The sequence below is a fragment of the Dromaius novaehollandiae genome, chromosome 14 (genome assembly GCF_036370855.1).
Source record: "Dromaius novaehollandiae isolate bDroNov1 chromosome 14, bDroNov1.hap1, whole genome shotgun sequence".
Taxonomy (NCBI): domain Eukaryota; kingdom Metazoa; phylum Chordata; class Aves; order Casuariiformes; family Dromaiidae; genus Dromaius; species Dromaius novaehollandiae.
Window position 1 is genome coordinate 5,278,864 of NC_088111.1, and position 71,745 is coordinate 5,350,608.

The following is a 71,745-nucleotide window of genomic DNA, read 5'->3' on the forward strand; positions in this document are numbered from 1 at the left end:
CCTTGCTTCTACTAAATTCCAATAGATTATATCTTTCAGATTGCAGATATGTTAAAGTCATCCTTCACAGTATAACCATCAGAATATATATTGACAATGCAGTTATTATGTAAGTGGGGAAAGATGACCTTTTATTTTAAGCAAAAGATGAGATATGGAGCCGATTAATTTATTTAGAAACATGTTTTTAACAAAATACGTTGTTGAACTAAAGTTAATTTTTCAGCATATTTTCCAGTGTAAATGATCTGAACTGTGTTGTTGTGTTTTACAGTAATATTGATTAGATACTCTCCTTTCCCCTTTTATTTTGCAATGAAATTTTTTTATAAATGTTTGCCTTCAATTTTTAAATTTTTTCCAGGTTTTGCAAAGCAGTCCGTAAGAAATTTTTAAAAATTAAACTTATGTGAAAAAACTGTATCTTTATCACTTTTAATAGGGCATCAAATATTCTTTTGTTATCTCCTAAAAACTTAGTTTCATCTTCTCCTGAGTATGGATATGAATAGCTAACTCACTGCTTGCTGTGACACTAAATTATTTGTCTGTAAAACTTAAAGATACTTGGATTTTAAGATCTATCAACATATAATTAAGAGCATAAGGGTCAGCATAAGGACCTGAGCTATGGCTCATAGCCAGTTTTGATGAATAATGTATGTTTAATGAAAAGGGAACGGTTGGAGTAGTCACAAAATTGACTGTGGAAAGAACATCACAGAGTCTGCAGCTTTTTTCTCTTTGGCCCCAAGAGGAGGCAGAATAGATCTGAGTTACTTATTTTGGTGGAGAGGGGCGGTTCTTTTGGCAAGGCACTATCCACCATGCTGTGGGATGTGAACCCGGCACCTGGAATGGATTTGAACCTAGCTTTCTCATAAAAAGGAGAATGAATATGCTAACAGCTGGCACAGACAGGTAAGTCTCATAATGCTGTGGAAGTCGATGGAGACTGTACATTTTGTGCAAAAATACACCAGCCCCAACACTGCCAAATGAAAGAGAGAATTTTACACTCTGCATTCTTCCTCTGATATATGCTTGGCTGTCATCTTATTTCATAGTTCAGGCAAGTGAAACACTGTTTTAATGTGTGTCACAAACCTGTGGATAGGAACATATCCCTACCGGATTTAAACCATTACACCCAAAGGTGTTAAAGAAACCCTCTTGTGTGTTGCTTGTTAAGATCAAGGGACAGTTTTGATGATAATGTCTAGAAAAGGCAGATGAACATTAACAGCTGCTTATCCACAGGTTGGTGAACTGAATAGGGAAAAACTGTTCTGGAAGTCAGATCTCCGAGAGAAATGATAAATTACTAGCATCTATAAGTAAGAGTGATAGTCTCTAAGGACAGTTGAGCAAGGTTGATAACATAAAATATGTAAAATGTGGAAAATATTTAATACTTCCGTTTCTTTGCTCTGAGAAGTTGGAAGGGTTGTGTTAACAATATATATGGTGCTGCTGAGCTCACACATCCAGAAGAAATGCAATATATTAATTCTCAGATCACTAGTTTGTAAAATGCATTTCTGGTATCCAGAGATTTGCAGGACTGTTATGCTGATAAGGAGTCAAGAGCAGTCTCTTCATGGGCTGGGATTGCTCTCTTGGGAGAAGGATGGAATAGAAGCAGAGGAACAGCAGATTAAGAGCTGGACAGTTTAGTGTTTCTCTGCTTCCAACTGCTGATTTTTTTCAGCTCTCCAGCCTGCAACTATTTAAAGATATCTAGCAGCTTCATTTCTGAGTTACGGCCTACCGTTCTGAGTGCTGATGAACCACCTCTGTAAAAAGATGTTCTACAGGCAGACATGGTGTACATGGAGAATCTTCTAGTGGATAAACACATTTCACATAACTCCTGTAGTACAGACAGAAAGAAAATCTTTTGCTACAGCTACCATAACAACGTTATGATTTGGAAGTAGCTGTGAGCAAAATACTTAGGAGGCCAGCAACATTGTGAAGGAACTTCTAAGATACAAAGTCTTCTCCACTGTTTCATCGCCCTCATAGAATGCATACTGTAACTTTGAAATTGAGCTGGCTGTTTGTGCAAGGATCCCAAAGTAAAAGCCTGGAGGAAGGAAAGGTACAGCAGCGTAAAAGGGCTTACAGTATACTTGTTATTAGGGTTTTACCATCAAGGCTCAGATCATGCAGAATTAGAACAATTACAGCAACTGAAAGAAACTAAAAATGCTCTCCTTTCCTGAAGTCTCTTTGAAAGACAGTGACAGCAAATACACCGCATGTGTCCCAGCAGATGAATTTCCATGTGAGGGGTAGTTCCCTTGCAGGCAGAGCTTCAATTTATTGTTTCCTGCACCAGGTGTATTGAAAGTCGACTGGGAAGCTGTAAGAAAAAAGTGTTTTAACCTGGGCAGCTAGCTGAATTAAAAGTTCTGGTGGATTGTTTTGGTTACACAAAGAAATAGATGGCAGAGCCAGGTATCTCTTTGAGGCAATTCTGTTTACTTACAAAAAAAGGAAAATTTCCTGCTTCCCAGAATGGAATGGGAATAAAATAACAAAAGACAGTTTAATCATACTTTCAGCCAGACAGTTTAGGAAAGCTCTTTCTGTTATTTTTCTCCATATCATATTTCCAGTGCTTGTTTTAGATGTCTTCCCAGTTTTCAACTCTCAATATATCTGTTTCTGGGTTGTTTCTTGTTGCTGCTCTCTAAAAGACATGTAGCTCTACCAGACAAGGTCCTAGCCCCTGCATTTGGATCCAGAAACCCACTGATTCAAATTCTGCAGCAATTTGCCATATACCTGTATTTTAGGTAGATCATCTGGGTTTTCTTGAATTTTCTGGTTGCCTGACAGAACATAATTGTTTTCTTCACTTTCTACATATCACCTCAGTCTACCAGCTTCAAGGAACTATAACCTAATCATAACATTTTTATATCTTCAGAGAGTTTTTAAAAACTGAAACCTGGCATTAAGATTATAAATTCTTATAAAACAGGTGGATACTGAGTTTTTGACTGATAACTGGATCACACTTGGCTAATCAGTTTACCAGGAAAGTCTGTACGGGTAGGACAATTTTAGGTCTTTTGAGTTTCAGCGATAGGTTCCTTAAAGCTATTCAGGCTTCACTGGATGATTGCTTTGTCTCTAAGGCTTCACTCTGGGCCCGGGGAAATCTGTGATCTTCTTTAAAATGGTTGTTGTACCTTTTGAAAGCTGTTTACAATCTACAGCATTAAGCAGAACAGAAGCAGAAAGAGGAACAACTACTATCTAACTCCTTGCTTGACTCTGGAGGGCAGTTTTGTAGTCTACTGGCCGATACTATCCCATTTGCTGAAGAACTCAAGGACAGAAGGGAAAACCTAGAACAAGATTTGGTGAGTTTTGACTTGAATTTCTAGCACATTCTTCCTTTCAGATTAGGAACTGTGGCTTGGTCTGTGTGTGGAAGATCTGTGGTTTTTAAATGGAAGTGAAGCTACAAAGCCTCCTGTCAGCAGAGCTAATTACTCCGGTTGTGCTGCAAATGGTTCCTCAGTTGCATGCACAAATCAGCTTCCTCTATGAAAGCGGTAGAAAGCTTGGATAAGAAATAACATATCACTTTTGATGGAATAATCATAGGCCGCAATTCTTACATCAGTATTTCACTGTTTTTCTGCGAAGTATGGCTTTTCTCCATTTGTGCTGGTCGTGTGTCAAAAACTGCAGACCCTCATCCATGCAGTTATCACATGGGTAATTTCTGGCTGCTCAAAGCAGGAGGCTTTCCTTGCCCTTGTCACATGCAGTGCACAGGTTTGATCACAGGTGAATTTTGATAGAGTTGCACAGGAATATAAGTAGCACATGACAGTGTAGCCCTCATTATTTAAAAAAAAAGGGGGGGGGGATTACAGGTTCTCCTATTGTGCAGTAGGGACTGGGAGAGAGAAATTCCTGCCTGCCTTGGTTTTTGAGCTCTTCATTTAGAGAACCAGTATGCCCTTCAGAATCTCTTTCAGTGTCATCCTTATGGCTAAACATAGGTCCCTTATCATTCCAAGAACAGGTGCAAACACATGAAATTATACAGACCATGAGGGAGAATTAGAGCAGGGATGCCCCATACATTTTGTTCCCCTAGCATATATATTCTGCCCTCTCCCAGTCTTCATGGGATTCAAGCTTTCAGTTCAGTACAAACAATTCTGAGTGTTTTTGTAATGACACTTTGAGCCATGTACTTTCTCCCTTACATTTCTTCTTTTCACTATCATCTCATTTCCTCCATTCTGTTTTCTTTGATGCTGCCTGTCTTTTGATAGTCTTTCCACTGTTCTTTTATACTTTCCGTTCGTTCTGTTTTCCTTTGTTCTCTAACAACTATTTTTAACTTTCTTTTTCTCTCACTCCATTACCATCATCATGCCTCTTTCCTTCTCACATTCCTAAATTCTCTGTCATTTCTCACTTATGCTTATCGTTCCCAGTCTTTATGCATTTCCTTCTCTAATAGTTTCCCATATGAGATAAACACACATACATGTGTATGTATACATGTGTATATACATGTATATACACGGCTGCTTTCTTCCAACCACAGAGAGTCAGCCTTGCATGCACACATCCCTTCTGATGCACATGTGACTCCTCAAGGGTTCTTTCTTCTGACTTCTCACATATTCAGGACCTTGAAGCCTCACTTCAGACAACCCAGTATGAAGGGCAAAGCCTAGGCGGTAACTGGGAGTAGAGCAATATCTGTGCCTTGTTTTCCTCTGGAGGTTGAATAGGCAATAGCAGAAGAAGAACCAGCAAGTGTGGTAGGCACATCGTGAGTGATTTGGGCTGAGGATCCCTGAGCAAGATGGCAGCAGAATTAAAGCTTGCTAGTGGTGGCGGTGAATACTGGTCCAGCAAGACTGGGAGAACAGTGAGGGAAAGGACTGGTTTACTTTGATCTCACTAGCTTGCCTGTGGTGGGAAGCTCTTATCTGTGACCTCGCAGGTAACTGTCCTCAGTGAGACCCACCAATTTATGGGTTTGCCCGTGTGTGGCCTTGAGCCCAGAGTCCAGCATTAAAGCTACACAAGATCTTAGAGTGCAAGATACTGCAGCTTATTTATGTCAGTGGAGAGTCTTCCCCCTTTGTAAAATACAGTTTGAAGTATCATTCACTGTAAAATAATCTAACATTTATATGAAGTAAATCTTGTTGACTTCCCTTTTAACAACAACGGCAAGCTGTTAATCAAATAGATGTTTCCTCAAAAAGCCTTTGAAACCTTGGGAAACCCCAAAACTCCTTCTGCCTGAAACTGCTGTTCTTGAAACTCTCTCCTGTTCAGAGCACAGTCCTTTCTTTCTTTCTTCTTGCCCTCTCTCCAGCCAGCATGTGCAATGAGAAGGAAGGGCTGCTGCTTTGTGAGTGGCACAGCACCTGAAAGGCTGGCATTCAACATGTCCCCTTTTGCCTGAGGGAAGCATGTTCTAAAAGCCTGAGGAACTAGAAGTGAGGCAGTGGCTATAATCTCCTTTTTTTGTCTGAGCTAGTCGTTTGTGCCTGTGCTGCTGCCGGCTTCGCCCTCCGCTCTTCCTGAGGAAGGGGCAGAAGTGCCTCTTTATTTGCTTGCAGTGGTACTTCAGGGCTCTGCTGTCACCTGCAAGCAGAGTCATTTGCAAACAGGCTGTATCGCTGGGGAGCAGAAGTGTGTTTTTTTAAACCTTAAGCAGATTTATAGTCTGGTTTCCTGTCAGATCTTTGCATTTTCCTTCTCCGCCCCTCCCAGCCTCTGACACACTTTTTCTTACTTTCTGTGTCGCTCTTTGCTCATTCTGACACCAGTGCTCTTGCATCCTGTATTCCTGATTCTTCCTAAACTTTTAGCAGTTTGAGGGCAAAGGAGTGTCTTGCTTCTTGTATTTCTTTTACTTTTCAACAGCTTCAGAGCACAAATAACCTCTCCAGGACTCCTGGAGAGAGACAGTGACAATTGCATGGAGGCGACATAGGGAGTTTCAGCCTGCAGCAGCTGCAGCAAGACAGCCCGGTCACTCATGAGCACCCAAGGTAAGGAAAGCAGCTATCGGATCAGCTCCACCTCACGGCTGGCTAGGACAGCACCTGACTCTGATCATACAGGTTCCACTTTCACCTTTCACTTTTTTTGTGTTCATTTTCAAGAGGATGTTTCTTTGAGAATGGTTATGTTAGCTCCTTCCTTGCACTCAACAGGTCTCATTGTACCTTGCATGCACAGATCCTTGGAGCTCAGGGTTCAGTGAAGTAAGCAGGCTGTAGCTGGAGGTGCACATATGTTCTCAAAGTGCACACTGGGAACGAGAATTGAAATGGAGGTCTAGCGAGGGGAGATGAAAGGACTGATTGTGAGCAGTGGCCTCTAGGGAATTTCTGTTTCTACCCATGGCATGTTGTGGCCTAACCTTTACTTTAAATCTCTTCACTGGGGATTTATGCTTTCTATTAAGTAATAAAATCACTCTCCTTTGTTTTTTTTCCTCTTTGAATTTGTTCTTCTCACTTCCTTTAGTCTTTTCTCAACCCTGATGTGTCTCTTATTATCTTTTTCACCATCTTTTTATGTCTGTTTTCCATCAAGCATATTTTCTGTGTAACAAATGTTCCTCTTGTTCCTTTCTTTGCCTTCCCTCCCCCTCTTCTTTCTTGCCTGTGCAGTAGACTGTACATCCTCCCCCATATTCTTAATCTTTTTCTCCTTCCCCTCTGTCATTTCCTTCTTCTGTCTTGTGTTCCCCTTTCCCACTGCTCCTCTAGCTTCTCACATGCACTCCTACTTCCTGCCCCATCCCCTTTCTCATGCACACAGCATACATTGCTGCCCTGCAAAGTTAATTTTGCACACACAGTGGTGTTGGCTCTCTACTGAATTGTCCTTGCACACACATACTGCTTTCCTATCTGCCCTTTGTCTCTTGTACGCATGCAGAATTTGCTAAGTAAGTTCCCATCCCAAAATACTAGCCTCTTATACTTGCACAGCTTCCTTCCAGTTCTCACACTCATATCTGGTCATTCACAGCAAATAACCCCTGTCATCCTGTCTCTCTGTTTCTGTCTCATAAACAGGATTTTCTAACGCTTATAGCACACCATAGCTTCCTTTCCATTTATAAATACAACTACTGACATAGTTCTTTCTATCCCTCCTCTTTCTATCATCCCACTCCTTCCTAAGTCCTTACCCCAAGCTTCTACCAGGTTTCTCTATCTCTTTTTATCTTGATGTTGACTTCATATTGGAAGGAGCCACTGGTCTTACTCTCTGCTGTCTTAGCATCCCCCCTGAGTACCTGTAGGGGAACTGGAGGAAGTGTTGCAGTCTTTCAGCTTCTCTTTCCTTTGCAGAATATGCAGGCTGCAGCAGAGTAAGAGCATAGTGGTGAGAGTGAGTGTGGATGGAGAAATGGGAGAGCACAATCCAAAATGTTTTTGGAACACTGTAAAAATAGTTCTGGATGAGATACTTTCTTCTAATTGATCATAAACCATTTTACTAGACTAAATAAAGCTGCAGTTTTCCTGCCTCAGTGCAGGACTTCTCTGACATGGAGGTAGTTTTTATCCTGTTTATCCCCTTGGAGTTGCAAATCTCAGAGGTAGAGGTTCCCTACAGTAATGCTGTGGTGGGAGTGATTTTGCTTCTAGGATCTGGAAACAGCTCATTTCTTGTATACTAGATATACTAGTGAGTCTCAAAGATCAGACATGGCTAAAAATTGCATCCAAGAACAATATCTGGTATTACTGCTTTTTTAAGTTTGTAAGCTTTGAGCCAGATACAGCAAAGAAATAAGTTGCTTTGATGAAGCATTTTGCCTCACATTCTTAAGCAGGACTATTGAAACTGAAGATTTATTTCTAGGAATGTTCTGATGTGGGCTTTTGAGGACTGAATAAGGATCACTTATTAAACTCAGTTGAATTAATAAGAGAATTATTGTGTAGGAGAATTCTGTTAACAATCTACCCTGTCCATCTCCTTAAAAATTGTCCATCTCCTTATGGGTGAAAGGAGCTTAAATTTTATGTTTGCAATTATAATATAATCTTTCTGATTCAGAGCTAGCAAACTGTGGCCTTTGAGCTATAAGCATTCTCTTCTGAATGCAGAAGCAGCAACATTATAATATCTTTGTCTTCTGGATCTTGTGAAAAGTCTGCAAACCTAGAGTGATAAAATAAGAGATGTTCATTTTATTCATACAGGTCTAATATGACTCTTTCTTACTCTGTTACAACTCATACTGTGATATGAAAAGTTCTTGTGTTCCTTTTAGTCATTCTGCAAAACTTGTATGATGATCTTGTGCTTTGTTTTTACAGTATTCTGTGCCCCTAGTACTGTCTCTTTTGTGATGCCTTTGTATCTCCCAAAAACAAATTGGCTGAGACAACTTCCCTCTATTTTTCTCTCTCACTCTCTCTTTTGTTTTTTCATCCTCATAATTTGCCGTAGGTTGATTTAAAAACAGGCATTGTTGAAGCTGGGTAGTGGCAGTTGCAAGGGGACAAGGAGCCAGAGATAATTTTTTTTTTTTTTCAATATAGTACCTTGAGTCTAGAAGAGCGATTTCAGCTGGAAAGAGCTTGGACACCTTCCATCCTACCACGCAAATCCCTATTCTGGGAAGTGCCCCCCAGAACAGAGATTCAGAACCTCATATTTAACTCCCCATTCACATGCAAATGGTTACTTCCAATTAGATTTAACTCTGAATTAAGAGCAAAATAAACTTTCAACATGGATGAGAACAGTCTGGCTGCATGTGCCTCTGTTAGAATTAAAAGCAATTTGAACCTTCTCTACAAGGAGGCAATCCAAATAACTGTGAATATGTGGAAGAAATCTGAATGCTGTAATGCTGTAATACTGAGGCTGTCTGTAATATACCAAATGACCTAGTTTCTACTTGTAGTGCTTGGTCAAATTTTAATCAGTTATATGGCATGATTGCCTTTGCTAACAGAGGGTGAAATTCAGGCATCTCTGTTTCTCCCAATTTTATGTCTATATTACTGAAAAAGAACAAACTATCCACTTTTTAGCAGATATTTCAACTTTCTCTTTGATATAGAAATGGATGTGTCATGAAATATGGATATTCCTCTTAAGTGTAGTCATTAAGGCTGTGTAACTGATGGTGGAATTTGACCTACTGTACCTTCTTTGTAAGTCGCCTCCGTAGTGATCTAACATAAAAGAACAAGGAATATGGGGCCAGCTCTTGTGGCTGACATTGGTGGGTAGAACCAATCGGTGGCCTTACCAAGCTGAGGGGAATTTTTCCACTGATATGCACAAGATATGGTTTTGCCCTGGCTTTTTGTCACTGGTGTCTGTAGGATCTGGCCTGCATTCCCGGAATGCTGTTTGCTCTGCTGAGGAGATAGTGTCTGCAGTGAGTTTGCAATTCCTTTTTCAGAACAAAGGGTGGGGTTTGCTCAGGTGTACATATAATAAGATTCTCCATCTCCTCCCTTCCCCCAGTCACTCTCTCAATTGCTGCTTTCGCCCTGTAGTCTGGGTCAGTTATTTAATGGCAATGAACATTTTCAGGAAGGTAACCTTTCGGCTTGTGATTTGTTCAAGGACTCTGGAATTATAATGGTTGCTGTCGAATGTATATAATTGGTCTCTGTGGCACACATCCAACAAGTAATAAAAGCTTCTTTCTCTGCTTCTCCAGTCAGTATTCTCTCCCTATGTTACCCTCTCACTTTCGCCCCTCTCGGGCAAAAAGGGACCACAGTGCCAGTCTGTTTTAAGTGCAATTTGACAGAACAGCATGTCTGCCATATGTCCAGACATGGCGTGTCCCAGCTGTGGGGAGTGGATTACTCCGCAGCTGGAGACTGTCACACTGACTTTAGTTAAAGATAAATGTGTTTTCTGGACTTTGATTTTGAACACCTCTCTTCCCTTCATACTCTCCTGCCAAATATTTGGGCTGCAGGAATGATGGGAGTTTGTGAGCACAGTAACCTCCCATAAATTCACATACTTAATGATCTACAGGGGACTGCATTTAAAATTTTACCAGCAGGTAGAACCATTGTACTTTCTTATACCAAAAGCAGCTTTTTTTCACAGCTCATAAAAGCACATTACTAATAGCACCAAAAACTGCCAACATATTGAGCACTGTATACTATCACTGCTGAACTTGTAGTGAAGTGAACATTTTTGTTATGTAAGTCCTGCGAAACCTACTTTATCTTCCATGCTAGATGGGGCATTACTTTCTAATGCTGTCTACTTCAGTGAGTCTGTTTAGCAGCTCAACAGGAAAGAGGAATTTGTCAAATCTCACCGGAAATCTATCCAAAATGTCAAACTAAATGTTATAACATTCTGTTTTTGTCAAAAGGGTAAATGTATATACTGCTGTGTATGTGATATTATTGGTAGTAATTGTTGCCTCAGTGAATTTCTCTGTACAAAGTAACACTGTGTAGTATTAGCAGATACGTTTGTTCTGGTCCCTCAGGTCAGTTTGGCCTTACATAGAGATATGTGTTACGCACACTAGTCGGGTAGTGCCCTGTTCACCGAGGTTCAGGGAAGGAATACAGCTTCACTGGAAGCAATGGAAAGACTCCCGTGGGCCTCCCTGAATGCTGGTTGCTTGCTGGCAAATTTTCTTCAGGTTGGCCCTGAGGCACTGAAGAGTAAATTTAACATAGGGTTTCTGTTTAAAATGGGATCGATATTTTTTTCTATATGAATGCAGAAAACACTGTATGCTAACAGTACATATATGGTTATCATTACCAGTTAATGGATTGTTTCCACTTCATTTTTTACAGCTCTATGTGTATAAACATTTCTAATCTAGCTGTGCCCATACTTGTAATCAGTATGAGTGTGCTTAATAGGTTGTTACACACTTCTAATATATTTGAGCACAAAAGCAAGTTCCTCTGGGGTTTGAAACAGCAATAAAGAAACCTTTCAAATGTTTCCCTCTGTGAATTCTGAATCCTGAGCAAACTGGGAAAACACCTGAAGATTGCTTCAACTCTTTTTCTAAAGATTACAGCAAATATACTTCATTTCTAAACTGCAGTGCAACTGGTGATTGAATCTTTTCTCCTTGATCATCAACTGAAAGATTATCGCACTTAAAATATCATGTGAAGGCTTTTGGCTTTTAACACCTCAGTTAAAATATCAGTGACATTTACCATTCATTGATCATATTGGTCTGTTGCATGAAGTCTGTGTTTAAGAAACATTTTCTCCTTGCTTGCAACTTCCCATGGATCCTCTTCAAAGCCCACTGGTACATCCCAGCCTTTACAAGAACAAATCACGGTATCCATCCAGCAGCTACTACCTGCACCTCTTTTTCTTGGCTTTTTCTGAAAGTAGTTTCCATTCTATCTGGTTTTAATAGTTTATAATGATGGTGAGATCATTAAACTCATTTCACTAATGACTTGCACTGACGGAAAATATAAAACTCCACAAACTTTTCCCACCTTATTTAGTGTTTCTGAGCTGTTTTTCTTCTGGGAGAGCAAAGCTTCTTTGCTCTTACGCTGGTATTATCTCCCTTCACACTTTCTGCCAAAATAAGACAGAGTAAGTCTAAATATTGATTTGTTTAAACAGAATTTTGGCATGTTTTGTCCTTCCAGTAACATATTCCTGTACTTCCAGTTACATATTTTTCAGGAAGACTCTAGGCTATGATGTATTTTATTGTAGAAGGTTTAATTTCCTTCAGTCTTTTATTCTCTCATTTTTGCAATTTATGCCATGAAAAATATGAATGCAGTATGAAACAAAAAAAATATAAGCTTTTGTCTTAAGTCAGAGAAGAGTGTGTTTTTCTTCTGCTTTAGTTGTTAGAAAAAAAGTAAAGGAGGATTACATTTCCTGTAAGGCTGGAAACACTGAATCAGTTTCTTTTTAATCTGAAATTCTGTGATCAGAAGGAAAAATGAGACTTCTTGGGCATTTTCATATGGAGTGTTACAGTAAAGAATGGTGTTTGTGTGACTTGCCCATATCCATAGTGAGAACGGTATAAGGCAGTTTTGCTGGATGAAACGCTATTGACAGTAACACCTCCACTGAATCACTGAGTACCTAGGGTTGCACATCTGGGAGAGGAGACACTGGCTTGATAGTTACTTTAGTAGCCATGTGAGAATAAGGCATCAGGGAGGATGGAACTTTTCCACCTGCAAGGAACAACTGGAAAATGATAGGTCTGAGGCAGAAATGATCAGGATTTGAATGCCATTTTGAAGGCTGTGAAGTTAGTGACAAGCTCCCAATGCATTTTAGATCTGCAATGCAGATGAACTCAAACTTGTTGCAGTTGTATCATTATAACATGATAATAGTACATAAATCCAAAGCTATTTTAGCAGGACTACTATACTATATACTAGCAGGACTACTACTACTGTATACTATACTAGTAGGAATATTGGATGCAAGTCTGTTAAATAGCTAATGTCATCAGCAGAGATCTAAATATCGTCTGTGCTCAAAGGCACTGGAATAGTAAAGATAATCAGAATATTTTACTACTGTGAGGAAAAGCACATGAGAAAAGGCAGAGGGTGGTTTGTTACTGGTATCTTGGTCCTCACCAGAAATCCCAGCTCCTCTCTGCCTTTCATCCAACTTGCCTGACTTGTCTTGTTTTACATCTCCTTTCCTCTTATCTTTTGCTTCCCTCTTCCTCTCTGATTCTGATTACTGTCCCACGTACAGTAGTTTCATCAGGCGAATGAAAATAACTAACAAACTTCTCTCTACACAGCATGTTTCAGAACCAGAGATCTGTCACCTCCCCTCAGTGACTGATTTTAAGAGGAATGAAGCAATGCATCAAGCACAGCAAATGAAAAAACCAAGAAGCAGAGATACCATATGCCATCTTGCTCTAGCAGAGCTTCTAGATATCACTGACAAAGTAATACTTTCATCTGGGGGATTCTTCTACATTCTTTTCTTTGTCTCACGGAGAATGCTTAACACATACAACTGAGTGTAGTAGACGAGGTGGTTGTGCTGTGCTTCAGACAAGTGGTCCAGTGTTGATTCTCTGCGGTCCCAGACCTTCAGCAGCCATAAGAGTCAGATGAGAGCATCAGACTCTGTGGGCTGTGCAATGCCACATCCTAGCTGTTCTGTATTATGCTCTTCATGGCTAGAAGTGGATTATTTCCCACCTTTCTCCCCCCCTCACATGGATACAGTGAACTGAGCAGTCTCATACCAGAAATTTATACTGCCCTGGGTTTGGCCATAAGCCCAAGAGGAGGCATGCAGCTGTTTGCTGCACAAACCAGCAATCCTTATTTCTTCCAGAGAAAAAGTAGTGAATTAAGTAAGTCTTCTGATGGTTGGATGTGACTTATGAGCCACCAGCTGGACCATACTGCCCAGAAAATGAATGACAACATTGCTGGCTGAGAGCTAAAAGTTTGAATATAGGAATCGAAAAGGAGGATATGGTCATTGCTTTACATTTGCTTTATGCTTTAAAAAATATGCTTTACTAGAATTATCCATTTCAGATCCTCAGATCATGAAGTGAGAAAATGATTCCTTTCTTCCTTGCTAGAGTGAGTGACATCATAAATATTCGAGAGAAGCATAAAGACTGATTCCAGGAATTTGAATCAGGATAAGTCTCAGTTGACTGTTTACAGTGACTGACATCATCCCTGCAGTGGAGATGCTGGGGAGTTTGTATATCGGTTTCTGATTGTTCAAAGCAAGTTGTTGGTCCTCACTCACCTCACCTCCACAACTCACCACATCACCATTATTGCTAATAAAATGTCGAGCATTTCCCAACTCAGTCTTGATGATAGCACCTTTGGGTTGTGGCTGTTTGCCATTCCAAGTGAATATGTAGGTGCTCGACAGCAATGTAAAATTGTCCTGAAATATGTAAAGTTAGGCAAAGTACAAACTGGTAGCAACTTTTGACAATTTTGGCCCTGCACTTTAAGTAAAGGTTAGAGGAGAGCAAGAGGCAGAATTATATTTTTAACATACATTTTTTATTTCTTTTTACTCTTCCAAGGTCAGCTTTCAACTCACTGCAGTTGAAACTTTGCTGAATTTTGTTTTCCTGATAAGATGTCTATTTCTGAGTGATTAAAAAATTGTTGAATTTGTGGAATGGTACCAGGGAGTATTGGCTGAATGTTGCAAGATCTCTGCTTTCCTTTCAGATTCATTGCAACTGCTGATTCATTGCAGTTATGTGGGACAGCATTCCGAAAGTGCCTAAGCAGCTTCAGCCCCGAGATTGTGGTTATGCATCTAACAGCAATCCTTCTTAAGACCTGACTTTGGCTGCTTGTTACTGCTTTTGCACTACCTTTTGTACTTTGTTGACACAAGCATTTGTAGGGTCATGCGGTGAGCTAGATGAAGAAACTAATCCAGCTGAAATTCAACCCTGCAAAAAACGGGTTGTTTTCAGCTGGATCAGCTCTGCCTTTGCAGAGCAGGAATGAGCAGCCAGATGAGGCAAAAGGCTCTTTTTCCAGTTTCCAAACGTTGTTAAACTCCAAAAGGTGTCAGACTTATATCTTTAATCTGATGTCTATGAATGAGAACATAGGCTCCTGTGTATCTGTATCATTTTTGAAAACAGGACATAGATAAGTTGGGCTCTTTTTTCAAATTTTACCAATATTTTTACCCTTGTTTCTAATATCTTTTAAAAGATAAAGAACATGAACATCAGAAAGGTGAAGTTTCAGTTCAGTGACTTAAGGAAAATGGTAGCCAATGCTGCTGTTACGTAGTCTTAAGTTACTACATTGTATTGCAGTACTATAAGGTTGTCAGTGATTAAGTAGCAAAACAAATTTCCAATAGCATTTAGATATAAGAAGCCAAGTTACTAATGGAGTGTCAAGACAAAAATGAGCTTTTGTGGTTTATTTGCTTGTGTCAGATCTTTGATGTTACTTAAACTTAGCCTGGCTTTTTTTATATTGGAGTTCTCTCTTACGTTTTTCTGCAACTTGTCATATTTTGCATTGCACTTTTTTGCCCTTATGTGTGCCATGCTATCCATTGCTGTCAACAGCCATGTCAGGATATCCTCAAAGAGATGTCATAATGGAGCTGTCCCTTTTAAGAAATTCAAGTGTGATTAAGCTGCAGTGAAGACTGAAAATCCAGATCTCTGAAAGGGATTTCTGGTATCCAGTTTTCAAAGCATATAACTTATTTTTTGACAATAGAAAGCAGTAAAAGCTACGTATTTCACTCCCAGTAGGTGAAAACCTGAAAAGTCACTTCTGTCTTTGGTAGCTCCATTTTCATTACTCCCATTCTCTAGTCTTCCTTCTCAGAGCTTTCTTAGGTCTAAGCAGGCAGAGCTACTAGGAAGGAAAGGGTTAATTCAAGGGGAGAGACGTGATCAGGATGTCAAAATAAGGTATATGGTTCTCTCTCCAGCTTTTTACTTTCTCAGAGCCTGCATTTTTCCTGCTATATGCAGGGAGGGTAGTGAAGACAGAATACAGAAAATGAATTGTTTTTAAAGAGGCTTCTTGCTGCTTTTCATCAGAGTATAGAGACTGTCACTTCAGCTAGGGAGACGCGCTGATGAGAGATGGAGTGAAACACTCAAGGTATGGCAGACAGCTGGTCAGCAAAATCTGCGGACTGTGCTCTTGGTTTTGACATGACTGTCATTTACCTACTCTGTCCGCTGATGTTTACAGCTGCCTGAAAATACTGCTGTACTCACTGGGCCTGCAGTGAAAACTGAATGGTATTTTTAAAACGTTATGTGAGCGTCAAGTGAAAAGTAGTCTGACAGAGCTTCCCAGATAGCTTCACTGTCCTCGAACCGCTTCTGCCACGCTACACAGAACTCTGCTTGTTTGTACAACCTCTGCTTTCTATTGCTGATCATGAGGAAGAGCTGCTGGTTTTGTCACATTGCAGGGCAATAAGTTTTTATAATGCTGCAACCACATTCTGGATTTTTCCAGCTTTGTAGTCACATCAGGGAATGTACAAGAATTAAAATCTTATCCACCCAGGGGTAACCAAGACCAGCACCAATAAAACCCTTTTTACCCCAGAGAATGCACTGAGATCAACTAAAGGGCATGCCCACACACAAAATTACTCCAAAGGCTTTACTTGCAATCCAGGAATCATTAATAATTACTGTCTCTCAGGACAGGTCCTGTAAACACTTCCTCCCACACTAATTTGCTGTGAACAATTTCAGTGCGAGTATAAGGAGAAAGTACAGTTTTGTGGTTACTATAGTTTGTCATCCCTTTCAGAGCTCTCCCACGGTACTTGCCCACTTCTCACTGAGTCCTCCTTCAGTGATGTTCTGCATGTTGTGTTCCTTCACCAAGGCATCCCATGGGACAACACTAAAAGAACACCTGTCTCTCATTACCTTCGCCCCAGGTGACCACCTGCATTGCTGTGCAGGGATTGTCATACACATAACCCTGTCATACAGATACAGATGGGCAAAGGCAGATCAAGAGCCCTTGTCCTCTCAAGAACTCCAGAGAGAAGCTGGCAGAGGTAGCTCACAGAAGACAGAATTTCACCCAGTAATGCCAGGGTCAACGCTGTTGCCAGCCTAGGACTCCCCTTCTAGGAATGCTAATAGTAAAAAACTGGGCACATTTCCTGTTTTAAAGAGGCTTTTTAAATTCTCCATATGCTTCTCCTAAAAAAAAATTCCTTTCCTTCTGATGTTTGCAGTACCCTGGAGAATAATATAAGTTCCTTTCTCAGGTGGTGAGTGTATTGATTTTATAGGATTTGAAACACTTTTTGACCTGGTTAGCTTATGACCAAATAGAATTTAAATTCATATCCAACTTGCTCTACCTTGCCTCTGTTTCTAATCCAGGTTGAACCTCCTCTGTTATTATTCTATACTTTGCATGATGCTATATCAAGCTAGAGTAATTACTGCCATAGAGGATAGAAGGGCCTTGCCATTAAAGAAGGAAACTTATGAACACAGCACATAATTCTTAAAAGAGCTGAAATTTGATGTGGGGAATGCAGGAATTAACTGGCTTCCACATAATAGTTGTTTTGTTTTATGCTTGATGTTCCATCCCTGTGTTTGATTTCTCAATCTTGTCTTCCATGGTGACTTTGTTAGCAGTGAGATGCTAATTAAATTTCATATTTATGATTAGAAAATAAAATCATTGGACCTCTTTTAAATAGATTTTTATGAGTTTTGGCTCAGTCGGCTGAGTCAGCAGTATAGAGTCTGCAAGGCTGAACTTAGCAGCTTTGAAAAAAAGGACAAATAGAGCAAATAATTATGGAAGAAGAGTCTAATCTAAAATCCCATGTAGTTTCTACACTGTATTAGTTTTTGAGCATGACAAAAATAATTTTTTTTTTTGCTCCTCCTAGAAATATTGCTAGTGATATAGAAAGAACTTTTCTTCTTTTATTATGTTTCAGAGGGTTCAAAGCTTGAAATTTCATCTAATTCTTAAAATTTCAATTGTAGTCAAAGATAATATGTTGAAAAGATATTGATCCATCAGCAGGGTTTACCATCATCTATCTGTTCACTAGCAAAATTTTTATTTCATGGATTCAGAAGGGTTAGAACATGTAAGCACTGACACATGGTGCCAGGCCTCTTCCCCTGGGAATGTTGGAGAGTTTACACAATGTTGGAGAATCAGAACCATTTAAATACTGTTTCCAGCCAGATTTAGAAGTACTATGTAGAGCCATTTCCTATTCATGTAAAAATCAGCACCTCGAAAAGCTTTAAAGGCCAATTTTTCAAATCCTTAGCATTTGAAGAATGCTGCAGTCAAGGAAAGATTTTTGAAAGAGCTCAGCTTCAATTTAAGCATCTATGAAAGAGCTGATTTTTAAAAGTGCTTAACGCTCAGCAGCTCTGTGATCCGTAGAGCTGTCTTATCCCACACTCTTGAGGTAAGCCTTGCAAAAATCTGGCCATTTTGATGCCTAATGGCACCTATGCTCTTTGAAAATCTGACCCTAATTACAGGTTGTGCACTTGAACTGGAATGAGAAATAGGAGAAATCAATGCACAGCTATGTGAGACCTTTGCTAGTTCTCATATTGTATGTGACCTTACTTAATACTCAAATACAATACCACATTTAAAACACATGCTTTTCTGCACAGTGTTGTTTACCTTGTGATACTTCATGTTATGAAGTAGAGTTGATGCAAATAGCATATGAGGAATTGTTATGCTTCAAGGCATAAAAAAGGAGAAAGATACACAACTTTCACTGACTTTCACTTGGGTATGGTGCCTTACCATCCTTTGTATCTTGAAAAATCTTCTCCTAAAGGTCAGGATTTGCAAGAAGAGAATCTTGCAAATCTGGCTTTTGTAATACTGCTTATTTTTTGATGGCAACTGGCCATGCTCAAAGACAAGGGTGTTCAGAGGTGGAGTGTGATACTGGCATCACATCACAGTTTCAATTTTCCTAAGTATTTATTTCCACAGTCAGCAGAGAATTCAATAAAATGTGGTCCTTCCTCCTGAGTTTTCCCCAGAATTCTCCTTATATTGGACTATTCTGAAGAGCAACACTCAGGTGAAGAGGGATAGTCTTTCTACTTTAGTTTTTTGCTCCTTCAGTTTTTTCCAAAGATACATATTCACCATGAACTGAACTGGCCAGAGTTTTCGGATAAAAAGAGAGTTTTGTCTCTTTCTGTGGTTAGTTAATTCTTCCGAGATAAGCTTTCCACACCAAAGCTTTGCAGCATCTCACTCTGTATCATCAGAGCAACAGACTCAGTTATGGATAAAGCAACCAAAGATATTTAATTGTTCCTTGCAATGCTTTGAGGGGAGGAAATATTCTAGAATTCCCAAGTATTTGATATTATCTCTTTCCCAAGACAAGGTCTTATAGAGTATATAGTTTAGAGAAGTAAAGTGCAGTCCTATTAAGTACAGAGTCATGCAATTTTTACATTAAGTTGCTATAGAAGTGAATTAAAACAGCCCTCTTGCAAGATGGGAAGGAATTTATCCCTTTGTTTTCCTGGGGTTGCTTTCCTGCTCTTTCTTGGTTGCACATCTTACAGTGAGGCTTCTTTAGTGACACAGAATTGTTAATTGACCCCAGCTGCAGTATCTGGAGGGTCTGTTTGAGGTACTGTCTCTCTCCTGCTCCATCCAGAGCACAGCTCTCTGTGGCTATATATAAGAGCACTTCCTCTTAGATTTTCCTCTACAATGATGTCTTATATATAAAGTTACCCACAACCTCTGTTCAGAAGAAAGAGGAAGTCAGGCAGCCCCCAGCACCTTTCTATCTACTATATATAGACAGTAAGTTTGTGAAAGAGGATGGTGGGTGTACATTTCCGGAGCTACGTGACACAGTCCTGCTACATCAGTATAAGAAGGGACAGGACAGACAGCAAGAATGTGAGGAGGTGGCCAGAAAGCATAACGAGGAGAAGTCAGTTCATAAAACAAATACAGCCATTTCCATGTGAAAGGAAAATTTTGATTTCCAGTAATACAACACTGAGCTCCTTCTGGTTCCTGGTGAGGTTTTGTTCTTCCTGGGCCACATTGCTTGTGCTCTATTGTATACTTCTTTTGTCAAATGGCATCCACTTTTCTGCTGTGTTTTGTGTTCTGCTGGCTGACCGGTTCATGTGGCTTTAGGCAAGCTTAAGAAGATAGCAGATGTTGTCAATTAGCCAATCAAATGGCCATCAAGGGCCATGGCCCTTGATGACTGAGAATGAAGCTTATTTCTTCAAGTGACTTTGAGTTGGAAAGACTACTGGTACTTGTTATGTAGGACATGCCTGTCATTCTTCAAGCAGCAGTCCAGCTAGCATGTGCTAGAGAACAGTCTCTTCTTTAAAATTCAAGTATATTTTAAAGGATGTTTACAAATAGTAGGTTACAAAGTGAAAAAAGGTATAGTTACCTATTTTATCTACCTGAAGTTCTATAGTTACATAAAACGAACAAAAGGCATATGCAAATTGTAGCTGTCATCACCATTAGGAGACTGGACAGTGTTTGATCCAGCAAAATAGGTAATAAGCTATTAAAAGCTAAACATGAATGGATAAGTCTTCACAGAGCTAGATGTGGAGCCATTATATCTTAGCATAATGCACTTCAGATGTTTAACTGAGTCATATTCTCATCACAGGAAACATATGCTAACATTATAATGCAGCAGTTTGCATTTCTATGATTTTTCTTGTGTTTGGAGTAGTATTGTTTGCTAAGATCGATCTTCAGATGAGGATTATGAGTTGGCTTCTTATTTGTTCATTCTTCCTATTTTGGGTATTTTGTCTCGCCCAACTGTAGGACTTTTAGCATAGGGTTCTGTCTCCTTTTTCTGTGATGTTATAAAGCCTGATATATAAAATACCATTTGCAAATTTTCTTGGCCAATGGTGAATTACAGTGAGATTACCTGACGGTTTTCAAGACTGAAGTTTAGCCTTTTCTTTGTAAGAATGGCCTACGCATTTACCGTCCATTGTTGCTGAATGTGGAGATTGTTAAACTAGTGTGCAGTTCTCCCATCTAATGTGTTCTGCATTATCCTGTGACTGGGCATGCCAGTGTCACCTACGAGGAATCATTGACTGACTGCATGGAAGACATTCTTCTTTGAATGTTTGAATGAATAGGTTTTTTGCTATTTCTTAACTTGTGTAACATAAGAGTTTGTAGAAAGTGTAAATTTTTAAATAAACAGAATGAGTGGTAGTTTATGGCACAGCTATGTTTCTTTTTCTTTTCCTCAGTTTTATATGACTCATTGCATTAATAGAAGTGAAGTGTTGGTAATACTGATGAGAACCAGGCGGTATGTGCAAGGGTTATGTGAGTTTCATATGTATAGATCAGCTAATGTATTTTTGCCCTTCCCCGGTTCTTACATAGCTCAGTCTATGCAAATTACTCACGAACCATGGCTCTCTGTACCAGCGAATGTGCTGGGTTTTGTAATGTGAGTACACAGTTACTGGGACCTAGCCTATGATCATCAAAGCCATTTGCGTGTATGGCCGACTTGAATTTTGAATTCAAGACTCCAGATTTGAGAGCAGGAACTCTCCTAATTGCTACTACTACACTACTACCTGCTTGCCCCCACTTGTGCCTCCTCCTCTTCCTAAGCTAGTTAGAATCTCTTTAAATTGTGAGGACAGAGAGTCAGCCTCAAGAAAAAATTAACCTGGAACCTAGTAATGACTTTTGTAGCATTTGTTGGACCAGCATTCTCATGAGCCCTTGATAGCCTGAGGATGGCAGCTTCTTTTTTAGATCTTTGCTTTTAGCACACATTAGTCGAAAGGAAATGCCCATGTCACTAGCTAATGCTGCACTCAAGAAAAAAAGGCCAGACATATAAACATATTTGTACTATGTTAGCACAGTGATTTTTTGTCGTCCTTATCATCATCATGCATAACAGCATGGAGGATGTGTAGATTAAAGCATTTATTAAATGTCAGGCTTTCAGCTCTCCACCGCTACTTTGCAAATCCTTTTAAATAGATGTACTAACCACATTCTTGTGGTAAATTATTTATTTAAATTATTGTGCCATTATCTTGATTTGCATGCTCAGAACTAACATTAATTTCTAATGTGCCAGGATCTGTGGCAGGGCCTTTCCTATTGCATACAACCTTTATCCCTTTGTTTGCTTTGCACCCCATATTCTTTCCCTTTGCCTTTACTATAATCCCTGTCTCACTTCCGTTCTTCACTTTCATTCTTTCTATGTATTTCTCTTTTCTCTTTTTACTTCTTTTTCCTGTTCTGTTTTTATATTTCCTTTTCCCTTGTCCTCTCTATTTCTCAACCCCAATCACTTCTTTCTCTCTCCTCATTTCCTTTCTCCATCTCCATTTGCTCTTCTCTCTCATTTCTCCTCTACTTTCACAGATATTATCAATTAATTATCACTCAACAGAATAGTATCCATCTAAGCATCAGCGTAGACATTGCCATCTGAAGGGGAAAACTCTCCCCATTGACTCTAGAGGGAATCTAAGTAGCTAGCTGAGCCTGGAAACCAAACTTTAGAGGGCGTTTTAAGGTAGAAGTCTAAAGTGGTGAGATGAAGGTCTGGACGTGCCCATTTCTCTTCCATTGACTACTACAGAGAAACTAAATTGCTAAGTTAAACTAGATGCCTAATTAAAGTTGGTGAGATGAATCCACCCTCCGTCTGTTTTTATAAAGTCTCTCCTCTATCAGTAGAGCTCAGATGGTATGTTTCTGAGTGTGCTAGGAGCATCTCCACTGTATGTAGAGAATAGAGTGACACAGAGAAAAAGTGACAGAACAGTCAAAACATCATTACTACACTACTTTATGTTATTTGTAAAGGAGGATTTTTCCATTTTCTTTGTTTATTATTGGTAATGTATGTTCTACAACCAAATCTGATTGGATGTTGCATGTCCGGGGTAGCACAGTCTGCTGTGGGTTTGCTATTGAGACAAAATTAGTCATTTCCTTCCTGTGTGATAATATGATAAGAACTCTGAAGTTCTGAAGCTAGCAGAAATGAGGAGGACATACACTTAGATATTCTCACCAAATGGAGAGCATAGTGAGAAAGGATAGATCTCAGCCTTTTATGAAGGAGAGAGCATTACAGGATAATAATAAATATTAGTGCACTGATTAAGGTCTTTCGCATCAATATTTCATTGGACAAAACATTTTTAACATGGTCTCTCTCTTTTCTGCACAGAAAATGGGAATAACATTTATGACTATGACTATCATCTGGCTTCAGTGAAGATCTAGCTTCACCTCACCGAGCCCTTGCAAGTGTTGTGATGGTTTTATTTTTCTTTGTAGGTTGTGTGTAACAGGATGATTGACTCAATGGAAGCGGTCATAAAATATTTGTGCTAAAATAATCCCATTTTATGTTTAAAGCTTGCTGCTGTTCTACTACTCTGGTATCTCTGCTTCTATATTTTTCTTTTATATTTCATTGAAATTGTGGCATTCAGTAGGCTGGTTGAATCTTTTATATGAAGAGGGAGTTCTGATGCAGAATGGTTCTCTCCATGTCCAGCCTCTGTGGGAAAACAGCCCAATCTATTCAACAGTGCTTCTGGCTTCAGAAAGTTTTCTAAGGCTTGAAAATATGAAGTAATAAAACTGTGCCAATAATAAATGTTTTTCTAGGGCCTCCCATTTTGGCAGTTCCAACTGTTTTACAGTTGCTAATGAATGAGTTCTGCCTTTTTATAGAAATATTTCTTACCAGCCTTGTTTTCAGGTGGGGACACTGAGGTAGAAAGAATATAAAGTGCAGATTCTCAAAGGCAGATTCAGACTTTGTTTCTTCTCTTTGGGTGTCCAGATTTAGATACTTGTATGGACTTGCAACTATAGGTAAGCAAATTTAGTTTTCTGAATCAATATTTAACCTTTTTTAAGTTAGTTTTCAGTACCACCGAGAACTATGGCCAGCATAATTAGAAATTTGGTAGTCAGCATCTCCGAATACCAGAAGGGCAAAAACAGCTCTCCTGTCTCCTTACGCAAAGGAATGTAATTTCCTTATCACACTTTAAACTTTGACTTTCTTCTAAAAATAAAAATAGCTCTAAATCCCTTTGTGGTTTTGTGGTTCTGATATTGCAAAACTGCTTCCATCCATACATGCAGCTTTTGAGAAAATCACTCTGTTATACTTCATCAGTGTGAGGTACTGTACAAACTTGAGGGAGAAAGGGTGTTGGCCCATGCAATCTAGAGATATGCATAGAAAGAGAATGTAATACAACATGCTCTCAAAATGTTAAGGGTAATAACATACTTTTTAAAAATGTTTTTGTTTCTATTTTTGCTTTCAAGTGTGATAAGTTACATGTAATCTTTTTCCATTTTACATATATGTATTTAGCATTTAGAGTGAACAAACTTGTGTTTATATTAACTTATAATTTACACAAACATTTTCTATGCTGTGGTTGCTTTTTAAATACTGCCTGTCTGTGAACATCTGTGAAAAATGCAGAAGTCCGAAATATTCAAATAGTTCACCCCTTCCAAAATAAACTTCCTCCTGCTCCTCCGTATGAAGGCAACACCCTTTTTCATATTTCACAAAGGAGATATCAAACGATCAGCAGAGCTAGCTGGAGCCCCCTTTTGCAGTCTGCTGCACAGTGATTTCTCAGTATCAATAGGCTGACAAGAATTCAGAGCAAGGGGATGCAAATAATTAAGAGGCTGAGGGGTTAATTTCTGCACCATCATGAAATGAATCAAAAAAAATAAGCTTTAGCTCTAACCCGGTGATGAGCACTTTAGAGAACCCCTGGTTCTGAAGCCTGGGGCTTTATTCCCTTGATCAGTGGAGAGTGTCACTGACATATGAAAGGATGGAGTCTGAGTGAGAACAGAGAATAGCTTTAACTGTAAGGTGATTTGTTCAGTTGAAAAATATAGCAAAAAAAAAAATAGCAAACACATAGAAAGGTTCACTTGTCTCTAACAGCCAAAAGAAGGATAGTCCCTGAGAGAGAAAAGGAGATGAGGGAAGTAGAGTGCTTCTTTTAATGTAAAAAGGGATTGTCGCTTTTATTTGTCTGCATCTACAGAGACCTTTGAAATAGATGGGACCAGCCAAGATTATTCCTGGGTTAAGATCTCCTGCAGTTAAAAGCTATCTTGTATACTAACTACTGAAAGGAGCAGCAAGAGAGCAATTTTTAAACTGCTGTGGCAATTCTTACTTCTTTTTGGCTAATGTCTGTTGAAGTCAGTCCAAGTTTGTGACTTCACGCCTGTGATTTGTAAATGGATGCCATAGTATTTCTATGATATATCACAACTTCTGAATGTGTTAGATTACAGTTCAAGAGGTGCTGGAATCAGATACTAGATAATGGTCAGGAAGATCAAATGAAATAAGTGACTATGCATTTTAAAGCTTTTTTAATCTGTCATTCCTAATTTTATAAGTGAAAACAACTTTTCTGCAATATCACCACATGAAGGAAGGAGAGAAACAGGGAATAAATACCTAGAAAATGTATGTGCTGCCAAAAAATCTCCTTTTAAAATTCAAGTCACTAATGTAATACCTTTATTAGTTTCCACTGGGTTTCAGTTGTCAGATCTGTTTTCTGACCAGTGCACCACGATTTCAACCAATCACAAGCATTTTATTTCCTATTCAGCATTATATTAAATACTGACTCAAATAAATATGTGGTCATTATGAAGGGTGCTGTACTAATATCAGCTGTCCATTCCTATTGTGTCTGGAGTAACTCCAGAAGACAATGAAGTGAGCTGAGGGTTATACTCTTAGATCAGTCTGGCCAAAGAAACACTGCAGAGGCAACGCTCCAAGCTCCACAGAAGAGAAGAATGCTATACGTTACCCAGCTGTAATCCCTCAGAGAAGATGAGCAATAGCACAGTGATCAAGGAGAGAACTTAGCTGTTGTTCTGGCAGGACATTTCCAGGGTGGAAATCTAAAGAAGGAAGCAAAAGGAATATTCTGAGATTCCTATGTAGCAGTCAGGGGCTATTCCTCTTACATTATCTTTAAGGGTTTGCTCCTGATAATAGTCTGTATTTAATAAGAGTGTGCTGCCAGAAATTTCTTTTCCATTTAAAACTGTTAGCCACTCATGCGATATACTTACTAGTTTCCCATTAAATATTATGTCCCCAAAATAACACTATGGACATGTTTTGCCAGTAAATGAGGGACAATTTGATAAAGGTATTTTTAATGTCATGTAAAAAATGTATTCATATTGAGAATTGCACCGATGAATGAATTCTTCTTTGAACCATTTAATGGAGATGTTCCTGAGGGAACTGCTGACAGAGAATGTAATAATCTCCAGTTCAGGGCAGGAAACTAGAAGAGATCTTGCATTCTGTCAGCTTCAGGCAAGTGTTTCTTTTGCACGCTGAGGTCCATATGTGAGCTTACTGGTAATCTCCCCAAACTCAAAGGGCCTACAACACATGGGTTTTTTTAGAAGCAGATGACTAAAGCACCATGTGATCTTCTGCTTTATTACCTTCTACTCCCTAAAGGTCAGCTTCTCAGATTACGTAGTGTTTGTTAATTTACCTTGGAAGTGAAACAGTTATTTCCAGAATAATGGTGGAGAATAAGGTTCATGAGAATCATGAGATTATGAGATTAGTCTGTTTCATCTTTAGCAGTCCTCCCACTGCTATCTACTTTTCTATTGCTGTTCATTGCTGCAGTGCCGTCTTTACCACCTAAATACTGGCATTCAGTAAGATTTGTTCCCTTGCAATTTCATGCAGTGTGTAATGAGTTCATAAGCCCAGAGTGACTTTGCCATAACAAGAGCCATGTCCCTGTGATTCTGACTCCCATCAAGCAGGCCTGGTCTTCCTTGCCCTTTGGGGATCATTGCCTGTCCTGGCCCATTTAATAGCAGATAATGGAGAGCTAAAATCTTCAGGCCATCAGCAGAGCAAATGCTAAAGAAGTGGTTTCTGGGATGTGGAACTAAAAAGAAAAGAACTCCAGCGGAACTATGAGAGTAAAAGAGATAACAATATGACCCCTACTAATCTTCCCCTAACCTGTCCATAATATGAGAAACCCATCCAAATTTTTATTGACAAGATATTGAACCCCAGCCTAGAATTTTGGACTGCTTAGGAAGGTCTTTGAAAGCACCAAATAAAGAACAAACATTTTTGTAGGACTCTTCTGCATTTCATTATGATAGAAAAACAATCTCAAAAACATTAGTTAGCAAGCTAGCTCTTGCATTTTTAGTTTCCATAATGAGAAGAAGTTAATAGTCCCTAGCAATATAGATCAATAGCTGGTTCTGCCTGGTGATTCTCAGCATAGCACAGTCTGTTTTGCAGCTCCTGAGTTGGAAGCTGAGAAAATTGTGACACAATGGCAGAACTCTTCTGGTCCAAGAAAAACAACGTATTCCTCTTGAGGTCTTTAGTTACTGATTAACAGCTAGGTCTGGTAAAGGGCAGCTCTCTTCTCATATGACCAAAGAACTGCACATTCTTATATCATGGTCTCTGATGGGCTAAAGCAACTCTTGGAATAGGAGCTTAACTTCCTTGTGCCACCTGAATTGTAAGATCTTGAAAAAGCAGGAATTCAAAAATCAGGCTTGTTTCAAACCTTAACATTTACTACAGAATTTAAGAGGGAGACGATTCCACGTTTGACTTTTGCAAGGTTTCTTTACTATTGACTTACTTCAGTAGTTTTCTCACCTCATTGTTGCCTGCCCTGCAGCCTTCTTCAGTGATTTGATTGCAGAGTGGGAGTTGGCTTAACAAGCACTCAGAGATCATGTGATAATATTTGCATGAGTCAAGAACATTTTCAGACTTCAGTAATAAAATGCTCATACTTAGCCACTCATGCACAGAAAGCCAAGGTCAGAACTCACAGGTACTTGCGTTCATGCCCACGCATCAGTCAATCCCACATACAGCTGTAGAAGGCAGACATACATAGGTACTTGCTTGTGAATTAGCTATTCTTAGATATTCAGGTGCAGTCATTTACATGTGTTGGCTCATTACATATATGCAGGAAGAAGTGCGTGTTCAAATCAGTACAGCTGGGAAGGGCAAAGGAGGTGAGAATGAAAGCCATAGTTGCCTGTAGCAAGCTTTTGCTCTGAGCTCCATGCATTCATACCCTTTCTTGCATCAAACTGTGTCCTTTACCATTGCTTCTGTTAAGAAGAGGGATTCTCTGACTTGTAGAGTCCTTCATGGAGTTAGCTGAGCTACAGATTCATCACTAGAAAGCAATATGCAATAGTTCATAGACTCAAGATAGGACTTCTCTGAACTGTCACTTTCCAGATGAGCTGTGGACAGTTCAGAAGAGTTCAGTACAAAAATACAGGGCAAATTCAGCACTCATCCGAGGTGATTCTAAGCTCATCCTATGTGACATGAAAGCACAAAAAAGTAAGAGGGTAGAAACTCGCCTCTTCAATGTTCATTTACTCATTGTTTTTCTTGTTAAGGAGGAGAGCCAGAGATGGATGACTGCCTGGAGACACTGAAAGATGAGGAGGAAGCTTTGTGGGAAAATGTAGAATGCAACCGTCACATGCTGAGCCGGTACATCAATCCAGCCAAACTGACCCCATACCTACGGCAGTGTAAAGTAATTGATGAGCAAGATGAGGATGAAGTGCTCAATTCACTTATGCTGCCCTCCAAAATTAACCGAGCAGGTAATTATTTTGTGAATGGCTACATCTGCACCCCTGTCTGAACAGTAGTATTTTGCTGAAACTAAGGAGGAGCCTGTATCAAATTACAGTTTATGATGGGGAAACCTGTATGTCATTTACGTGAGATTTAATGTAAAGAGGGGAATCTGCTGCTGCAGAGAAGAGCTACTTTTGTATCAATGATTCTTGCCAGTGCTGTGCACGCTGGAACTCATTGGGCTTATATTCCCAACGTAGCCCTGGCAAACATTTCAGTTAAAACAAGCAGCAGCTATTGCGATTCCTAGAGTAGGCTCTCAGCTATCTTGTGGTGCTTCATGATTTGTCGCTGAAGGGTCTGACAGTGTTTCAATACTGCCTGGTAAGGGCTGCACTGAATACTGCATCTTTTGAAATTTCTGTTCCAGAGACCAATTTGCTTGTACTCCTTTGGAATAACAATCAGCACAAACATAAAGGGTACATGGCAATATTTTATGAATTCCCCTGAACTCAATTAATCAGCTGGCTTTTCCACAATGCATTGCTGTGGCATAGACAAACCTTCAACAGATTTGACTTCAGGGATACAGTACTTGCTTACGCTACTCACAGTGCTCTTATGTCATCTCTCACTCTCTTCTCTGTGGGCTTCACGTAGGCCGACTGCTGGACATTCTTCACACCAAGGGCCAAAGGGGCTATGTAGTTTTCTTGGAGAGCCTGGAGTTTTACTATCCTGAACTCTACAAACTGGTGACAGGGAAAGAGCCTACACGGAGATTTTCCACTATTGTTGGTGAGTAGAATCAGTCTCAAAGGAGCCTGTTGAAATGAGGACTACATTGAAGACTGGGTTTGATTTTTCGGATGAGAAATGGTAATAAAAGCTAGTCTTCTAGTAGCATTCTACAATGCCCTGTGGGAGACTCAGTTCTTCTGTCCCCTTCAAGGTGAAAAAGGATAGCAATAGATAAGGTATAAAGAAAAGAAACAGCCCAGTTGTCTGAATGAGGCTGAACAGCTTCAAATGGAATGATAGGCATTATGAGAAGTCTCAAGAGAAGAAACACTGGGAACTTACAGTGATGATTTCCACATGTGCAATAAATTTGAAGCATTCAGGTTAATTATACATGAACAGATTCATTTTACAAAGTTTGTGCTATTTTCACAGGCCTGTCAGCTCAGCTGAAGCAACGAGACAAATGTAAAGGCTTCATACTGTACCCAGACCTAAAGTATGCCTGTAATTGTGATACTGGTAGTAGTGTGTTGTGTAATATTGGTACTGTTACCAGTTAGATATGTAAATGTGTGTGTGTGTGTGAACGCATAATCTACCCCTCCATGCATATTCTGGGGCACTTGTTTCTTACTCAGTTCTGCTGAATCTTACTCTAGTATAAAGTTACTCTATTAGAAGTTGATAAGCTGTTGAAATATTTTCAGTGGAGGAGGGACATGAAGGCCTTACCCATTTCCTAATGAATGAGATCATTAAGCTTCAGCAGCAAGTAAAGGCGAAAGATGTGCAGCGCTGTGAACTCTTGGCTAAGTCTCGCCAGTTGGAGGATGAGAGAAAGCAACTAAAATTGAACAAGATAGAGCTGCTGACCTTCCAGGAGAGATACAACAAGATGAAGGAGGAGAGGAACAACTACAATGATGAGCTGGTCAAGGTGAAGGATGAAAACTACAATCTGGCCATGAGATACGCTCAGCTGAGTGAAGAGAAAAATATGGCTGTGATGAGGAGCCGAGACCTCCAGTTAGAGGTAAGAGAATGCTCTGGGCTGCTTTAATCAGAAAGTAGCAATAGAGGATGCCAGTGGCAGCCGGCAGAATTTTCTTCCCTTACAGTAGGACCTTCCCTTACAGTAGGATGGCGTGGAGCTTTCATTTGTTTTGCTCATCCAGGCGATTAAAGGCATGACTATACAGAAATGCCTACTGCAGTGATATGTATTAATGGCAGATAATTTACAGACTTGTAATGGATTAAGGTAGCATATTTAAAAACAAAATGTTAAAAACATAATTATTTGCTGAAAACATAATTTTACACTTTCAGGCTTGATAATATATTGGGGCAGTTGTCCAAGTTTGTACTACAGCTTCTCGTGGTTTATTCAAAAATTCTCACATACGTCATTGGAACAGTTTGGGGCCATTTAGGAAATGGAAGGGAAATACTGCAAATGCCATGAAATCCATGCTTGTGTCAAGGGCAAGTCAGAGTAAATGACTCTGATGGAGCATTCCACCAAGTGGGTCTGGATACTAGATTTTATTTAAGAACCAATAAGACTAGACCTTTTACCCTACATGATCATTTCACACACTCATTCACTCACTCGCTCTCACCTGGCAGCGCTGTGTTCTCTAGGTGTCGACTTCCCCACAGCTGGTGCAGGAAGATCGGGCAGAAAGTCGTGTTGGTTCATGCTCTGCCACTGCTCACAGTTACCAGTCTCAGGCGTTACCAGCCAAGGTCCCTGGACATCCCCTGACATTCATCGCTGCTCCTCTCTCTGACCTCCGGGACCTTCCCACACTTCCAGGGTCTTTCCTCTAGCCAGGATCATCATCTTCTTCTTTCCAGGCCACCACCTTCTTTCCGAGACCACTTCTTTTTGGGAACCCTTCTTCTTGGCAGCACCTCTTCTTTCTAGAACCCCAAGCCCTCAGTTTTCCCAGTCTAAATAGTCAATGTGCAGAATCACAACATGTGAGCAGCCTCCTAAGTGGTAGTTATCATGTGTCTCATGTCTCTTTATTAATTGGAGGATTCAGGAAGTGCCACTTTTGTTTAGCCCAGGTGTTACCAAAATTTACAACCAGCCCATACCAGTTTTAGCTAGCAAGTAGCAGACTTCTGCTTGAGAGTTCAAAAGTTCAGTTTTCAACATTCACACCCTCCACACACACCCAGTTACCCGCTGCTTGTTAGCAGTAACAATTTAAGATTTTTTTCCCCACCTATGACAGTGTGCTTTTACTTCAAAGTGAGACTGTTTTGAGAGCAGTCCATACAACAGCTAAGAATTATTTCTTTGCTTTCCTGTTTCTCCTTTTCACTACTCCCTGGCTGTTCTAGATTGACCAGCTGAAGCATCGCTTGAACAAAGTGGAGGAGGAATGCAAACTGGAGAGGAACCAGTCACTGAAGCTGAAAAATGATATTGAAAACCGACCGAAAAAGGAACAGGTGCTGGAGCTGGAGCGGGAGAATGAGATGATGAAGACAAAAATCCAGGAGTTACAGTCCATCATTCAGGTATAAATGCCAGTCACTGCATTTAAAATTTAAAATTCCAGACACTTCAACTTATGCCTCCTCCTTACCCAGAGGATGGATCAAGCAGGCTTCTGCACTCCTTTCCTCCAGGCACCCCCCCACTCTCCTCCCATACTGTCTCATATACCCCACCTCTCCTCACAGCCTGCCTTGGCTGCCACGCTGAAGGATCTAAGTGTCCGGACAAGGCTGTGAGACTGAGACAGAGAAGCAGCAGATGGTGACAGCTCCCACATACTTTCAAAAAGGGACAGGGAGTTCAGGCCATAATTGGGAAACTGGTAACTCTATGAACAAGAGGAGGTAGCATGGTCTCTGCTACCCCCCCTCACCTCAAACTCAATAACTGCTTCTGGTAGAATGTTGGGAAGTGTTGAGTGAAACCTCTACCTCCAAAGCTGCAGTGAGCATAAGTGCAAAGTTTGAAACAGCAGAAGGATGTATACCTCCCAGCTGTTTGTAGTACTCCTTGTACAAATACATGTATGAGGGAGGAACAGGACAAAAAAAAGCATTATCTAATAAACGAAGCTGTACATGAGAGACTGGCTCTTTCAAGATGCTAAGTGCATCTGTTTAGTTGCTGAGCATTCAATTCTATGTCTTAGCCCCTCTGTGGTTCTTTGTACCAGTCTGTCACTACAAAGCTGCCTTAAATAGGCAGCCTAGAAATTTCTGACAGTGGATCTATGTACCCTGCTTTGTGCTATTGTCGTATCTGTGCTGAAAGGTCTTGATGAAGAAGAGAGAAATAAAGGTTTTTGTACTTGAGTGGTCTGTAGTTACCAGAAGCCCCATAGAAGATTGCTGTAGATTGTACAAGTTTCTTAAGTAACCTTTGTTTGGGTAGATGGGAAAAAAGGCTAACTTATAGCTAATTTAGCACTGTGTTACACTGTGAAGAGCTTAGCCAAATATTAGGATGTACATGAGAATGCTCAGCACTTTAAAAGGACACAAGCCTTTTCCAGCAAAGTGACACTTTAAAAAGATTATCAATGTATGTGCATTTCAGAATATGGCAGTGGTCTCTACTAATGCCTAACAATTCTTAGGTCTAATACAAATCCAATTCAAAGGTTGAAAAAGGGTGTGGTATAGATGGTTCTATGAGTTCTAGTCCATGTAGAATCTCTTATATTAACAGGAAAAGGCCTTTAACACCTAAAGAAGTAGAAAAATAATCTAAAAATATTGAAAAATAGGGTTGAATTAGAATTAGTATTCCCCTAAGTGAAAAGATAAATAAACAAAAGGCAATTTGTTTTAGAAATACGTACTTTATTAGCTAAGGAAAATGTCAGTGAAATCTCCAAATTAGTCTATGTATTTTAAAAATAAATATGCATGTTGTTGCTTACATTTTGTGCCTTTTTCATCTTCCATTTATGATTAATTTTGGATGACAATTTATTTGTTGGAATCTGCTCTAATAACCTTGTTAATTTTAAATCTGAAAGAAAAAATATTTCTGGACACTATGGAAAATGAAGCAGTGGTACAAGCTACTCCAGGCATGTTTAATATTCACTGAGCATAGCCCTGTAAAGCCTATGCATGCTTTAAAAATTCCCCTGAATGTTTTCTTAGGCCTTGCTCTTTGGTAAAGGGTGAATTTTGTGCTCAGTGAGAGCTGATTAATACAGAAGAGTTTCAAATGCAGGGCTTGGAGTGAAGAATTGTCACTGCATCCCAAATGGATCAAATTATATCCAGTACAAAAAAAGTAAAACGGTTCCTTCATCAGACCATTCTGACAGCAAGACAGGCTTTATTCATCTTTTCCGACTTTATTTTAAAATATGAACAAACGTCCATCTCTTCTCCTGCTTTTCTATTGCAAGACTATGTTCATTTTCTGTTCCTCTGGTTTGTCCTTGTCTTTGTTTCTTTTTTCCCTACAATACTCTGTTTTCTTTCTCTGGACTCTCTCTTAAAAAATTCTTTCCTCAGGCTGACAAGCGGAGTTTGCCAGATTCAGACAAAGCCATTTTGGATATTCTGGAACATGACCGTAAGGAGGCACTAGAAGATCGTCATGAGTTGGTCAACAAGATCTTTAATCTCCAAGAGGAGATTCGTCATGTGGAGGACTTGAGAGATAAGGTGAGAAATGAAAGGATGGAAAGAAATGAGATATCTCAAGCTAGTGCCCAAAAGATTTCTGAGAGCGGTGGTGCTTAACAGTTGTGTGTCATTTACAGTATCTTGAAGAGAAAGAAGACTTGGAGTTAAAGTGTTCAACGCTAGGGAAAGACTGTGAGATGTACAAACACCGTATGAACACTGTGATGATACAGCTAGAGGAGGTGGAAAAAGAGCGAGATCAGGTATCTGCCTTTAAAGGGGGGGGAAAATTAGTAGCAAAACTATATCTCTCGTGTGCCACTTCTGGGATTTGAGAGTAACTAGACCCAAAATACCATTAAAAAATAAACAGTTACAATAAATTACTGCTTTCTGGAATTTGTATAAATGTTATTAAGCACAGGATAATATTGGGCTGTTTCCACAGTGTAGCATCTTCCAGATAGGACCAAGTTCTTAACAACTGCTGTAGGCTGTATATTAGAGTCGGGTAATTCTGTTTGCTCTCTGGAGTGTATTGCCACCAACTAAGAGGGAGCTAGAAATGAACCTCCCCCATCATCATAATTTTTAATGGTTATACTGTGGCAGATCTTGGTTCTAATTGCTGTGTTAATTGATGGTTGGACACCAGTTCTGAAGTCCCTGTTCTAAAGACCTTACGATCTAAACCACAAGGAGAAGGTATCTGCTGCCTCTGTGCAAAACAGGTTTTTCCTCTCCACTGCAGGCATTCCGTTCCCGTGATGAGGCTCAGACACAGTACTCACAGTGTCTGATAGAAAAGGATAAATACAGGAAGCAGATTCGAGAGCTGGAAGAGAGAAATGATGAACTCCGAATTGAAGTGGTTAGGAAAGAGGCTTGCATTGTTAACCTAGAGTGCAAACTCCGACGTCTCTCTAAGGACAATAACTTTCATGACCAGGTAGGGCTAAGGAAGTCTGACATGGGTTCTGTCCTTTAAGACTTGGTCTTAAAAACATTTCAATATGAAGGGGAGAGGGGACTTTTAAAATTTCCCTCATGAATTAGGTGAAAAAATAACTTCTTTCTACTAAACGTCAATGTTGTGAGAAGTTCTTGGGTACAATGGGATTCAAGTTGGCTGTGTAATGCACATAGCTTCTCAAAGGCTGGCATTCCTCAGCTTGATGTTAGGTGGAAGGAAAAGAAATACAGAAAGACAATGTTCTGGGGCAGAAATTACAAATACGTCTTCTGAGGAGTGTGCCCCGGTGAACAGAAATCCCCACAGAATCAGAGTTACTACTTTGGGACAGGAAATATGTTCTGCATGAGCTTTTGGAGCACTGGATTCACAGACAGTTCAACCAGATTACGCCAAAGGGAGGTCATGAGGAGTTGTGCCCAGCTCTTCTCAGAAGTAAAATATTTCCTTTTGAATTTTAGAGTTTGCCACGGAATCTGCCAATTACCATTATTTCCCAGACCTTTGGGGCTCCTAGCCCAAAAGCCAATGGTCAGGAAGCAGATGACTCCTCCACTTCTGAAGAGTCTCCAGAAGACAACAAATTCTTCTTGCCTGATCAAGCTCGACTCAAGAGAAGGGTGAACCTAAAGGGAATCCAGGTGTGTCTTAATATGAGGCTGGAATGATATAGTTAGGGACTGTTAGAACTAAGAGACATAATGCATGTTGTTGTGCCTCTAAAAATGTTGTGCTATACAGATAGGCATAGGTTTACATATGATAATGAACTGTTATTATTGCCCTGTGAAGATTTGTATATTGAGGAGCAGATATAGTCAGGCTTCATAGACCATTTTCTGCCCCTTTTCTCCATTTTGGGTATTCCCCTTGCTTTTGCTGTTCATTTACATTCTTTAGGCATCTTCCTTAAATTGATTCTTTGCCTTCTTAACAGTAAGAAGGTATAATGCCCAAAGTCCAACACACAAGGGTTTGAAGACTGAAAACGAAGCATTGGTGGAAAAGCTTACATCAGCTGGAAGGAATAATAGAAAAAAAAGGACAGAGTCTAGAGCAAAATTAACTGCCTAATTTAGAATTAAATTATGGCAATTTCTTCACACTTAAGAGTAAGGGTAGCATGAGTTAGGTCCTTGATTTCACCAGCTAGCTGCATTCATTCAGCTATTATCTGATACTGTATTCATGAATTGTAAAAAATATACAGTATAACATTCAGAGTTTTGAGCTCCTATTTCCTTTCATGTGCATTTGAATTCTCCCTGTCCTTTATAACCTTTCTGAGTTTTGACTGTCATTATTAGTTATGGCAGTAGAGCTGAATTTTTTACATGGTACACTCCAAAAGGATGCCTGTTGTATTAACAGCTGCCTGAAACCAGTCCCAAGGCACCAACTTCACCTTTTGTCTTTTTGTTCCCTCAGCAGAATCTGGAAATTACAGTGCATTTGGGCCAGACTTTTAAGGTAGTTAGGTAGCTATCTCCCATTCATTGCAGTGGAATTTAAATACGTAAATATCTTCTAAATTGTGGGCTCTATTGTTTAAATGAGGACATATATATTGCAGCATAACTGTGAAAAGCAGTGAAAATATCTGTTTTACAGAGTATGGCAAATATCCTGCATTTATTTTTTGTTTGTTTATTTTGTCCTCTTTCTTTTAGATAAATCCAAGAGCTAAATCCCCTGTCAGTATGAACAAAACATCAGAGTTTCAAGGTCAGAAAGAGTACCCCTGTCCTTATTCCTTTTCTGTTGCTTTGTCTTGTCCACTCCATCTCTTTTGGTTATTTTAACAAATGTGCCAGCATGGGAAATTCTTAACTAAGTCTGAGTCTCTAAAATGGGCAGTTTCTTTCATAGTAAATAATGTCATAATTTGAAGTAGTCAAGTGGTCTACTGGATTGTCCTTTCCATCCAAAGATACCTCCACAGATACATAACTTCTCTCAATGTTCTGTTTGTTCAATTTTCCTTTTAGTTTATAAAATTTTTAAAGGCATTAGATTAATACCTGTATTAAAAGTCATTATACTATTCTCTTTTTGCTGTTGGTAAAATCCTTCAAGCTGGAGAGACCCCTAATCTAGTGATCATCTAATGAGTCCCTTTGCCGTTCAACAAAAAGGAATTCATTTTTATTCTAAAGCATTGCAAAGGTTGGCGTTTTCTTGACACACCCATCAGCCAGCTGCCAAGTTACCAAATTAGCGGGTGTATCCTCATGTTTGAGCTTCCCCTAATTCGTCTTATTTATCTAAGACTGTTCTCAAACCAAACAACATCTTAGCGAACACTTCCTTTATTTGTTATGTGCTGCAGCATGCTCACTGTTGTACGGAATATAATGGGAGGCATGGTTTCTGTTCCAAGACATTGAATATTAAATAGTATGTTTTATATCAGGGAATGTGCAACCTTAGTCCGAATTAGAGGTGCTGAGGAAGGGAAAGCAGAAGTCGACAAAAGCATTCACACTGTGCTACCTGGGGCTGCTGAGAGATCTCAGGCTTCTTAGTCCCTGTTGTAAATCTGTCTGAGCATAATTCAGTGAGCAATCCTTGTTGCAGATTGCCAGATCAAGTTGACGAAGTTAAAACATGAATAAGTATAACAATCTTTATTAAATTTGGTAATTGGTTTTCATAGATCTAATAAAAAAATTCAGGAGAGGCTGAAAGCGGGAAAGTGCGCAAGAGGCTCTCCAGTGTTGTGAGCATTTCTGTATTTGGTTGGGCAACTGAAAGTGAAGGAAAAGGGGCCAGAGTAGGAAAGCAGAGGGCATTTCCTGAAACCTCTGTCCAGTAAAGGAGGAGGGAAATGGAAATAGAAGGATAATGCTAAGTGTCATTGCAAAGCTGGAAGATTCTATTGAAAGTGATCTAACATAATTTTCTCTTTTGTCTCTCATCTGTGAGTGCAGCAGTTAAAGTACAGGATGAAGACGGGGCTGATGCCAGCAATGGCCGCACAGACACTACTTCCTCTAATCCTGTTTCCATCAGTAACTCCATCAGCAGCTGTGAAGTCAGCAAAATTGTAAGGAGTGTTCAGATGCCCCTTGCCTGTCTATGACCTTCTCTCCGAATGTGGTTCAGAGCTCTTGCGACTCACTGTTAGCGCTTCACTAGCATCCCAGCTGTGATCAAATTCAAGGCTGTTGCCAGAGGCTCCCTTAATCCTTTTACCAGCATTGTTCGAACCATGTTATTAACCTTTTCCAAAATCACATAACTGGCTTATGTTTATTTAAAGATATTTCAAAGGTATTTATGACCTCTCGCTGTCTCTTCATGCTGTTTAACATTTACTGTTAGAAGGAAGAGATGTTCTTTAAAAGCTGTTTTGTAATTTATTTTAAGAAGCATTTTCAACATTCTTTTGGAGTTTTCTCATGCCTTTCCAGTCTATAAGTAAGTGAGTCAGAAAAGGGGTGCAGATCACAGCTGGAAACTTCTGCATACCATAGCCAAACCGTTTCTCCCCTGCTTGCTGTATCCCCATAGTCTCCCAATGTAGGTATTCTATTCTATCTGTGTGAGCATTGACACAGCAGGACAAGCAGACAGAGAGAATGCTCTTGCAGAGTGTTAATAACAAAGAACAAAATATCTTGCTAGAACACCATGAGAAATGCTGCCCCTAGGAAATTAAAATTATACCCAAGAATAGCCAGGGAAGAACTCCCTGCCTCTCCCAATAAGCTTAGCTGTTTTCAGGAATATTCTTTGGAATATCTGTTGTATACCTTGATGAATTACACTGTCTTCATTGTAGTAAAATCTAGAGTTTAGTCTCCAAACTGGTGTACTAGGTTAATAATCGAGTATATGGAGATCTGTAATTTTCTTACTCATTCTTTATACCCTCCGGTATGTCAGCGGTGCAAAATACACTCCACACATAAAGGATAAAGTTAAAATTCTTCCATAAAGCAACCAGTCATGTGGTCACAGGAAAAGATACTGTGCCAGCACAGAAAACATATGTATAGCTATGACACTGGACTATATGAATATGAATGTTCTTGTATGTAGCGTTCTATGAGCCTGGAATCAATTTTTCTTACTGTTGGATGTGCTTTTCAGTGCAAAATACCGCTAGCAAGCTAGCAAGTTAATGTTTCTGCAGTTTAGAAATGATAGCGCACCTAGTATGAACATCCTTTCTGTTACTGTTTTTTAAAAGCAAACCTTGAGAAATCGCAATGACAGTATCATGTCTACTACTCCGGAGCCTCCAGGAAATGATTCAATAGTCCGCCGTTGCAAAGAAGACGCCCCTCATTGCAGGTAGGTAGCCATGCTGGTGAAATATGGCAGGAACCTGTTGTCACAAGGAGGAGGCAAATGGTGCCTTAGATGTCTTTGTCTCTGACTCCAGTTGGAGAGTTCCTATTAGGCAGTAGGACTACATTCCTGAGCATTTTAGGACTGCAGACCTTCATCCCTGATCTTTTCAAAAACACTCAGGAGTCTCTGATGATTCAGCTGAGGTGAATGATACAGTGATACGATGGCATCGTTGCCTTTTCTAGGTTATGTAATAACAAAGTACTGAAATGACTAGGCACCAATGCTGTCAGAGAACATGCTGTACCTTTGTAGCCTGGTACGGCTCCACTTTTTGCTTGCCAGGCCCATGCTGCCTGTGTCTCTGTCCCTGTCCCCTTCTCTCAAATCTCCTCCTTCTCCTCAGCAAAGTGCCAAAATGGAGCAAAGTTGCTGAGTATCTGTGAGGAGCGGGGTGTCCTGAGGTGAGGGAGGGAGGAATTTTTGTTGGACTCAGAGCTCTGTATCTCAGCATAGTGATGGGAGGAGAGAGATTTGTTGCCTCTGTTTCTCCTTCTGCTGCAGCTTCCACTTCTGTTAGGTGATAGCCCTCCAGTACTTCCCCTGCAAATGAAGTCAGATCAGCTGGGGAAGTTAGTGGCAGAAAGAAGAGAGACCTTGCCTACCTCATCATCCCCTAAATGGCACTGACCCCTTTTCTAAATGTTTTGTAGCACTGCAATACTTGGAAATGCTGTTTTGGTGTTGGTGTCAATAGCATCAGTGTTTGTATCAGAAACAGATATTTCTGATATCAGACCTGTCCGAAGATAAAAATACACACTGGAAAAAGTGTCATAAAAACAAAACACTATCTCTTCATTCCTTTTGGAGAAAAGAATAACAAAGCACAAGTAAACAAATTTAAAAGAGAGTTCTATATGTAGAGGATTTACATCTTTATTAGTGCTTTTCAAACCAAACTCATCTCTAGCAAACTGTCACTTTCACCTCTTTCTCTCTGTAAGTATTTGCAAGACAGCTTTCCACTGAGAGCATCCTCAACTAGCTTTCCCTCACAATTTTCTAGGCTGCTGAGGTTTTAGGCAGAGCGATCTATTCTAGTCTCTTCGGAGTTTTCCTGCATTGTCCTCCAAGGCCCTTTTTAACTGTGTATAAATTGTGTTAATTCAAAATGGAAAAAAAGGGTGGTTTTGTTACTGATTTTTATGTTTCATGTTTCAGGTTGAAAAACCTTTTCATGCCTGAACGTTTAAATATTAGCAGTATATGACAGAAGGCAGTAAAGATTACACAGATATTTTTCATCTTGTGGCCTTCTGTTACTACAGCTCTGACTATGTCCTGTTCCATATGTTAAGGCATTAGAAGACTGAGAGGTATTGAAATTTAAAAATACACCTCATATTAGATGCTCTTTCTCCCTGGCAAGGGGAAGGAGAAGATACCCTGGCTTAGCAAGGTGGGAATATGGCCTTGTTTTGTTAATAATCGCTAAAGTCAAGTATCTCTAGAGCATGCCCCAAAGTGATTTCTCTGTAGTTTATAACTTTATAATTAGCCTGCTAAGTTTTTTTAAAAACTTTTTTGTGAACATGGTCCAAAATAATTGCTATTTGCATGCCAAGTTTCAGGTTTCACAGTTCATCTGATTTTGTTTTGTGTGGAAAAAATGAAGTAATAATTTAATACAGTAGGAAAAGGCGTATTCTTTCCTTGCTTATGCACAGTGTAAAAATAGCTGATTCTCCCCAGACTTACTGCAAAAATTCATCCTTCACCTGAAGCCAAATATGCAGAATATCAGCTCCACAGGAGAACTACAAATCATTCTGAATGGGAAAAACCAGCAGTTGTCATTTAAACAGCTTTGCAACTAAAGGACTTGCTTTAATCAATCCCTTCTAGTGAAATTCACTTGGCTGGACATCCCCAATAGCCCTTTAAGGGCAAAAATTGGTGCATTTTAACTGTTTTTATAGGCCGACCAATCTAGTTACCTTTAAAAGGAAAGGTTGTAACTGACTGATGTCAGTGGGAGCTGAATTGGGCCCAGAGCTGTGGAAAAGGAGTTTCTGTGCAGAGCTTGGTACACCATACTGTTCTGTTACTGTAGGTACCTGAGTAGCCATGTGAGGCACCATTAAGCTGTTACAAAATGCTTCCAGTACTTTAAATCAAGCAGGTAAATTATCCCTTTTCTGCTGCACCTCAGTCACTTTCCTTGCATTCACTATGTCCATCCTGACATTTTAGATCTATGGCGAAGAAAGCCATGCTGCAGTATACAGCAGGTATTAGGCAACCACTGTATCATAGTGCTGAAGCATGTGCGAGTCACTCAGAGGAGCCCATCAGTCATCAGCCCCCTTTGCCTTCAGCAAAATCTTCATTCACTCACTGCTGCTAGCATTTCCTTCTTCTGAATCTTCTTGCCCCTTCACCTGCCCCTTCCCATATTGGCTGACACACACCGTTTCCCTGCCACCCTCTTACTTCTTCCCTGGGCCCACGAGCATGTCACCATTGCTTTTTTTTTTTGCATCTGAGCAGCTGCTTTGTCCAGCACCTCCAACACCTTCCTTTTTCACAGATTCCTCCTTCAGAACTTATGAAATCTGCTGAGAGGTGGAAAGTGAACATCTTTCTCTCTTCCACTGTCTCATGTTTTCTTTTTAATTCCAGCCTGGTTGAAGAAGACAATGACAGCTTTGGATGTGATACTTTGGAGCTAGATGGTAAGCAAGAGTATATCATGTATATAGTTTAACTATGAGATGTGATTACCAGCCTTAAAATAAGGAAGGCATCAGATTGAAAGGGGAAGGGGTAGAGAGGACAGAGCCAGACTCTTCTTGTTGATACTCAGTTAAAGGACAAGAAGCAATGGGCACAAACTGAAACACAAGAAATTCAATTTAAACATAAGAAAAGGCCGTTTTACTGTGAGGGTGGTCAAACATTGGAATAGATTGCCCAGAGAAGTTGTGGAGGCCTCCATCCTTGGAGATATTCAAAACCTGACTGGGCAAGGCCTTGAGCAGTCTCCTCAAGCAAGCTGCTTAGAGGAGGGGGTTGGACTAGACAGTCTCCAGAGTCTTCTAACCTCAGCTGTTCTGTGAGAGTGAACAGGTAGGTTTAGTGAGCAAGACTGGCCTTGCTTGCCATGGCCTGTGGACATTAACCATTCCTCTGCATTAGGAGTTCCCCCATTCAGCTTTGGCTGGGATCAGCTAAACATTTACTTTCCCCTTTTTTGTCTTTGTCACTCTGTCTAGGACTTGATTTTATTTTTGTTACCTTTTTCAGATGACAGTCATGACAGGCACTCGCATGGAGCTCCTTCAGTGCACTCTTCCTCTTCTTCTCATCAGTCAGAAGGCCTGGATGCCTACGACCTTGAGCATGTCAACTCCATATTTAGAAAGTTCTCTCTGGAAAGGTATTTGAGATGCCAGTTTAACTACGTCAGACTGCGATAGAAGGGAAAGGCTACTATAGTAGAGCTCTCCCATTTATCTGTTAGTTGCTGAAGATAAAATGGCAGGAATATCATGTCACAAGTTGTCATTTGACACATAGATCTCATGCCACTATGTGAAGTCTTTACTTCTTTATGTCTGCAGCAATGTAATATGTTATTTTGGATCCCTTTCATAGTCTGTGATGCAATGAAGGTCATCTTAAAATTTCAAACACTTCAGGGCAGACAAAATGTTCTAGAGGTTTAAATGTATTCCTGTGATCTTGTTATCTTGCTGCCACAGGTGGGGTGCTGTTGCACATCTGAGTTATACACCTATGTCAGAGCACCTGAAGGTATCCAGATGCTCTTCTCCAGAATAATGTATTAAGTACTGAGAAAGATTTCTCTTTATATTCAAGTGTTTGGTAACATTAAAAGTTTATTTATATGTGCCTCATATATCATGCATACGTTTAACTCTGGATTGGTTGTTAAAAGCTGAGATAATTGTCTGTTACTTCCTTTCATGAAAACAGACCTTTTCGTCCCTCTGTCACATCGGTTGGTCGCATTAGAAACTCCTGCTATACTATCCAGCGCGTCACACTGAATGGAGACAGCCTCAACTCAGAAATTACTCTAGTTGGTGGTAATGACAAAGGGAGCTTTATTAGCTCTGTCAAGACAGGATCACTTGCAGAGAAAGCAGGTCTTCGAGAGGGACACCAGCTCCTTCTGGTAAGCATAAAATAATCAACAAACAGTATTAGATGTGTGTACACCTGCATGCATGCACACGCACCAAAATACTCTTCTTTGTTTCTTCTTTCATCTTGTATTAATGACTCTTGCAGAAGAAAATCTGATGTTGACTATGAAAATATGGGAGAATAGTATTTATGTTCTGCCAACATGCACACATCTTTGCACTTTACAGTAACTCTGAATGGAAGAGATTAAAACTAGACCATCTCCATTTCCTTTAATGCTGTCACTTGTGGTACTGCCCCTTTGAAAAGCTAGAATGGGAGTTGCTCTCAACTTTCACAGTAGTAGTCTGCATGAAAGGAGGTTCATGCTACTTAACTTAGCATGATGGCTCCTGAACTATTCCTTAAAGTGGCTTATTCTGGGACTGGGAATGTTGTGGGACAGAAATGGATACAGCTGCAATATGAATGGGAAGAAGGGCTGCACAGCTGCATAGGTGCTCCCAGCATCATGCAAGCAGGAGTTAAATGACGCTTCTGCTAAGTCATTCCCTGCTTAGCATTTTTCCTCCATTTCCAATGTTCCCAAACCTTTTTCCTATTAAAGAAGAAAATGTTCCACCAGTGCCCCCTCACTATTTCCCTGGGGGAAAGAATGGCATTCCTGCACTACTACTTCTGCAGCCTCCTACTGAGAAATCTGGGATTGTCAAAGAGCTGCAGTTCTGTTGCCTGCTAGTATTCCTAATTGGAGAGAAATTAAATAATCCAAACATAATATCTGCATCCTCAATAACAAAGTATCTGGATTGCAGGATCAGGAAAAAGACTATCGTCAGCTATAAAAAACTGGTATAATTGACTCAGAGATTAAACCCATACTGAAGAATAATATTTCTTTCATATCTAGTTGGAGGGATGCATCAAAGGGGAAAATCAGAGTGTTCCCTTGGATACTTGCACAAAGGAAGAAGTTCACTGGACAATTCAGAGGTGCAGTGGTGCAGTAACACTCCAGTATAAATCAAATCATGAAGGTAAGACCAAAGTATGGCTCAGGTCTATTATAGGGTGTAGTGTGGATGAGAACAAAAGGACCAGAATATCTTTGAGAGGGTATTAATTACACCACTAAAAATCTGAAGCAAGTCTAGTGATGTTACATATAGCTACTGTATATAACTACAACAGGTTTTAGCACTGAAACAGAGAGCAAAAATAGTCCATACAATTGTCACTTCAGGAGTCTGAAGAACTTACATGGTGGGCCAATAAAAACATGACTCAAAAAACACTCAAACTTATTTTTATATACTGTTTTCTATAGTAAAATGTGGCAAGCTGAATCTTCTTTTATCCAGCTGAGGTATGATTTAGCATTTACATGCTGAAGTTTCCCTGTTTATTACCTTTGTGGCTTTATCTTTAGCAGCTAGAGTTCATGCATGGTGAACAGAATTTGACTTTAGTGTTCCTGGCTTGTAATGTTAATTTGGTGTTACGAATCAAAAATTACACCCCAAAAACCATTTTTTACTTATGGTGCAGATACATTTTCCTTTTTTTTCTTTTTTTTAAGGCTGGTTAGAGAATTCCAGCTGCACCCATCACACAGGAAGTGATGTCTTTGATTTTCTTTGATGTTTTCAAAGGTAGCAAAGAATGTTGCAAGTTTTTTGGAGCACCACTTTGCTGCAGATTGGCATTTCCACAATCTATATAACATGCTCTAGTGGAGCTAATAATAAAGTGAATAGCTTGCCATTAAACTAGGTGACAGAACTCAAGCTGTATTTATATGATGGAGCTCTATATTTGTATGATGGAGCTCTAGCTGCATCTTCATCTTTACTGAGAAGTTTTCTGTTTTACGTTTCATCTGTGTGGAGCATTAAAATTGGGGTTACCTGAATATATCACTATAAGGAGATTCTTCTTACAGACTCTTAATACTTGCAGCATGACCTGTTCCTAAAGCAATGCCTCATTAGTGTCTTAAGCTGCAGACCCATAACTTCGTGTAACTATTCTAACTAGCATTCTAGAAGTATAGGCCATTTCTTGAGGGAGCCTCAGAATTTCTGTGCCGTGTACTTCTCCCATAGGACTTCCAGGAATGCAGAAATACTCAGGTTTTGACTACCGGTTGATCATGTTTGGCCTCTTCTTTTATTGCTGCAGGTTACCGGAAACTGCTGTCAGAACTGGAAGAAGGGCTTATCACATCAGGGGACTCATTTCATATCCGCTTGAATCTGAACATCTCTAGCCAGCTGGACTGCTGTTCCCTGTCGGTGAAATGTGATGAGATTGTACATATTCTTGACACCATGTATCAGGAGAGGTGTGAGTGGCTGTGTGCCAGAGTTGATCCTTTCACAGACAGGGATCTGGAAACAGGGACTATTCCCAGCTACAGCAGGTGAGTGTAATGCAGAGTGACCATGAGTGGGAGTAGTGGTTCTGGAAACAAGAAAATTAACTGCTGTGAGGAAAGAGTTGTATCTGTCAGTGTTAGGGATAAGGCCTGGTGATGTTACATTGCAATATGAGCTTTAAGGTTTTAGAAAGGAGACTCTGGATGTTACCTGAAACAATAATATGGATTTGTCAAAAAGCAGGATAGAAAAATATACTATGGAGATTCTTTACTCCTTAGCTGCACTGCAGTCCTGCTCATTATTTTGTTCCTCTGTACTATTAAGTCATTCAGTCAGTGATTCAGTCAGTCCTCACTACTATTGCTATTTCATCTTTTCTGTGGGCGCAGGCCCATTGCGGTCCAGCCTTCTTCCAAGTGGTTTCAAATTAATCTTGATCTGCGTGATTCCATTCTTTTTTTTAGAGCCCAGCAGCTTCTTTTGGTGAAGCTGCAGCGGTTGATGCATAGAGGAAGCAGGGATGAAACAGAAAGCTCATATAATACCCTTCGGGCACTCCGGGTAAGGACCTATAAACAAGGTTGTTTTACCATCTATGACTCAGTTGCTACTTGTTGTTCGTTATGTTAATTTTACATGAAATTCCTGTTTACTTGGTTTGTAGGTTTTGATTGTCCCAGGCAATGGATGTCTTATGTTTGCTTTAAATAACGTTGTCCCCAGCAATGGACGTAGCTCCAGCAAATTATTAACCCTTCCTGCTATGAGGGAGTACACTTTAAAAGTCTAGTATCTGCTCTGCATGGTACTTAATCCCTTTCATTCTTCTCTACCTGTAAGCCTCTAACACATGTTCATATCTACATGAGGAAGAAGCTGTGTCCTTGGAGTTAATAACCAGAATTCTCTCTTCTACTGTGAACAAGCAGCTAATCCACAGAGCTATCATTGTCCCATATTAGAAATATCTGTCTCCTCCAAACTACATGCTGTGCAGAGAAGTGGGATTATCAGGTCTTCATGCACAACAGCCCTGCCAATTTCTCCCTTTCCCTCAGTGAAAGTAGTTTGATTTTCCTTTCTTTAGCCCCAAGAACTCCATCTTTATGCAATTAAAAGCTAGCTTACTGATGTATTAGTTACCATACGGTCTTTCTAGAACTCTTAATAGCCCTTGGGACCACAGACAAATATGCTTCCAACACTGCGGAGACACTGTAGCCACTGCTTGTATTTGATCTCAATCAAGGTTAAGTGTCGTGCAGTCCTCCTGCACTCCAGTCCTCACTGATCAAAGGGATGGGGGTCACTGGCAGAGATGCTAGTGAAAGCAAAAGCTTTGCCTGCGATTTCTCAATGCAGAAATTACCTCTTTCATAAACTCTGGAGTGCCATCTCCTATGAAGAAAGGAATATGAAAGAACAGTAGCAGAAGCAATGTTTCTCAGCATAGGCAGTGTTATGGCTACTGTTTGTGGAATGTATTATTTGGGGTAGTTGTTAATCAGTTACTATCCCTTTTATTGGAAATACCAGATACCTGCTTTTGCTTGTTCTGTTTCTTGGATGCTGTAATTTAAAAAACAAAAAAGGAGAGAAAGAAAAATTCCTGTATTATTTTTACTAGAATACACTGCAGCCAGAGGAGCCTGCCCCACAGAACGACCCAAAAGCCAGCCCTCGCCTGTCCCGAGCAAGCTTTCTTTTGGGCCAGATCTTACAGGTAATAAAGTTCAAATCCTCAATGGGGTGTCTAAAATAATAGATCTGAATAGTAGATTTTCTCAGGCTATCATAATCTCCCCAGAAACTCCACCTCAGGTATAGGCGCTATGTCAGGATTTCTTCCTATCAAAAAGAGATTTAATATATGAAGAAAAGGAATGGGTTGTGTTTTCTAACTGCTCTTGAGATGTAGGGTGTTTGTTTTTAAGTGCATTCCTTCCATTAATAACATAACCTTGATGATTCAAACATTTCTCCCATCAGAGGCTGAAATATATTTTGTCTGAACCATAAGGACAAACGCATTTGGCTAGGCCAAATCCCCAGGTGTCTTTGATGTGAGCTTCCGTCAGAAAATAGTACTTGAATTGTAGGTCAGTGACTCTGAATGCTACAGAGTATGTGAGGGTGAAGGATAAAAAAAGACATGTGAAGGAAGATGGTTGTGAAGGTTAGCAAACATTAGGAATTAATATTTGGATAGAGGAATAGCTGGGTGGATGGGGAATGAAAGCATGAAGCATTTCTCTCAGTGTAAAAATCTGCTATTTAGGAGGTTTTGAGTCTCAGTGGTATGGGAAAGAAGGGGCAGAGCTCTGGGTATAATCTCTAAAACTCATGTGCTAGTATTCAGAGTGGGTATGTTGCTCTGCTGTGGATTCATCAGTGCTTGCACTGTTGATATCAGAGCTCTGCGAAGAAAAAGAACATGCTGCTTAAGAGCAGAGAGCAAAATAAGAACTCCCAAAGGGGATTAGCAAAGGCTCTGAATCAGACCTATGATATTTAAAGAGCCTGAGAATTCAGTCAACAGCTTCATGAAATCTTGTCTTTGATAGACATAGGTAATTCGGATCTTGTAGATAATAAGTGTGGACTGATGAATACATGGAGAATAAAGAATGTAAGGAATGAGGGTCAGATTTCTTTGTTTGCCTTTTCAGTTTGTCAGCAGATCTGAAAATAAGTATAAGCGTATGAATAGCAATGAGCGAGTCCGTATCGTCACTGGCTGGCCCTCTGGTCTGGCACGAACCTCATCTGAAGCAAAAAAGCCCTTGCCTGATAAACTGGAAGGTATGGATATAAAATAATAATAGCTTTTATACACATGACACTGATATAAAGACCACTGCATGGCTGTGAAGAAATCAGTTATCAGTCTTTCCTATCTCTAGCTTCTGTATTCCACTCTGTACAAAAATTAGACAGTGTTTATGACCAAAACACTGATTTTACTGGAAGTGCTTGGAGCACCAGGCCTTCATTAACAAGTTCACAACACTGAACTTTTGTATTTGGTTGGCAACTCTTCCTAGATTCTCTCTTGTTCTTCCTCCAAAAAGGTTTAACTCAAAGTAAGTTAAGCTAATAAGCAAGAAAATTCAAGCAAGTGGCATGTTAAACTATGAAATAATCTCTTGAAAGCAAAAGGCACTTGAATTATTTAGTATTAGGTTGGACATCATACTACTGCATGTATGGTAAAGGCAACCCTGGCATTAGAGAAGGGAGGACCAGTATGATTAACCATGTCAATTCTCATTAAAATGCACATATTTCTCCTGTCTCTTTCTCCAAATACTGTTGGAGAGGAAACCAGCGTATAAATGTCTTGTTCTTTACTCAGATTTGGATTCCGAAAGCGAAATCAATAAGAGCCTCAGTCTGATCCCTTATAGTTTGGTGCGACCAATCCACTGTGAGCGCCGGCGCCCTGTACTCTTCACCCCCACCATGCTTGCCAAGACCTTGGTACAGAAGCTCCTCAACTCTGGAGGTGCCCTGGAATTCAACATGTGCAAACCAGGTAATGATACAAAAGAGGATCATGACCATATACCCTCAGTGCTGGAAACACAAACATACAGATGCACACACACATATGGGCATGCACAATTGATAGCTCCCTTCATATCACATCTGAGTGAAATGTAGCTATAAATCCTACTGTTTAAGAATATTTGAAATATTCTGAATGTTTTTGAAACAGCCAGTGCACATGGTTATGAGGTTCTGTGTTTGTGAATGTTCTCCCTGCGTATGCTGTGTGGTTGCTAGGATGCTCCTCGGAGACTGGAATGCTGTGAGTGCTCTTTCTGTTTGCATCCTGTTTGCATACTGCATATCTAGGCAATGTGAAGTTTTGATTAATTTGTGTCTAGTATTTGCTATTATGAGGAATATCTTCCCTAGAGCAACTTTAGGTTTTTATCTAGTCCAAGGCTGTGAAGATTGTGCATTTGATGTACTAGAAAGACTGATTTTCTTCCTTGCTAAGTATTTACTATTAAAGCAATATGCAGTACTGTGATTGCTGTAGGGCAGGATTGTATACAGCACAGCATTAAACACAGCTGACGTTTCGTTTTTACACTCCCATTGAATACCCACTGCACAGTACACAGTCTTACAGTTATCCAGACAAACTGAAAAGTTAAGTATTATAATAAATATCGTCTGTCCTGCAACATAAAAGCTTTGATGCAGAGCTGAAATTCACAAGGGTACCAGTATCACACATTGCAACCTAAGCCAAATTTTTTGAAAGTTTAAACAGAAATGTTGGAACACTAAATCCATGTTTTAGGAACCTATACCAAAGTGACCTTCTTTTTTTTAGCACTTCTCAGCATCTTGCCCTGAAATGTTACTATGTAATATTAGGTGTGAGACTAGTATTTACTGCTTTAATATGATGCCTTGATAGTGTTGTGGTAATTGCCCAAGGACTCACTAATGCAGAATATAGCTGAGATACTCAGCTGTGATCAGATTAAGCTTTAATTGAATTAAATGGAAGAAATGAGGCAGCTGTTAGGACCAGCAATGAATTGTCTTCCTCTTTCCCACTCTTACATCCTACTTGAAGCACTATTGGATAGTTCCTTAGGTATATTATTGTTGTAATCTTGATCTTGTCCTCATCCACTTCTCTTTCCAGACATTGTAACAAAGGAAGAGTTCTTACGGAAGCAAAGGACAGAGACTATCATCTTCAGCAGAGAAAAGAATCTGAACACATATGAATGTATTGTACCTGCCAATATTGAGGCTGTCACTGCCAAGGTGCTTAGAGTACCCTGTATCCCTTCAATAAGTTGTCTGTGAATCTGTCTGCAATGTGCATTTCCTCTTGAATAAGAGAAGGACCAATTTACAGTTGCATGTTCTCCCTCTTGTCTGCCTTCAATCTCAGATTTCTATTTATTCCTTCAAATAGCTTTGATTTGTGCTCTTGCTTTTCCTTCCTTTTTCATCGTCGGCCATATCCTTTTATATTCTTGCTCATTCCCTGCAATGACCCACATTGATACAGTAAAATATCCTTTCATTTTCTATGCTCTGTCCCTTATTCAGTCCCTTTTCATTTCATAAGTATATATAAATGTGTGCAAGACTAAGGGGTACGAGGACCCAGACAAAAGGAAGGATAGTCTGAAACACAGACGTGGGAGTGTACAGTACAAAGAGAACAATGTCAAAGACAGAAATCTCACATCAAGTAGCGTAAATCTGATGCACAGCATGGAAAAAAGGAGAATTAAAGTGATGTTGTTTTCTTGGGCAAGTAGCTGTAGTCAGTGTTCTCTCTGAACAAAGAGCAAGTATGTGTGTTTGTGTATATATGTAAAACTTATATTTTATCATACTCTTTATCTTTAGATCAAGTCATTTCTATTTAAACCTTTCCGGAAAGCTATTAAACTTAGCTTTTATTTGACTGGTTGTAAACCGGTAGAAGGAGTTTGGACTTTAAATGTATATTTGACTAAAAGGTTTTAAAACAGTACAATGGTAAAGGGAGACCTATTCAGCTGACCCCATAAGGTATGGATACCTCTATCTCAAAATTCTACAGCTGTGAATGTTCCTTCGTGACACTGTTATGACTTTGTTTTTAGAATAAGCATTGTCTGCTGGAAGCTGGAATAAGCTGCACAAAGGATTTAATCAAAGCCAAGATATATCCTATTGTTCTCTTTATCAGAGTCTCAGAGAAAAACATCAAGAGGTTCAGGTAACATATCAAATCTTTTGCATATTTGATATTCTGTCTTATTCGGTGAGTAATTCTAGAGTCCAGTAATGTTATCACTGAGAGAAATACAGAACCTCTTCTCTCTTCATCTGGTGCTTCTATGTGCACTCTTTCCTCCCATGATTCCTCCCTGAAATTTTGTAACAGGAGAAAGTAAGATTTCCCCCAGATCTAGTACTCTTTTGCTGTCCCTGACAGCAATGAGTGTTGTGGGAGGATGAGACTGAAGAATATGTGGCTTTCTCCATACTCAGCACTCCCACAGCATTTCCTACAGTAATGCAGCTGGAACAGGAAAGGTCATAAACACATTCTGCCTGTGTTCTGTCCTCTTAAATTGTATCCCCAGAGCAGGTACTGGGGGGCAGGAGGAAGGACAGAGCTGGAGTAGCTGTATTCTCCACTGATTTTATTGCTTGTACATGATCAGTAGAAAATAAATTCTTGATGGGACAGCTGGGCCTATGAGATTCATTTAAAATTTAAGCCATTTATTTTTGGTCTGATCATTTGATACAGGAAACTATTGCCAAAGCCAGAGACTGAAGATGAGTTTTTACGTATGTGCCGTCTGAAGGAGAAAGAACTGGAAGCGCTGCCATGTCTTTATGCCTCTGTAGAGGCAGATGCATGGAGCAGTATTGAAGATCTTATCCGAACAATAAAAGACAAGATTGGAGAAGAGCAGCGTAAAACCATCTGGATAGATGAAGATCAGCTATAAAGAACAATAAATAAAATGGAGCTTTATGGTTACATAAGGACATACCAAAGTGGAGCTGGGGCTTTCAGAATTCTCTGATTCAGTGCCCAGCGCTCCCATTTCACTCTTGCTGGCTGGGGACTCTTCCTGCTGGCAGAAAGCGTGTGTGGAATGGAACTGGAGCTGTGTTTAATAGTGAATGTCTCAGATGCTAGGGAGGTAGGAGGTGGATCAGAACACTGCCACCACTGTTACTTCTAACCTACCAGCATCTCTTCAGAGACAGCAGCCGTATAACATGTGAGAAGGACAAAGATCTCGAGTGGGAGCTTGGGGTAATTTATTACATTAAAATATGGACTGCATTTGCCTCATTTAACGCTTCTGATGAGACCAGATAAGTGGAATCTAGGAGAAATATAGCATGAGGATTAGGCTAAAGGATATGAAAAGTGAGATGTGCCCCACACCCAGCCCAGAGGTGATATTCTGAACATATTCAATTAAGGAAGCTGAAGGCTGTTTGGTAGCAATAGAAACACTACCAGTAATGGCCTTAGCAGCTCTGTAATCCTGTTTTTACATGACCATTTAATCAGAAGAGAAGGAAATAACTATTATTCGTGGCATTAGTTGAAATGACGGTTTTCCCTTCACTTCTAAAACTCAGTTTTATTTAACATTTTTGCAGGTTTTCTTTTAGTCCTGGCACTTACAGCAAAGTAGACTCCAAAGTCCCAGTGGCACAGCAGATCTTTCCAAGTCTGCCAACATTTCATTTAGTTTGTCTCTGTCTCTGTATTGTATTCATTTATGCATCTCTCAGTTTTTAGCATTTTTTACTCAGGGAAAATACTGTGGTGCCTTCTCTAGACAACAGGTTTCTCTGTTTCTCCACTGAAATCTGTATTCCTCTACAACATCATTGCCTGCCAACGTGCCTGCTCTCAACAGGAGGGATGGTTCTGAGAAGAGGAAAAGCAGCATTTCATAAGCCAGTAATAGCTATGAGCCACTCAGTCCTTGACCTGTCTGCCATGGTTGACAGCAAAGAGACCAGTGAGCATCACACTGTGCTGTGGCAAATAGGGTAACATTTTCAAAGAGTGTACATGACTTAGAAGACCACATCCCATTTTCAAAAGTACTGCAGTCCCCAGAGAGTTTAAGTTTCACCGATAATGAGTGGAAGTTGGACTCCTAAATCTCTTAGGGCTTTGAAAATTTTTTCTCTATACAGCCAAATTTATTCAATAAGAATGATTGGATAATAATGACGTGCACAACTGCTGATCTGAAATGCAATAAAGTCTGACCTATGGATGAAAAGTTGTACATACCATTATTCTGAAGTCCTTCATTCCCTGCCATGTCCCTACCTTTTAAGACAAATTTCATAACAAATTTGTCTTTGCTTCTGTGTTCATCCTAAATCCCCCATCTTGGTGCTTCAGACCAGCATGCAGCAGCTGGTAGTAAAAAGACAGAATCCAAGCAAAACATCTGGACCCGTTGACCTCACCAGATTAGATGCTACATTGTCCTTGAGATGAGCTTCTGATGTTGTGGATGTCTCTCAGGTGGATTGGGTCCGTTCGTGTTGGCTTGTGTGCCTGTGCTTTTTTGCTCTTCTTTTACTTTCATGCACATCATTTTTTAACTAATGGTACCTTCTAGAAATCATTTATGTCACTTTACATCTAAACTTTCTGCTGCTGTGTTTCTCACATTATTAATGTTTGAAAGACTGTTCATAGCTAGTACTTCTCAGAGAATAGCTGTTTACCTTCCCCATGCCATCTGCTTGGACTCTGCAAGCAGAGGGATACTAGTATTTTGCAATCTCTTTACAAAGTGCAGGCTGCATATGCAATTTGCAACTCCCTCCAGGGCAAAGAATAACAAGCAGTCATGGTATACGTGGAAAGCATTGGATGTGTCTTCAGAGATCCTCTGTAGCTCAACAAAAACTAAGAAAGTATCAGTTAGAGAAGTTAAGTCTTCCAAGAGCATTTTCCAGACATTCCGAATGTCCCGATAATGTAGCCCTGGGTAACAGCTGCTTGTGGTTTGTTGGTGCCCATCTTTGGACAGTTTTGAGCCCACAGCTGAGCAGTGGAAATGGCTGTGCAAACATTCCTCAGCTGCTTCAGCAAAAATGTCAGCCAGGTCAGCTTCCCATCCTTTCAGGATGGGACTGACTTCTCGCAGGACACAACTCTTATGGTGTCCATGTACGCTGGCTGTGCTGCAGGGATCAATAACAGCTGGTAGAGCAGCTAGAACAGACAGTTAATGGGGAGGAAGAGGATGCAGTATCTCAAACTGCTAAAGCTGTTTCTGCGGCGAGCTTCTCTCACCACAGCTTTAGTTCTGAGTCCTCTTTACACAGATGGCAGCTGTGGATGCGATTCATCTCACTTAGCTTTAGACATGGGAAAGGTAGATGCCAAAGCCTAAAGGAGGTTCCTTCTGCAGTGATACACCTTCAAAGGGCTATTCATCTAACTTACTGTAGATGGCTATCAAAGGATAAGATGAATTGCTTTCTGGAATTGTCTGTTTCTTTCCATTGGCTATAGGAAGAAACCAAAAAATTAGCTTGGCCTTTAGCATTTAATTTCTAGATCCGTAATATAGGACAGCTAAACTCACCATATGGGAAAGGTGGGACTAGAGATTGAGACAGAGAATAATAATAGATCTGATTATTTCTGTGAAACACGAGAGGAGGGAATACATGGAATAGATTTGTCAACTTGGTGTCTGAGTTAACCTCCTGTAAATTCCCAACTTTGCAGATACTATAAGGCATTGTGGTTGTCAGTTCATTTAATGCAAAGCAACCAGATTCTTTTAAGTGAAGTTCACTGACAGAGCTGTGTGTAGCCTGCATAACCCTCATCCCTTTTTCATTCAATGGAGAAGGACTGAAAGCTATATTCTCCCTTGACATCTGGATATGAACTCAAAGAGTGGATCTGTAAGTGGAGCACATTCTCAGAAGTGCAGCAGAGCAAAAGGGGCCATTATCATTTCCACCAGCTGAAGAAATGCTTCTGATCTAGATCCAAATGCCATCCATCTAAACTGAAATAAATTAACCTCTTCATCTTTTGAAATATATTCAGAACTACAGGCTTGAAAAGAGGACGTGAATTTACCTAACTGTCAGAATGTTGGAATCGTGTGTGAAGTCCAAGTCCTCAAGTGGTAGGCTTGAAGTGCAAACTTGGAACTTAGGCTGTAGATCATTTTTGATTCTGCTAATTCTTACTTGTGAGGTATTGCTTTAAGCTACCAACCACTTTCCTCCTCCCACATAAATGTAATATATACACTCCATGATTCCTGGTCTCATATACAAATGCCCACCTAGGTACAGACATCTTATTTATCAGCCTTCAGTAGTGATCATGTTGTTAAGAAACTGGAAACAAGGACAAGAAATGGAAATGGCAACTGGAAATGGTTCCATTTGTTGTAAGCAGTACTGCAACTAAACCTAAAACAGACTCTCCATCTGATCTCCTTTAAAAGTAAAGACCTAATAGGCTTTCTGTTGGATTGTTCTTTGGGTCTTTTTGTATTGTTATACAGCACTTGGTATAACGTTTGTGATCAATGACTGGATTTACAGGTACCACTGGAATTCAGATGAATTATCTAACTCAATCTAATAGAGAAAAAAAATCAAGCTATGGACCCAGGTTTGAGCTGGAATCCATGTTTGGACATCAGATCAAGCCCGCTGACAGAAGTATGTCAGGATACCCGTTGTATATGCCTGGCTGAGGTAAGCAATGTTTACATCCATCCCTTCTAAAATCAAATCACTCAAGGTTTTAATTGAAGTCTGGGAATATTTCTCAACTTTATTTATATTTTAAGTGAAACAAGGAGTTATCAGAAAGTCGGGGCAATTTCCTTACTATTTGGTATGCTACTTTTTCTGTAAAAGGTGTACAGAATAGAATAGTAACAGGCTTTTAGATAGTGTTATTGGAAACTTCTTCTTTCCTTTAAGAGATCACAAGACCTTGTTGGAAAATTTTCAGCTGTAGAGTGTTCTTTGGAAAATGTTATTGAAAAATTGGCCACTGGAAAATGCAATTGGGAAATTTTTCAATGGAATATTCTTCTGTTAGAAAATGTGTTTTCATCCAAATCAATTTTGTATCGAAATGTATTCATTTCGATAACATGACATTAAAATATTTTTAAAGTATTTCTGTAATACTGAGTTAGTCTTTTTCATTATTTCACAGCAGTTTTTTTATTTAGAAACAATTCTTTGTTTTGAGTTTTTTTTATATAGTTGAAATATTTTTAAGAGTTTCCATTTAATCATTTGATTGAAACACTCTTTGAAGTAAATTTTATATTTGTTGTTGTATATATTTCAAAAGAATGGAAGTAATTGCTTGTAGGTATCAGATGTGTTATAATTTCTATGATCACGGGAATAAACAAACTAAATTTGGCTTTACATTCTGTTTATCTCTACTGCTAAAACGATGTTGTAAGCTGGTATCATACAGTTAAGTCAGGTAAGCTATCATGCAGACAAGTCAGTATCATGCAGTTCAGCACATTTGGGAATTGCTGCAGGTGAAAATTTCATGCAAACTTTATTACACAGAATTTGATATTCTTTTGAACCAGAATTCTGGCTGGAGGCTAAGCTGTCAATCGGTCTGTCTGCAGCACCGACAGCTCTGGTAGCACAATTTGCAAGGGAGCAGGAACACACACACAGCAGAATTTGCCTATGAACGCTAAATGGAGATAGTTGACAAAGCTGGAAAAATGCCTGTGAGCCTTTTAGAGGTGTATGCATTCTTTTATGCCAAGCTCTGTTCGTGGCCTAAGGTTGGAGGACTCTATAGCAAGGACAGAGTCAGGCAGACAGCATTCAGGTAGGCTTAATTCAGTTCTGACAGATTCAGAACTGTTTGTAACCCTGGAGCTGTCATGTGGGCTAGAATACGCTGGCCGCATGGTCATGTAAGGCTGAGACTTTTAAACAGTTATTATCTTGTCTTCCAGAGACTGGAAAAGCAAGACACAGCTAGGGATTTGGGAATCCCGGGAGATCAACGTTGTAGGATTTTGTGTCTATTTGAATTGAGTGCTACAAATCATTCAGCATTAATCTATTATACTGTGAAGTTTATTGTGTGTGTTCCCTCTTGGTGCAGTTACTGTCTCCCTTGCTCTTGTTCAGTTCTGAGAAGTGCCGAAAACACTTGCAAGTGACTGCTAACCCTGATGTCCGTGTCCTATACGTCTGTGCATGACACAGTGTATGCGCATGTACACACATACACTTTTGCACACACAATGGGCATTGATCCTTATACATTACAGTATCACAACTTCTATTTTAACATAGCACTAGTTTGTGCTATGCACCATTAAAAGATACACAAGATTTCAGCCAAGAGGTATGTGATTATTTTCTTATAAGTTACTTTTTCCCCCTATTTCTCCTGCCTGGCCTAGTTGCCAAAGTTCTTATTTGTTCTCCGCTCCATGCAATGAACACACAGATTCAGGGCTGGCAGCACACTTGGGTTGCCCTCAGATCCTTCACCAGAGCACTACTCTGTGCAGTGGTCTAGTGCATCAAACGATTAAGGGAAGTGTGTAAATTGAAACTATGATTCCAGAAAAGAGCTTTGCTTTATTGGACTTACCTGCAGGAGAAAAAGGAGGCTCTCTTTTGGATCAGTGCAATGGCCTTTTGACTTTGGAGACCAAATCCCAGTGTGATTTTTGGTGCAAGCATGATGGATATCGTTCTTTTGCTCTGGCAGTAGTGGTAGTACAGTCACTGGCTGACACACTCCTCCTGGCATGGCAGGAGTTACACTGATACCACTGTGTGAGAGACCTGCCCACACAGTACCTGGTGGAACTGGTGGAACCATCCTGTCTGACACTTTCCTGAACAGAAAACCTAGCTCAGCCAACGCATGGCTGAAAGACTGTGACAGGAAATTTCCTTCTGAATCTTCCAGAGACCACAGCATTCTGCAGTGCTCCTAGAAATCGTGCTTGATCTTTCCACAAAACTCTCTCTGACCCTCAGGGATCATCCTGGGTCCACACCCCGAAGAATTTGTGCCATTCTCAAGGACTTTGCCCTGAGTCTTGCTAGTATAAATTCTGATCTCTGCTTCTGAGCCTGCAAGGGAGAACAGAAGGCCTCCCATGCCTATAATTTGCATCTATAGAGCTAACGCTTCTTTATGAAGAAGGTGTTGTTAACATCTTTGTGCAGATGGGGAAACTGGACGGAGAGTTGATGTGGCTTGTCCATGAAGGTCAGTGACATGGCCTGGCTCTCTAAACCCTGCGCAATGCTGGCTCCTGTCAGTGTAAACTGCTCTAGTCTCAAGACTCTGAATGAGAGTATAGAGCAAGTCTGGCAGCTGTATCAAGGATTTGAGTGGTGGCTGCCTTCAGTGGTGAGATTTCTAGTTTGATTTGAGAGCTCTACCAGTAAGCCAAGTTCAGAACAACAGGAAGCTCATCCACCCTCCCTCCCCCACCTCCTTTTTTCTGTTCCTCTGCTGCAGAAACTTTCTGATGTTCAGATCACAGGCTCTCCGGGGTTAAATGCACCATTAGTCACTGGAAAAAAAGGAAAAAAAAGACCCTATAGAAGCAGATGGTAGGTGATAGAGAAACTGTCTGGGAGTAAATATCTGCACCAGCATGGCTGCTTCATCACATATTAGCATCAAAAGCTGTTTGACAATTTAGCAACAAATAGCAGTATTGATTTTCTTCCAAACCGCAGATACAGAAGGACAAAGATGGAGAGATTATTCTTTCATAGGATCCCCATCGTGCCTGGCCAAATAACCAGACAGGACCGCCAGACAGTGGAGTACCCACAACACCCAATCCAGGCGCTGTGTTAACAGCAGCCAGCAGGTTAGAAGTTATTAAAGGATTCACAAGCTATTTCAGCTCCGAGCTGACTCCAGGCTTCTCAGCAGTGTGTGCAGAATGGAGTGTTACTGTCCCAGGGATGAGGAACTGGGACAGGGGCCAGGACCAGGCTTTTCCACCATAGGAAATGGAAAGGTAGCATAAAGTAGTGGATCTGGGATGGATTGTGGAAGACTCCTGGGGTGCAGCTTCCTTCTCTTGCTGTTTTCAGGGGAGAGATGAATTAATTGCTACAGAGGAGTCCAAACAGTAATAGCTAGCACTCCACAAATCCCTCCCTTAGCTGCAGCAGCCATCCTGACTTTTCAGGGCACTGTCAGATTAGCCATTCTGCCACCCTGGCTCTCTGGAAGAATTCCACCTCAAAGCTGAGGTGCAACTATTCTCTCCTTTATTCTCTGTCCTATTAATTCTCTTTCACAAGTTGGTAGAAAGCCTCACTGTGTTCAGCAAATGGATCTTGGAAGCATTTCTTGATGACAAGTCTTTAGTATATCCAGTCCTTTGGAAAGCAGTTTTCTGTTTCTGATTTAAAGTCTCTACAACTATTGCTCTTACAGAAAGTACATCAATTATGCACATTTCTCCTTGTCTCTCCATCTGAAATGTCAGTGAATCTGATAATTTTTCCTCACAGAGGAGGTGAGGAACTAACAGGGATCTCTGGCACAGCCTGCAGTGATTGCATCTATCAAAGCATTAGCAAAACAGCAAGGAAACAGAAACAGACACTGAAGCTCGCTCACATTTAATCCCATCCGTCTCAAACCAGTATTCAGTGACTAAGTGCTGACAGAGTGCTTAAGAAGGGGCTGGAGCACATCAGGACAGTGCTGAGGGAGGGCCACAGCACACAAGGCAACGTCCTCCCTGGCCACAGGGGAATCCAGAATGTTCAGGAACGAACGAAACGTGGTAAGAAATGAAGACTAGCTCATGATTAGAGCAAGCTGAGAGATTTATTCCTGGCATAAATGGACACAATTACATTAACTTTCAGTTTGTCTAAATAAGTACCAGAAGAAACTAAGCTGGCTATCTACTCTGACCTAGTTGGAGTCCTTTATAGCAACATTGCTGTATTGTTAAAATACTGTTTTAAGAGACAGTTTTTGGTTGTTGCCTTCACTTTTTCACCCTAGAGAAAGCCAGTGGGGTAAACTTGTATTAAATGAATGTGAAAAATTGATGCCTGGTTCTAAGTGCACATTTATAAATATAACATCAAAACCAGTGGCCTACAACAGCATCTCTCCCAAAGAGCTCTGCCCTCCAAGCACTGCCTTTCCCGCTGTAGTAATGGTCTTTCCCTTACCAGCTGCCTGAAATAGTCGAGCAGTTTTCCAAAGACAATTGCTCATGTGGCGAGATTTAGCTTTGTCACTGTAGCATGTCTGCAGCATTTACTTCTCCATATCCTGGTGCTGAGCTGATTTGTGCATTATCAGATTGCTGTTTATTAATCAAAGCAGTAACAATGGGACAGAGAAGCTGGAATACAGCATAGACAGTGCTTCATTTGTTCCAATTGATTTTCCTATCACATTTTATTACTACTATTTACTTTGTGTGCCTCAGAAAGATTGAACTGCACTGTGCAGTTGGGGTGTGTATCTGAATTTCTCTCCTTCTTTGCTCTTGCTGTTTCTATTATGATAGTCAGAAGTCATGCCCTTCCCTGATATTGGATAGTGTATGGAGATTTTCTGATAATTAGACTCTACCAGTATGTTAAGTCCTATATGTGAAGTCCTAGGGAAATCCATGAGAATCATGGATACTGAGCACTTCTGAAAATTAGTTCTCCAAGACAGCATGTCTTAAAAGCTGTCAGCACTGATCATAACAGTTACTATAGTAGTTACAGTAGTTAAATAGTAGTTATAGTATAACAGTTACTAATGCAGATAGAAGGTACAAGGAAAGGGTATGCAGAATATTCATACACACATGCTTAGGCAGTTTCAGGATGAGGTTTTGTTTTTCAGTAAAAATAATGAAGATGATGATGATGATGATACATGTGTTCTTCCTGCTTCTTCCTAGTTCTTTGCTAATTGATCACTGTTTACAAGCTAGATCTTGCAGACTTCATCCAACACATCTAAAACATCAAGGAAGATCAGATGAGTGCTGTCAGATAGTATGCAGTGGTTTATAGAAGATGATATTTGAGTCAACAAAAAGACAAAGGAAGGCAGCTGTTGTAAGTTTACATTAATCATCTCTTTTCCATAAACAGGGCTCACTGAGAAACAAAAGCAACTTAAAAACTTTGCCTGAAAAAACTATGAAAATCTGTGTTGAAACTCCCATTTTCAGTGCAGCTAGGATTTCACTCTAGAGATTTATAAGCATTTGAGCTATATTTATTCTGAAATTGCCCTATTCAATGAGTACAACAGGAAACCCATGGTTGGCTGCAGCTGTAGGTGTGAGATACAGTTGCGTGGGGAGGTGACGAAAACATATGTGAAAAAAGCTTTGTTTTCTACATTAATTTTACAATTAGCCTAATTCAGGAGTGAGGAGGCAGCTAGCAGGTGGCAAGTGCAATCAGCATGTGTCATTAATAAAGTTCAAAACAGAAACCACAAATAGTCAGCTGAGCTGAAAGTTTCCATGGGTTCATGCCTGTTACTGGAAATGTGAGGGTCCCTCACACAGGAATTTCTTTCTTGTCACGTGTTTTATCTTGCTGAGATGCTGTTTTGTACTTAAGCAGAATGTATGACTGTTTGCGTCTGTACACACACACACATCTGTGTGCACTTACTTATGCACTACATATCTGCATGTGCACATACAGCCTTGTGTGCAACATCACCCTCTTTGGGAACGTGCCACACTACATCGGATGGAATTACTCTTTTTTTCTGCTAGCTCAACTAGAACTGCTTCTTTGTTCTACTCACAGAAGCTTTCGGATTTCAGAGCAGAAGATGTTGAGTTTGAGTGCCCTGGCCCCCTCTCTCAAGTAAATACATACAGTTGTCAGTTGTCCAACAGTGCATGATTAGAATGGCTTTGAACTTGCCTGATGGGTCCATATCCTCCTGCAGCTGATGACCTTGAGCTGTACCAAATAATTATTTTCTCACTGGGTTTTTTGAGTAGCAGTCAGGGTAATTGAATGATTGTAAAATGGGCCACTAGGCCACTAGGGGTTAAGTGAAAACTAAAATAATGCCATCTACAGGAACATTTTTTTGGTCCCACTTAAGGTCACAGTTAGATAAAGGGTTAGGAAATATCAGACTGAGACTGTAACATCAAAAATGGGTTTCTGCAAGCACAGCTTGTGGGTGTTGGAAGGGAGTGAGTTAGAACAAGGAGAATATACAGACACTGATGGTGGATTTAGCCTGGGCTGGGTTCAAATCCTGGATAAGATTCAGCTGAACAGTATTGATCAGAGTGGAAACATTAAGTATCTTTGTTAATCTGGCACTGTTTCGTTCATGCTGTATTATTATTGTTATTATGACCTGTGATTTACTGTGTCCAGCCTGGATCAGATTCAACAGCTGTATTTCTCAAGATTGTTTTTCTACCCTTTCTTATTTAAATGCATTTATGCCAGCAGAAGTTTTACAGCTTTTTAAAAGAATGATGTCTCCCCCCAGTGGTAAAGTGACATAGCTTTGGTTTCCAAAATCAATTAGGCCATGTGACTATGAGTATGTGAGTGTGCATGACAATACACTTGTATGTGAAATAATTTTGTGACACATATAAGAAGAGAATGACCTTTCATTATTAGCCACTTATTTTATAATGTTTTTTCCAGCAGAACTACCCTGTTTCTTTGACAATCCTCTTGTATAACAAATCTCATTTTAATACTCTTCATTTCAACAAAAGTTTAATATATGCAAATAGCAATGAAGTCCCACTTAATCTGCATGTTTTACTATTTCAGTAGCATGATGTTTCTATCCCCTGAGTCCAGAGTTGTAGGATAAATATTGTGTTGTGTCCCATTGCCTTGTAGCACGAGGTAATACAGTGCTTTAGACATTTTGTAGAAAAATCTCCTTGGATTAAGCTGTTTTCGGTTCAGAAGAGACATGTTCAAGCCCTGGTCACCTTGTAACAGTAAGCCTTATGATACAAGTGCACTGGGGTGAGAAGATATTGATTTACCTTCTGTAAAAATAAATGTAAAGTCAAAAGCCTAAGCATTTTTCAGCACCTCTCCAGTACTCTGCGTGATTTGTGTGACCCCTGCCGCAAGCCCCAAGTCTCCTATCTTCCACTATACGTGCCACATCTTTCTATTCATCCCTGAATTGCAGGTTTTTACTTTAAGTTGCAAAAATTGTATAGCCTGTGCTGTGAGCCACAAATACTCCCTTACATACATTTTGTGCTCTTTACTGTAAGTTAGTTCTCTGTTTTTCCCTCTATCTTCACATTTCTAAATCTGATATGAACTTCATAAACCACTTTTCTTAACATCTGTATGTCTTACTGTGGTCCCAGTAGAATTACTTCGTGCAATATTAGAAAGGATATTGAAATAGCAGAGTAATATCTCAAAACTTGGAAGAGCATTGTTTTATGTAAACGTATAAAACATATAAAAATATGTTTTATGTATTTAGTGTTAATTACGCTTTTCCTTTCAATAATGAATAACCACTCAACGCTGAAACCGGAAGACTTACTCAGAAAGGGTCTATGTGATTATTTGATTATAATATGTGAGCAATGCTTGGAGTTACCATTCTGCTGATTTCATGCCAAAACAATGGACTATGACAGCTTCAGAACCAGCTAAACAACTCCGCTTCTTCTGGGAAGTAGTTTTTTTTCCCAAAGATCTTCCTTCTGGCATGGGTGACATTTTAAATGTAACTTCTGCGCATGAAATTTAACTGCAGTGTTTCCAAAGGCTGTATTACCATGTTCTCATCTCCAGTAAAACAGTTTGCAAAAATTGCTCAGTAAAGTAGTTGCAAAAATTGCTCAAAAAGTATCGTAAATGAATTGGAGAAAATAATGGAAAATGTCTCAAACTTGGTATTTGTGTATTTTGTTCCTCAACTCTTTCATCATCTGGATTATGACATAGAATAGCTTTCTTCAGTGCATATTGTATCATAGCCATTTGCTGAAATATGAATACATTTTTGAAGACAAAATGTCATCTTGTCTCTTCCTGGAGAATGCATTTTCATTCTATTTATTTTGGACTTCTGATTGTACTTTGCCCTGTCACCCACAAATATTCACTGTATATGTTTCTTTCTCCTTCTCTTCTAGCCAAGGTTATAAATTAAAATTCAATTTCATTAAAACTGTAAGTAATCATTCTCTGGCTCTCACTACTAACGATTCGGTGCGGGGGGATCCCGGCTGCTCCCACAACTGTAATTCAATTGGATTCACCAGCCCTTGTTCACAAATCGCTTGAGCTGCACTTTCTTCACAAATTTATGGCATCAGCACTGTCCAGAGGTTGAATTACAGCTGCAGGTTTGATCGGGGACTGCATTATTCTGCATCTAATCCCTGCATTCTGACAGCAGCAGCAGGGAGCCCTGTTGTTTTACAGGAGCTGTGCGTTGTTCTTCTGCTTCATGTCAGGGGCTGAATTGCCTTTGGAATCAGGGACCTGTCAGCACAAAGCTGCAAGCAAACAAGAAGATCAGAATGACATGGTATGTAAATAACAAACAGGGAGACAGTTGAAAGCCAGCTTTCTTTCTCCTGCACTCACCATGATTTTGCTCCTAAATTATTGGAATGGTGACTGACCACAGACTGTGCTCTTGCATCATTGGATGCTATCTGAATATATTACAATCACATCTGTTGTGTCCCAGGTTTTACCAAAAACTAAGAATGTTGATATTCACTGGTGGCAGAAAGTCACTTAAATATTAATTAAGTTCATTATTTCAACCAGAAGCCCTCACACACACACAACCAGAAGCCTCCATTCACACACAAGCCCTTCCTCTCAGGCAGACACCTGCAACCTGTGGCATTCGTACCAAAAAGGGTATGTCAGCAGGTTTGGAAAGGCATACAGCAGAAGTGATGCCATTTTTGGGAGAGCTAACACGCCACTTATCAACTGATGACCAGTACTTTGCCTACTGCAAGGCAATACCCCCAGTTTGAACCCAGTGAGAACCAGAAGTCCCTGCCTCACTTAGAGCAACGGTATTATCACTTGGCTGACTGAAGCAGGGACTCCTGGGTCTCGCTCTGGAGTTGATCTTCGTTAGGACTACAGAGGCACACTCCCCTGACGTGCTTAACCTCCGTTCGGGAAGGAAAGAAATCTAGTGCGTTGCCTTTGAAAGTTTCTCCTGCTTTAATGTATCCATGTGCACATGCTCCTACAGCAGGGAGAACTGTAGCTGGCATGTATCATTATGTACTACTCACTTAATTGAGCTTTACTGTTAAGTAATTAATGGAAAACACTTAATGTCGCAATATGGTAGCTTTACCACCATTCTGCTTCTTCTGGTTTCCAGTAATTTTCTTGTGTAGTTTTCTGTGTTTTAATAGCAAAACCCATCACATTCTACTTTTGTAAAAACCCTGGGAGGCAAATCCTGCAGGGTGTGGAGAAATGCCTGTTGATTTTAATGATGGTTCTGTTCAGTAAAATAAGAATTTAACTTACTCCACAATTTATTTTCAGTTTAAACTCTAATTTCATCTGCAGGTTTTTATTTTAAAAACTACTTTTAGAGGAAACTGAAGGTTATTTTAAAAACTACTTTTAGAGGAAACTGAAGGTTATTTTATTTCTTTATGCAACCTTGCCATTTTTTGATATGCTTTGTTGTTGGAGAGAATCTGACATGAGACAGGATATGGGAAATGTCTGCTTTCATATGACAAGTCAGAGCAATAGCATTTGGCTGCTGGACTGCGGTTTTTAACTGAGCCGTCTGAATCACCTGTTGTGTGCAGTCCCTGGTGGCCGTAGACTCCCCTTGCCAGATTCTCAGTCACTGTTTCCCAGGTGTGTTCCAATGTGTTTTCAGTGTATTTTAGTTCCTTCATTTGCTCATTTTTTATTCCTTTGCAAACTGAAATATATTTTTCCACTCCTAATTAACTCCCTGCCACCCTACTTGTGGTAAAGCCTGATTTATTTCCCCTTTTCTGCTTTGAGAGGACAGGATACTTAATCTCCTCTGGGTGGACGCTGAAACACCATCTGAATAAAATGCTGATCACTCATCTGGTTAGTTCCTGCCAGCTCGTTTCTGCTTTCCTGCTGCCCAGGTTTTGCATCATTTGCTGTTGTTTCTTTAAACGACACAATTCTTTCCTTCTCTGCTGTTGGAGAGTAATAATTCCTAAATTAGCTAGTAGTCACATTTAGGTGTGCATGTGTTTGTTTATCCTTCCACATTATCTGTGAGATCATGAATGTTCACAGGCTAACAAAGACTGTTTAGATAAATACTTTGCAAGGGTATTAAGCCAATGGATACAATTTATTGCACTTGCTCTTCTTTCTTTTGAAGCTTCTCTCTATTGACAGGGACCTGCTTTTCATGTTAATCTCTACTTGGTAGCTGCAGAGGAATAAGGAAAGCTTGGGCTCCCCCCATCCAGGGAGCAATGAATAAACATGTAGGAACAAACAAGTATTACAGCCCAATGAATTAGCGTTTTGAAAGCCTCTGTGTTTGAAACCCATCTGCAAAGTGAAAACTGAGTATCAGATATATGTGGATGCATTCATACATGTTTGCAGTGGCAATCTCTTTCAGATGGCAAAGACTCACTGTAAGTGCCAATGTTTTTCACATCTTGAAAATATTTGTATAAGAATGGAAGGAGAAAAGATTGCCCATCTGCAATGTGTACTGAAAAATTATGTGGGCAGAATGCACAACATGTGCTAAGTGAAGGGAGCCAGGTGAATGAGGTAAAGAATCAAGATTTTTCTTCTTCATACTGAAACCCCGAGAGACCCGTTTAGTGACATCTCTAATAGTACCTTTCTCAGATGTGCATCCATTCTGCCTTTGCTTTGAAACTAACCTATGGTGAGAAACGTAACGACAAATTCAGCAAGCGGACTTGGAAGCCTGGCCTGCCAGCCCATTAATGGTCTCAGGCAAACACTGTGGACTCTGTTCTGTTTATTCATCCTAACGTGTAGGTGTTAAGAAATATGAGACTGGCGAGTGGGTGACATGGCATCTGTGAGCATCACCTCAGCAATTCAGGTCAGCCTTGGAGCAGGATTGTAAAAAATTGCATCATTTGTAACCTTTTCAGCACCAGCCTTTTTAAAAACAACAGTAACCAACAGCTTTCCTTTGGACATGAAGAGAATAACTAAAGAGAACATCTGTTTTCTCTTCAGATGTGGAACTGCCACAGTCAGCCATGCATGAATTTTATTAAGGCTTGCTAATTTCCTGCTACTTTGGGGAGCTACACGTTAGCCATTGAGATATTTGGCTCTGTATCACCACATGAAAAGTCATTTTAAAAACAATGCAGAAAAAATGGGCATAGCTTGGCAGCAATCACAATAGGTTCTGTTCTCAGGGAGCTCCTTTTTGTGTTTGTTTTGGTACTTTCTGAGATTTTGCCTTATTTTTTTCCTCTTAATGTTACTCATCTTGTTTTCCAATGACTTTTTATAGCATAGACATCTAAACCAAACATGAGCCTGAACTGACAATACTACTTACTGCTTCAGTCTTCTGTACTCCAAACCAGAGGTCCAAGCACGTTTAGGACTTTTATCTGCTTTTGCATTGTTTTGCTGGCTTTTTGGGGGTACTCTGAAGATAAATTTTCCTAGCCGGCATGTAGCTGTTCTGCCACTGGTACTCTGAGAATATGTCCACAGATTCAGAACTCAGAACCAAGGGCTGTTGAGACATAACCCACACTCAGATCCCATGGACCCAGTTTCTGCGTCCTCCAAGGAAATACCTTCAAGCAGATCCTCACTTTCTGTCCTTTCTATACTCTCAGGACCAAGATACACCATCCCTGGAGGTAACCAAGATAACCTTACACTAAGAAATTGCAGCCTGCAACACACTTAGCAAGGCATGCCTTGAATTACACAGAATGTGCCTTATTGCATGGAATCGGTGGAAAAGTCACAGGTTGGGTTAAAACTATGTTTGTCTTCTCCCAGTAATTAATTGTTTGGGGATTAACATGAGGTTTTGTGTTTTGAAAGTAAACTAATCCACTAGTTGGCTGGTGTGAAATGAAGGAGAACAGGCTACTGTCAAGCAGTCTGAAAACAGTGAAAATTAACCGAGTGAAGTGCCACAACTCACATACTTTTATGTATAGGAATAATGTATCCTCTGTGGGACAGAAGATGAAAATGTCACATAGAAAAGAAAAAACATGCCCACAGATTTAATGAAAGGAGCAGACATACTTTGCCTCACAGCATCCTTTGGCAATGTTATTGCTTGGTAGTGGCTGGGCCATTGCAACAGAATCCATGTTTGGGAACTCACATGAGGAATGAATCAGACGTTCTGCAGCTTCTGCACTCACAGAGCTAACAATGGAGAAAGAAAATATAATTAAAAATCAGAATATATTGAAATTAAAAAATTAGAATTCAAAAGCACTTTTAGGTTATCCATTCCTCTTCCACTCTTACCATTACAAGGCTGTTCCTCATTCTCTAGTTCTTTGTCTAGGCTTGCTTTTAATGTATTGATGTCAGTAGTTAGAAGTTCAATGAGGATAGGCAAATCAAGATCCTGAAAAATGGATGAGTGTCCCAAACTTGGCTGTATATTAAAGCAAAGCTAAAAGGGGAAAAGGCAAAGCTGAGATCCAAATTCACTATTAAGTGTGGGTTTTTTTCTTGAGAGATGCCAAATTACTTCAGTTTTCATTTACTTCATGGGAGTCGAGACTGCTATCACTTCAAAGAACTGGGATCTCAAAGAGTGAGCAAATTACAATAGGGATCATAAAGACTTGCAGAAAGCATTCAGCACAGGTCTCAGTACTTCTAGTAAAAAACTAATATATTAGTACTGGAAGGAACCCATACACTTAAGGAGATTACCAGAAATAGTAGATCTACTTGAACAATTTTTGTTTCATTCCTTCCCTGGAAGACATGGTTCAGTTTGTCCCTCTCTATTTTTTGAGTCTGCTATGGAGAATATGCAGAGAGGTGGCCACTGAAAAAGCCATGTAAAACCTCTGAGAATTCAATAAGCAGAATACGGTTCTTTTAACATTACAAAGCTACCAGCTTAGGTAAGGGCTTGAAGTGCATTTATACTGCAGCACCTCCTCAGATAAGCAATGAGAGTCACAGTCTCAGCAACAGAAAAAAAGCAAAAGGAGCTTAGATCATAAATCCTCAAATCTAGAAGCTTTGCTATCTAAATGCACAACAAGCAATTCAGGGGCACCAACCTCTTTAAATAAGTCACGCTAAGCCAGGAGTGCTTCTGCCCCATAGTAACTAACAACAGTTCAATATTTTGACTCAGTTTGATCATCTAGCACAGTGGTCAGAAAGGACAAGGTGGATGATTTGTCAACTCAGGTGATTCCATCCGTGCTTACTTTGTCTTTCTGTTGTCTTAAGATTGCCAGGTACTCGCCTAAATTCTGAAGTTTAAATTATGTTAAAGCTAGATATGGCATTGCTGCATGGTGCTGTACTGCAATGTGTAGGTATATCCTCACTGTTGTTTTATTTGCTTCCCATTTTCACCATGCAAAATATTTTTCCAGGCAGTGACAGTGTTTGGCAATGCTTGGGAAAATGTCATCAGTGTCCCAGGTACGGGCAAACGTTCAGTTTGTGTAGCACTTATAGGGTCTATTAGCTGTGTTCTCAGCTGAAGTGATAGCACCTCCTCCACTCTGTGCCTCCTCCATTGTTGATGATAATGTGCTTTTAGAGGATAGAATGTAGTTTTTAAGCTATGAGTCACATAAGCTATAGGACTGGGTAAAAAATGGGCTACCATCCAGATGGACCTCAGGAAGAATTAGAGGTTAGTCAACTACAAGCTTCAAGATGCTGAAATGATAGCTCTGCATCCTTTCAGAGGCTAAATCATATACTCCCCTCTGTGCTTGACCCAAGCAGAAACAAGTGAGGCTTGAAACAAGTAAGAAGAGCCAAGGTCAGGCACCTCAGCCCTCCTCATTTCATGTGCTTGGTGCCAGCATTCATCAATGAGGCCATGTCCTCTTCTGGGCTTTCTGTCATGATCCTAGAAAAAGCGCCGAGCTGACTGGAGTTCAGAATTAGGGCTTCTTATGTAACTTCTTCCTCATTTTCCAGAGCTGCCCAGATGTCACCCCCATTCGCAATAAGGTCTTCATGTACAAGCTGTCTCTTAGCTTCTCCATCTGTCATATAATTTTTCAGCTCTAACCTTTTGCTGTCTCTTTTCAAGGCCTCAGAAATTCATGCTCCAGCCTTTACCACAAGAGCTACCCATCATAATCCAGTTGCCTTGCAGCCAATAAGGAAAAATTGAAATAATGTTACCCTCACTGCTTCTTTCTTTCTATCCTCCATTCCTCTATTTTCTCCCATCTTTCAGTCTCCTTCTCCCTTGCTGTGGGAGACAAAGGAAGGAGAAACAGAAACAGCTGTACAGCTATTTCTTCACCTCAGCAAAAAGAGAACAAGAGTTATAGGAAGTAACAGAGTGGGAAAGGGAAAATAAAGTAGAAATAGAGAAAAGGTAAAGCTAGAAAACCTAGGAAGTAAAAGAAGGAATAGAAAAATGAAAACATTGGCATCATTTTATTCTAGCTTGTATTAAAATAAATTGTTCTGATTTTGATATAAGCCCAAAGAAGTGAGGAAAGAAGACGGATGAATCGAGAGTCTTAAAATGTGGAACTGGGCAGACAGTAAGAAAATGGAGAATGGGAAAAGTGTTGAGATTGCGTTCAAGCCTTTCTACACCTATTGCTTATGCTCAAAGAAAAACATCTGCAGAAACAACAACAGCCATCTTCATGTGCATTTGGAACATTCCACCCAGTCCCGCAGCAGAGCAGCAGACGGTGTATTGCCGGAGCTATACAACAGTAAACAAATTATTTTTGTCTGTTTTTAGAACAGCTTCGGAATGATTAGATAAGCAACAACGGTGCTGTGGAAGAATGAGGGAGGGGTGGACCTTTTTGACAGTTAGATGTGAGCTACTGAAAGCTCTTTTCACGGATGAATGCGTAAAGAACTAAGGATGTCTGTCAACTGATTTATCTGCTGAGTTTATTGTATGCTATAATTTTACTTACAGATGAAGCAGGCCTACCATGGGAGCTGGTCTTCATAGTTGTTTGAACTGTTTGCCAACAATCCTTAGAACCCTAGAAGCCTGAAGAGGTCCTCAAATGGAGGCCAGACAGAGCTAGTGAAGCTGGAGTAACTGAGCTAATCAGATAATACCAGTCTGGACACTTCACAGTTATATAGGGTTATATAGGGATTTTCAGGCTGCTTAGCATTTGTGGATTCCAGCGGGAGTTCTGAGCGCTCAGCTGTTCTGAAAACCAGGCCTACAGAGTACGGGAGGTTTGGGGATTGATTTGTCTCCATCCTACCGGTCTGAGTGGCTTCTTGTGGGGCAATGAGGACATCCAGTGGGTGAACTTGTGAATTACAGCAGTATTTCATAAGTGGAATGCGCTGCTGCTGAGTCTGAAAACTGCAGTCAAAAAGTAAGATCATGAGAGAGAAAATAACTTTCTCAAAAAAGTTCTGTCCTATAGTGAAGAGCTTGCTTTGTGCTGCAGCACCTTGTGCTGTTCTTCTCCTGACTGCAATACCCAAAGGCGTTTTTAAGTCACTCCTCTTACTAAGAAGAAAAAATTTCATTTG

The 71,745-nt window shown here is 40.0% G+C and overlaps 1 protein-coding gene across 1 annotated transcript; it reads left to right on the forward strand.

The window, feature by feature from the left end:
• Positions 1 to 3,265: 3,265 nt before the first annotated feature.
• On the forward strand, positions 3,266 to 53,264 carry CARD11 (caspase recruitment domain family member 11). Its single transcript, XM_026116189.2, has 25 exons — positions 3,266 to 3,377; positions 5,926 to 6,053; positions 28,077 to 28,289; positions 28,930 to 29,067; positions 29,721 to 30,046; positions 31,369 to 31,548; positions 33,523 to 33,675; positions 33,774 to 33,899; positions 34,388 to 34,585; positions 35,071 to 35,250; positions 36,280 to 36,334; positions 37,540 to 37,655; positions 38,805 to 38,908; positions 41,594 to 41,646; positions 42,218 to 42,350; positions 42,911 to 43,112; positions 43,995 to 44,121; positions 45,266 to 45,506; positions 45,930 to 46,026; positions 47,093 to 47,188; positions 48,135 to 48,267; positions 48,821 to 49,000; positions 50,135 to 50,259; positions 51,096 to 51,211; positions 51,752 to 53,264. The coding sequence occupies exons 2-25, from the start codon at positions 6,041 to 6,043 to the stop codon at positions 51,954 to 51,956; spliced, it is 3,510 nt and encodes a 1,169-aa protein (XP_025971974.2). The 5' UTR covers positions 3,266 to 3,377; positions 5,926 to 6,040; the 3' UTR covers positions 51,957 to 53,264.
• Positions 53,265 to 71,745: the final 18,481 nt, after the last annotated feature.

Excerpts from the sequence above, each read along its gene's own strand:
- CARD11 (XM_026116189.2), top strand. Across the intron at positions 33,900-34,387 it reads TGGAAAAAGAGCGAGATCAG|GCATTCCGTTCCCGTGATGA; the intron begins GTATCTGCCTTT and ends TCTCCACTGCAG. Across the intron at positions 49,001-50,134 it reads ATTCAACATGTGCAAACCAG|ACATTGTAACAAAGGAAGAG; the intron begins GTAATGATACAA and ends TTCTCTTTCCAG.